Genomic DNA, 60,668 nt, shown 5'->3' on the forward strand with positions numbered 1-60,668 from the left:
TTAGCCCCCAAGTACTTTAATTGCAGTAGAAGACTCTCTGCACTCCTCCCGTTAGCAACGCCAGCCCATAATAGCCCTGCCCAGAGATTTACAACATACAGTGTTGTGAACAGACCCAAAGAAACGGCCTATTTTCACGGCCTAAAAGAGGTTTTACCTGAAAAAAAATACACAGTTCCATTGTTCACTATAATATAATTTTTTCCAGCCCTTCAAAGTGCAGGAAAAACACAGTTTTTATTTGGACCTAACCAACTGCTGATCGGCGGGCGCTAACCCTGGGCGGAGGGATACGTGAGTTGGTTAGGTCCAAATAAAAACTGTGTTTTTCCTGCACTTTGAAGGGCTGGAAAAAATTATATTATAGTGAACAATGGAACTGTGTATTTTTTTCCAGGTAAAACCTCTTTTAGGCCGTGAAAATAGGCCGTTTCTTTGGGTCTGTTCACAACACTGTATGTTGTAAATCTCTGGGCAGGGCTATTATGGGCTGGCGTTGCTAACGGGAGGAGTGCAGAGAGTCTTCTACTGCAATTAAAGTACTTAGGGGCTATTTGGAGATCATACAACCACACTTTAAAAAAAATGCTACTATCCCTTTAACTGAGACTGGTGATGATGGAGGTCATTGGAGGAACCCGATGGCTGAGAAAGAGCAAAATGCTCAGTAAGTCTGGAACATCAAGGATTTCACTGCGCATGAAGGGGGATGCACCAGAAGAGTCCCGTGGGTCCATACTGCCTCAAACCCCAGTAAGCATGCCACGTATGTATGTTTTGTTTTTTTAAAGGGACAACGAGGAGTGTTTTCATACTAGGCTACATTTACCATGAGCCTCCGTGTGCACTGTGAAATTCTTGGACCAGTGCAAGGCGGATGTCTTGCCAAAAATGTTTTCATTCATCAAGAATTAAAGTCAGAGGTTCAAAGACGATCACATACCGTCGTAGTTCCCACCATAAACGGAGATTCGGCGGCGTTATTCTCATGACTCGCCACGAAACCGAAAGTAAAGAAACGCTGGTCGGCTCGCCCAGCATTTCCACCATTAATTAAAATAACAAAATAACGATAGAGACAAAACGACATATTTATCGAAAATGGAGCCATTAACACGTGTGAGTAGCGGAGATTCATCCACATTAACGTGAGACTTTTTTTTTATAACCGAATAGAAACTCCTCGTTGTCCCTTTAAGCTTTGAATGAGTTCAAATAGTGTGTCAGATGTGCAGGCAAAAAAGGTCCAAAAAGGTTCACTGGTGTTTATTATTTTATTGTCAATCAAAAAGCAAACGTGATGTTGATACTTCACCCAAAATTGATAATTCACATTTCATATTTGAAATTAATTTTCCAATAAACTTGAATACTTTTCATGTCTACTTTCATTGTGTGAAGTTTCATTGTGGTAGGAGTAAAGGAAAAAATAAGCCTATTCGGGTGTATTTTGGGCATATTTTGATTAGTTTATGACTCATCTGCATATTCAAATTCATTTTCAAATAAACTTGTAATACAAAAAATGTTACTTTTAATGTCTATTTTCATTGTATAAAGTTTCATTGTGATAGCAGTCAAGGGAAAAAAATAGCCCCATTGGGGTGTATTGTATTTCTGGCCTTATTGGCACCATAGACTTTCTATACAGTAAATCAATCTTGGATTGATGAGAATTAAACATATTTCCCCAACTAGGATTTCTTAGGACTTTTAGTATGTTGTTCTGGACACCTCATAGAAATGATGTATGGTAAAAAAAAAAATTCTATTACAATTAGTCTGTCGTGTCGTAAAACGCTATTTTGCCTGGACTAGTAGATAAAAGTAACTCAAACAAAAATTCGCTAATTCTGTACCTAAATTTGCTCCTTTTTTACTTGAACTAAACTCCCTGTTTAAATCTCTCTATTTGATCAACAACAAAAAAAGCAATACATTACTGGACAATTATGAAAAGTATTTCCCCGAAACCTCTGACTAACCCTTTATTAATGTCTATTTTTTTTCTTTTTTTGAAATTACTGTATTATTATTATTATTATTATTTTATATCATCCTTGTTGTACCTATCGCTGACTTATTTTTATTTATTTATTCTTCTTACTATTAGTGTTATTATTTTGTTATTTTCAAGCTATATTTTATAGATTGCTGTATTGTTGTGCTGTCCCTTTGTAATTTTTGATGTGCTGTTGTAGTCAGGTGCAAATATGACTTGACCCCAAAAAAATTCTAACAAAAGGTTTCTCAGTTGTTTTTTATAGTATTAGATGTCCTTAATAACATACTAAAAGTTTACCAAAGTTTGGCCACTAGAAAGGTGTTATTTTCAAGATGGCGTCCAAGATGGATAGGAAGCCTGGGGAGACACCACAGGTGAATAGGGTAAAATTTTTAACTAACAGATATCACCATGAAACTTCCCAAGTTTATCACTTACATTAAGACAAATATTTTTTGTATTACAAGTTTTGTCAAATTGTATGTTTAAATATGTAAATGAGGCAATATCTCATTAAATATGCGCTAATTTGCATATCCGGAATCTGAACAATGGATAAAAGCCACTTTCAAAATTCTTGTTTTATTTTGTTGACATACTAGAGTCAGAAGTTTTTACAGAGGGGATATTGGATATCTCTCTTTATCACTCTGTAAATGAGAAAATACTGTCACCAGCCCTAAAAATTCAAGTTGGTCGTGTTTTTAGGAGTAAAATGTTGTATAAATCAGGCTATGAATGATATATCAACAATCCCCTCTGTAAAAACCTTCAGAATATAGAAAGGGATCAAAGTGGAAGGTTTGGTGTCTGGAAGTGCTGCTGAAGTGGAGATTTCGGGCTCTTATACAACATTTTACTCCTAAAAACACGACCAACTTGAATTTTTAGGGCTGCTAGTATTTTCTCATTTACAGAGTGATAAAGAGAGATATCCAAAATCCCCTCTGTAAAAACTTCTGACTCTAGTATGTCAACAAAATAAAACAAGAATTTTGAAAGTGGCTTTTATCCATTGTTCAGATTTCGGATATGCAAATTAGGGCATATTTAATGAGAGATTGCCTAATTTACATATTTAAACATACAATTTGACAAAACTTGTAATACAAAAAATATTTGTCTTAATGTAAGTGATAAACTTGGGAAGTTTCATGGTGAAATCTGTTAGTTAAAAATTTTACCCTATTCACCTGTGGTGTCTCCCCAGGCTTCCTATCCATCTTGGACGCCATCTTGAAAATAACACCTTTCTAGTGGTCAAACTTTGGTAAACTTTTAGTATGTTATTAAGGACATCTAATACTATAAAAAACAGCTGAGAAACCTTTTGTTAGAATTTTTTTGGGGTCAAGTCATATTTGCACCTGACTACAACAGCACATCAAAAATTACAAAGGGACAGCACAACAATACAGCAATCTATAAAATATAGCTTGAAAATAACAAAATAATAACACTAATAGTAAGAAGAATAAATAAATAAAAATAAGTCAGCGATAGGTACAACAAGGATGATATAAAATAATAATAATAATAATAATAATACAGTAATTTCAAAAAAAGAAAAAAAATAGACATTAATAGGCAAGGCAAGGCAAGGCAATTTTATTTGTATAGCCCGTTTTTACAAACAGTTTGTCTCAAAGGGCTTTACATGGCATCGTAACAACATCCTCTGTCCTTAGACCCTCACATCGACTGAGGAAAAACTCCATAGAAAACCCTTTTAACAGGGGAAACCAGGAGAAAGCTCAGGGTGAGCAACAGAGGAGGGATCCCTCACCCAGGACGGACAGACGTGCAATAGATGTTGTTACAGACAAGGGTTAGTCAGAGGTTAGTCAGAGGTTTCGGGGAAATACTTTTCATAATTGTCCAGTAATGTATTGCTTTTTTTTGTTGTTGATCAAGTAGAGAGATTTAAACAGGGAGTTTAGTTCAAGTGAAAAAGGAGTAAATTTAGGTACAGAATTAGCGAATTTTTGTTTGAGTTACTTTTATCTAGGCCTACTAGTCCAGGCAAAATAGCGTTTTACGACACGACAGACTAATTGTAATAGAATTTTTTTTTTTACCATACTCATTTCTATGAGGTGTCCAGAACAACATAGCCTACTAAAAGTCCTAAGAAATCCTAGTTGGGGAAATTATGTTTAATTCTGTTAGGTGCTTTTGCACAGGAACGTATACCTTGTTGGTTTTGTAAAATGTATTCAATAAAAAAAAATAAAAAAAATAAAAAATTAAAAAATAGATAAAAGTAACTGATGATGTTTTTTTTTGGGGGGGGGGGGGGGGGTTGGTGTTGAGGTGACGTCAGGGCGGTCTGTGGCTGCGCTGCTGTCGTGAAGAGGCGGCGCGCCGGAAAGCTACAGATAGCAAACACCTACCAGCTTTCTAAAGACAACCCGAGGGGCCTGCATACGCCTGCTGCATCCCTCGGATTTGAACCTGGGATGTTATTATAGGTGTCTGCTGCAGAGTGATTTCCGAGGACGGGGCAGTTGCAAAACGGTTGTTTATGCTAATGGCAAAGTAATAACGCGTCTTGGCCTCGTCAACTTGGCTAGCGTTAGTTAGCCAACATTAGGCCCTTAGCTAGCGTTAGCCGTGGAGCTTTCCTTTCGTTATCAAAGCAAAAACAAGGTAAGAGGAGGAAATCCGCTGCTCTAACACACCAACTGGCTCTAATACGCCACAAACCCCGAGTATAGATGCCACAATTTACTGCTACATAGTCATTGTTGATGGACTATTTGGTTAAAATACGATGTATACACTCGCTAGCTAGCTAGCCGTCTTGCTAATAACTGATTCGAGCTCAGTAACAGTTAGCCTTCACTGAGTTATTATTGGGCTCTGGGAGATCTCTGTTTTGAAGAAGCTCGTGTGTATTAATTTGTTTATCTTGCTGGATTTGTGATATAATGACGTGGCTAAATTGACTTAGGAAGTAGCGGGACTTTAGTTGAGAAACATTAGCTCAGTAACGTCCCTTGGCTGTAGAGCTGCGACTGCAGACTCAGCACGGGGAAGCTCAGAAAGTAAACATTAGCCTGTGTGGACAGGAAGGTCGGCGACTGGCGTCCCAAAGAACAAGCCGGTCTCTTGTTGGACAGTCCCGGTTTTTACACGGACTGGTCTTCGGCAAGTGGGTCCGTTTTCTTACGTGCACGTTTAACTGAGTTGTTAACAGACTGTCCGAAGAAGTCCCCCCCCCTCCCCAACATAACAGTTGAATCGTACTTTTGCCATTTTATTCATGTAAAAGCACAATCTGACGGTGTAAACCAGAGATGTCAAACTCAATTTAGTTCAGGGGCCACAAACAGCACAATTTAATCTCAAGTGGGCCGGACCAGTAAAATAATAGCATAATAACCTTTAAATATATCTAAACAACTGAAATTGTCCTCTGTTTTGGTACATTAAGATAAGATGTTTTACAGTTACTGAACTATCCTTTTACAAAACATATTATGAACCACCTGAAATTTCTTGATAAAAACATGTGCAATTTCAAATTTTCGCACTTGACAAATTCATCCTGAGGGCCAGATTGGACCCTCTGCAGGGCCGGTTCTGGCCCACGGGCCGCATGTTTGACACCCCTGGTGTAAACCGAACCTATCTGCTTATACATTAGCAATATACAGGGTTCCTACGCAAGTATGGAAAATGGAAACTATTGTATGGAAATATATTTATTTTATTTATCTTATCTTGGTTTGGTCTTATCTGAAGTTATTTGGGTTAATTATTTTGTATGCACTATTATTGTACGTAGCTACAATCCCCTGGCGGCAATGATTTGGTTGCATAATGGCATACCCATTCAGAATAATGAAAACAAATAATAAATTGCATGCTTTTTTTATACCTATTATGCACATCTATTTACTTAAATATCGCAAATTATTAGATTTTTTCTTTTTACCAAGAAGTATGGAAATTAGGGTCTGGAAAAAGTATGGAATTTGGAAATTTCAAATGTGTAGGAACCCTGAATATATGTCATACACTTCAGCAATGACATAGATTAGACATTGGGGGGGTTCAAATGACAAATAGGACGTGGGGGGGTTGAACACTACAACTTAACTTACACATTTGGCGTTTATTGGCTATGAGAGATGGTGAAACGCAACAATAATATAGTATTATAACATACTTTGTGTGTGTGTATATATACATATACATATATATGTGTGTATATATGTATATATACATATATATGTAATAAAATCTGATTGGAGGAGCCAGCTATCTGTTAAAATGTTGTCCAGGTTAATGTTTTTAGCCATTAAAGGCCCTTCAGTTCAAAATTTCAACTGTGATGGGGCATTTAACAGGTGGCTCACCTGTTCAGATAGGGCATGGAGGGTGTATCTGCTACTGGTCAAATAATGTGAAATAGCAGTTAATTTTACATGTCTGCAATGATTGCCATTTAAATGCAATTATAGATAATAATAATAAATACTGCTTTCTGAAGAAAGAAGTGTTGTGTAGTGTTGTGTATATAGTCAACAGGAAGGATTTTAGTAAGATATAAGCTAAGTCATGAGTGAAAGTATGCACCACACAACCAGAAAAAAAACCTAGGCAGGGCAAGTAAGAATTTAGACGGGGCAAGTAGATTTGAGAAGTACGAGTTAGGCTAATTAATGGGAAACACTGAGATCTATTCCTCAGTATTTTCTAAAGCATTTCCCACAATCTATGATGTTAATTTATGAAAATTAGCTATTTTAGAACATAGTTTTGAGGACTCTCTCTCTGCTCTAGTAGTTTAATTTACTGCTGACATGTAGGAGGACTAGGGTAAAAACAAACACACACAGGTTTCCCTAATAAATGAATTAAACTATAGGATTAAATGGAAAATAAATTGGAAATAACAAGAGACGGATGCGTTAACAGCTGTGGTTCTTATATTTTTATATATTATTGGGGGGGGGAAGGGTGATTGGTGTTCCCCTAATGTTTTTTGGGGATATTTTCTGTCACTATGAGCGATTAACCAAGTCATAGCCAGTTACTACCAGCAGTACTACGTATCACAGAGGGCAAATTAAATGTGTGAAGCGGCTTCATGGGATTTATTGTGTCAACATACAGAACTTTGTCAGGCACCGTTCAGGGTTTTGATACGTTTTTATAAGTCAAAGATGTTTTGTTGTGTCTTGTTTTAAGTTGGATGCTTGATGACGGGAAATCACCAATAAATAATTTCATCACATTTGGTTAGCTGAAGACTTAATGTTGAAGTTATCAGGAAAAGGTTTCTGACTGTATTTAAATTGAATTACATTATCACACTTAAACTGTAAATCCTCCAGCTTTGATGCATTAGTATTACACCTTCCCCATCCTGACTTCTTGTCTTTTCTTTTCTATAGGAATGAGTGATGACTTCTGTGGTGGTGTCAGACGGTGGAGGAAACATAGTGGAATATGTCACTGTGGTGGAGGAGCCCATACAGGTAAAGCCTGTTGCTACTGGCAGCTATATCAGCAACCCAGTCATTCAGAGATACTTAGACATAGGTAAAATGAAGTAAAGTATTTTATTTCATTTATTTGAATTCACAATCATTCATAGTTGGGTCAACACTAGCCTTTCCTATAGTCTAAAGTTATACAGAATAGAAAGTAAACTCTGGACTAGGGCTGGGTATCAATTCAAATTTGAAGAATCGATTATTTCGATTCGATCCGATATCAATTTGAGTTAGTGTCATTAAAACTGTTTTTTGAGCCGTTACCTGATTGTCTAGTTATTAAATTAATGAAGTAGCCTATTGGTAGTTAATATAATGGCTATAAGACTGGTGAAAATGGCAAGGACCAAGAATGTTGAGATTAAAAATATGACATGAAGAATTCACCCAAAAGTTGTTGCTGGTGAATACAAAAGTACTTTTATTTTAATTTTGTCATGATGACCATTTGGCCCACAAACAGCTGTGAACATGAACAACTAAAGATAGTGAAGTGTAAACTATAGCCTACTGCATGTTGTGCAAAAAAATCGATCTTTGGACTTATGAATCGATCTGTAGGAATTAAAATGAGAATCGATTTAAAATCGGCGGATCGATCTCTTCAACCCAGCACTACTCTGGACTTTTTGCCAGTTCTAAACACCTACGACACCAAGGCAATGGTCACGTAGGTTTAGACCAAGGTTCCCCAATTAGTTTCGGCCAGTTTTGTACAGAAAAATGTTGCTGTTGCTGCTATCATTATCATTGTTGATAAAACTGAATTTAGTGCATGGGGGGCATAAAAGGTCAAACAAGAAAAAGTTATTATATATTACATTTACAAAAACAACCAACATTAAAAAAAATAATAAAATAAAAGCATCCTGGCATGCTTGCTAACATATCTGTTACTCAAGTAAGAAGCATTTTAATTTAGAGCACCCATATAGAGGCCTAACATAAAGGAAGACAGTTAGTTGTGGAATATACTCTGATATTCACAATGGCAAAAATAATTTATCAGCTAATAACAAGAGAAACACAGCAGGAAAGGAGCAACATTTCTTCCTATTTAACACGTCAATACCAACAGACACAGGCAGGAACTTTTTCTAGGTATATTATGACCAACACAATATTTGGTGAATTGCTCTTTCCTGCCACTACACTGTTATTATTATGATATTAGCTCTGATATGAACTATATGTTGTTATTTAACTACTTAAATCACAGGAGCATATACTGATTTGTTGAGCTCAGCCTGATGCAAACTGAATAAAACTCAATATCCTGTGTGATGTTCAGGGACAGTCAGGACAGTCTGAAGAGCTTTGAGGTTGAAGTTTATATTAATGAAGAGGCACTGTGAGACTGAGACACTGTGTGTTGTGAGGCGTCTACATTGAAAGTAATGCGTGCAAAAGACGCTACATGTGAACCATCCTAAAGCCCGCCAGCGTACGGCGAAGGACACTGGTGATGTTTGTCTAAACACCTCGGTAGGGCTGAAACGATTCATCGAGTTACTCGATTAACTCGATTACAAAAAATAGCTCGAGGCAAAAACTCTGCCTCGTTATATTTCTTTGACGCGCAGCGGGATGTTGTTCCACACGGACCGTTGTTAAGGAAACACACCACTAGCGCGTGATACACTCAAAACAAAATAAATAAATAAATACAGAAGCCCGTGGTCCGACCTGACCCAATTTTTAATCAGAATTTTAATAATAGAAAACATCATTTATTTTTTTATGCCAAGTCTTGACTTATAATTGTATTATTTACATTTATATTTTTATAAATGTTATATTGTTAACCTGTTTCGCTTGATATTTTATATTCTTTGGTCTCAGGTAATTTTCAGAAGGAGCAAATGTGCAATCCTTATTTGTAATGTTGTTTGTTGAAGTTTACAGTAAGTTAACTGTGTTGTTACCTAGGCTACTTGTTGGCACTTGCAATAAATGGGCTTTTTGGAGCCAATAAAAAAGCCAAATGCTTGATCATTCGAAGCCACATCATTCTTGTTGTTTTGGTTGTTTAAAAACGCCAAAAAAAAAATCTGATTAATCGATCGATAAAGTGCTAGATTAATCGATTACAAAAATAATCGATAGCTGCAGCCCTACACCTCGGTGGACACCTGGACAGTCAACCTGACCGATGCTTGAAGATGGATTCATCAGGGGGCAGGTTGGAAGTGAAATGCTGCTCATGTTGTATCAGTCAGTAGTGACCGTTGAACTGTTTCATGCTGCAGTATCTGACCTTAACACAAGGAGAGTGGAGGAACGGGTCAGAAAGCTGGCACAGTGGTTGGTTGGAGTCAGGACTGTGAGACACATGATGCAGTATAAGATGCAGGGCTTCTTAGACAATCCCAACTAACACAGAGTTTATCCATCAGAATTAGGGATGTCACGATTATAGATTTTCTAGGTACGATTATTGTCAGAGAAATAATCACGGTATTAGATTATCACGCAATAATCAATTTTTTTTAAACACCATGAATGTGTAAAATAAAATATAGCCAAAATATACTTACATAACTGATTGTTTACACAAAATATTCTAAATATGTATTAATATAGGACCAATTATTAATCCCCCACGGGAAATGTTTCAAATCTACACCGAATGTTTAAATTTATTTAAATCTTTTTTTTTAAATTACAAATGGCAGGCTTACATTTACATTCCTACCAATTCAGTGTTACGTACATAGGTACATACGTACATTTAAATTTACCAGTATCAGCGCATTTACCTTTACTTTACCGACACGGTTCTGACATATTATCTTTTTTGGAAAGTGACGGTATTTAGGAATCTCTACGATTAATTAATTGTGGCATCTAGTACCACGATTAATTGTGAAAACAAGTAATCGTGACATCCCTAATTAGAATAACCTATCCCATGTTTTCCCTGCGCTAAGTAGATTTCTGCCATCTTGAACTGCTTTTGTGGCACTATGTGGATTATATTGTGATCAGTGTGAAAGTCAGGTGCAGCTGATCATGGATCAGTCTGAGAATGAGACAAGAGGACTGGACAAGGCAAGGGCCATCAGGATTGTTACACACAAAGCCAACATTAAAAGTCATTTTTGTAAATCTTCACTGTTTACAAAACCTATAATATAAAACCTATGATGATAATAATAATAATAATGCAATTAATTAAACACAGCACCTTGTTTTGAACTCTGAGATTTTGAGGAAAGGACATAAACAAAATCCAATCAAAACATTTCTTATTAAAGCAATAATAAAGAACTTTCATTTTTGGTTGAGTTTGGCGCCGCCAGTGGCCTAAAGCGGTAGTGTTTTGCCTGAAGGAAGACTCCATCTCCCATGAGCACCAGCGAGTAGCGCCGTAAACATCCTGATCTCCCGGTGGATGGAAATTAACAGAAGACGTCTAAATTTATTATTATTATTTTAAATTATTTCTCAGTAAACACACAGACACAATCCGACAGAAAGGTGCCGCATCGCTGCTCCCTCCTCGTCGTGACTCGTGAAAGTGAAACTTAAGTGAGAGCCGGTTTCCCACCGTGCTCCTCAAAGCTGCTTAGTGCCAGTGAAGGCCATACAGACCATAATGATACAGACCCCCTCAGACCACGACAGAGGTGTCATTCAACCTGTTGTAAGTCGATGTATCATCACAAAAAGAGGCTCTGCTCCTTCTTGTAGAGTGCATCTGTGTTAAGGGACCAGTCCAGCTTGTTATCCAGGTGTACACCTAGATGTTATAGGTTGTCACCACCTGTGACTGGCTGAAGAGGGGGCTTGGAGCTACGCTACATTAAACTGTCAATTGCCAAATACATTTTCAAATTACATGACAAAATTAACCATTGATTTGTAATTTTTTTTAAAGTATATATTTTTTTGCTTTTTGCCTTTATTCGATAGCACATAGTAGAGATAGACAGCAGTATTTCACATTAATGGGCTCTATGCACAGCTCCACTACTTCCTGAACTTAACGCTGCTCCTTTGTTTCCTGTCTTACATTATTGGACAAACTGATTAATCCAGGTGTGTCTAAATTGGCACAATGGTCAGACACCTGGATTAATCAGTTTGTCCAATAATGTAAGACAGGAAACAAAGGAGCAGCGTTAAGTTCAGGAAGTAGTGGAGCTGTGCATAGAGCCCATTAACGAGAGTGTGGCGGGCCGCCACAGTCTCTCACAGAAAAAAAAAATTGAAATATTTTTTTTCTCTCAGGTGTGTCTACGTGAGAGAGGCGGCAGTTTGAGAGGTTTGAGAGTTTGAGAGAGCGCTATATCGCGCTAATTGCTCAGCTGCAGCGCTATATCTCAGTTGTAACACTGTACTACTCACCCAGTTAAAGGGGAATTGCCGTTTTTTACAATCTGGACCTTATTTCTAGCATAAAATCCGATCATTTCCTCCCCCAGATAACTCTGGTGTCATTCCAAGTGGTTGTGATGAAATGAGCTCCAGCCGAGAGGCGCGTATATCCGTATAATGGAGTCTACAGGGTCTAAATAACACATTATCTGCAGAGAAACTCCTTCATTTCACCAATATTTAGTTGTGATAGGCTAGTGCTATTCCCCTCTGAGTCCGGGGTTAGCTGTTATCAACATCCGGGGTCTGTAGGTTGACCTGCTGACCTCTGACCTGGATGATGTCATGCCATCGTTGAGATAAAAATGGACCCGAATGCCGAAGCAGAATGATTATTATCAGAATGAGCCGGGCAGCGCTCAGAGATGAGCACCGTAAGTGGAGAGATCCGCCCGGTGAGCTTTCAGAGTCGACCACCGTACCCCCCCCCCATCCGCCGTAAGTTGCCAGAGCCCCGCGGAGCCCAGTCTCTCCCTCCTCTCCTACACTTCAGCACCTGTCCTGGGCTACCAGCTTGGCTCGCTCCACCCTCCTTTATTTTTGAGGTATAACTAATAATAATGCACCGTATTGCCTAACTAAACACGCATATGAGTGATCAGAACAGTAAATAGTTTACGCTACTTTTAAAAGGAGTAATAAGTCAAGTCGAGCCGAGCCGAGCCGACAGAGGAGTGGACAGACCGGGCAGGAGCAACCAGCCCAGAGGCGTCTCAGTCCTCGGCCGTCTTCAATGTCTCTAGACACCCTTTTCAATCCGTTTAAGGTTATTTGTTTGTGTTTAGGGAGGCTATATTTGCATATAATATGTTTTGGCAACCAGAAAAGCAATGTTTGACCCGGCGTTTATTTCGGATGGGTGCCTACTCGGTGGCCGCGCCACTCGCTCGCAAAAAAAAGAGAAGAAAAAAAGGAAAAAAATAACACACTCACACATTTTGTCTGAAGGAGGGAAGCGCGTCACAGCATCATTTTTATTAAATCATAGTTTTCTCTAAATTAAGACAGTGTGAGGGACTATTTTTCACCCAGCCCCCCCCAAAATGTACGCCATGTAAAAAAAAAAAAAAAAAAAAAACACTTTGCCGTATCTTTCCCCAACTGTGTCTTTCAGAGTGAGCAGCATCCCACCGAGGCGGCGGAGGAGGAGGAAGGAGAGGAGGAGGAGGAGGAGGAGGAGGAAGAGGTGGTGCAGCAGGAGGTGGAGGCAGTGATCATGGAGGAGGTGGAGGAGGAGGAGGAGGAGGTGGAGGAGGAGGAGGGGGGCGTGGTGCTGCAGGAGGAGAGCTGTCCAGCCGTCATCGTAGAGGAGGTGCCCAGCGCCCAGGTGGAGGAGTGCTACTCGGCCCAGGTCCTGGTCTACGACGACGGGACGTATCTGATGCAGGACGTAGCGGAGGAGCAGGAGGTGGTGACCGAGGTGGCCGAGACCGGTGAGGAAGTAGACTCTGAAGAACCTGATACAGTTAAAGGACAATTCCAGGCGAATTCAACTCGGGCTGTATTTTCATATCATTTTAGGTCTAAAAGAAGGAATCTGAGGATTTTCAGTTTAAGCAAGCCGACATGTTTGTAAAACTAGATCTAATTCAAAGTCTCCCAGAGTCTAAACACAGGAATATCAACTCTTTACTTGCTTCAAGTCTACATTTTTTTCCACAGACAGCGTCAGGTGGCGACTCAAACATGCGCCGAGAAGTTTTTTTTACTTGAAGCAAGTAAAGAGTTGATATTCCTGTGTTTATGACACAAACGGGAGCTTTTCCCACTGCACCTGAACACACCGAGCATCAACTTGGGTCTCGCGAGACTCTGGGAGACTTTGAATTAGATCTAGTTTTACAAACATGTCGGCTTGTTGAAGTAAATAAACTTCTGGCTGCATGTTTGAGTCTCCATCTGACGCTGTCTGTGGCTTTGAGGGATGGAAACAGCCTAAGCAGCAGAACTTACATCCACTCCCATTCATTGCTGCCGTGGCAACGTGGGGACAGACACAACTACCGCAAAACAGGAGACATTAAACTGAAAATCTTCAGATTCCTTCTTTTAGACCTAAAATGATATGAAAATACAGCCCCGAGTTGAATTCGCCTGGAATTGTCCTTTAAGCAATATATCACTCCAGTCCGTGGTCTCTGCTCATTCTACCACGGCTAAGCGTTGTTGTTCCCCCTTAGAGTGGTAGAATGAGCATAGACCACGGACTGGAGTGATATATTGCTTTTATAAAACGGTTACCAATAATGACAATATGAAAGAGGGATACGCAATCAATTTCATGTAGTTTTATTCAACCAGAAATACATATTATCCAATAAAATAGCCTCACTGTGAAAAAACTAGTCCCACCTCTCCAGACGTTAGCTCCTAGTAGCTCTGCATCTGGTCTTTTCCTCCGCTTTTTTTCAGGTGAAAGTCACTGCTCAATCCACTCTACCATTGTTAACCCTCCCCGGAAGTCAAAGTTCACCTTAAACATGTGAATTCAACTACTTTAGTCCGTTTTTTAACATCGTAAAAACATCAGCTGTCTTTTGCTACAGACTGCAAGAGAAGTTTCAGAGTCCTCCGTGGCTTCTCTGAGTTACAGGGGGTCTCGGCGTAGCAGTGCATGTCCATATGACGGCTGCAAATGGATACCAACTGTCTTCGTAACAAAAAGACACACCAAAAAACATCCAAATACCTTCCGCTACAAAACAAGCTTGAAATATAGACTTATTTAATTTTTTTCGGGACAATTTCGCATTTTGTGGCTTCAATAAAAGACGGACATTACATACGAGCAGCATGGAGGTATTTATCAGGTCACAAATAGATGAATTATTTTTAAACATGATACATGTATTCGAATCATGTAGCTTGTAGACTTCTTGGAGAGAAGTGCTGCTACTTTTAGGTACAACATCAGTAAAGTGCCTCCTGCTGGCAGGAAATGTAGTTGTCAGAGCAGAGCACATGACATGTGAAGAGGGACGACCAGACCAGCCACTACAAAACATAAATAAGGAAGTACACATTTCAAAATGGCTGAGTTTGCATTTTTGTCCTGTTGTGAAAGTCCAGAATTGTTATTTTTCAGGAAATGAAAAAAAAATCCTTGTGGTTTTGTAATAACTGGACATAACATCATCAAACTTGGTATTGTGTCTTTACAAATAGTCAGATATTTGAATGTGTCATTACTTTATTAATATTTTACCCAAATCAGGCTCACACATTGCATTGCGTTACGTTATCATCAACTTACAGGTTACCTAGGTTATTGTATTCTATTTTTCTCTAAATGCTATGTTTTTCCTGTTGTTTAATACATGTGGCCAAAATCTATAAAAGATAAGTGCACTATTAACAGGTAAATGACGGATTAACTGCACTTCAACCGACCGTTTTCCACCAGCACCTCCACTTCCGCATCTCAGGCCTCAAAATAAATCATTTTCCTTTACAGCGTATATATGTGTAAATTAAACATTGTAGCTATGTATTGAAAAGTTATTTAGTCTTAACAGTGCAAACACCGGCTGAGTGTCTCCAATCCATGGATGTTATTATAGATCCATGCTCCAATCAACAGCTTGCGTTATTCTTCTACAGTTGAGTGAAGCAATTACCAACATTTCTGGCTCGGTAGGTACTGCTGCCTACTGGCGGGTAATAAATACTGCCAGAAATACAAATAATGCATAGACCAAAAGGAAAACCTGTTACTCAGAAAATAGTGATCCTGCACCACCAGTCCTGGCGGAGGGGTGGGGGTGGAGTTAGGAGGTTTAGTCACAGGCCGTTTAAAAAACTTTTCATTGGTTAATTAAGCAATATATCACTCCAGGCCGTGGTCTATGCTCATTATACCACTCTAAGGGGCGTTGTTAGAGTGGTATAATGAGCATATACCACGACCTGGAGTGATATATTGCTTTTATAAAACGGTTACCAATAATGACAATATGAAAGAGGGATACACAATAAATTTCATGTAGTTTTATTCAACCAGAAATACATATTATCCAATAAAATAGCCTCACTGTGAAAAACTAGTCCCACCTCTCCAGACGTTAGCTCCAAGTAGCTCTGTCACTGCTCAGTCCCCTCTACCATTGTTAACCCTCTGGAGGTCAAAGTTCACCTTCAACATGTCAATTACACTACTTTACTACATTTTTTTAACATCGTAAAAAGATCAACTGTCTGTTGCTACGGACTGCGACAGTCCGTTGTCATGGATACATGACAACAACTTCCATTCATACCAGTCATACGTGCCTGAGGCGGAGTGATAGCCTACGCTGTGATAAGGCTTTAGAATAGTAGCCGTGGTATATGCTCAATATACCACGGTTAACAACCAATAAGATTGCGGGATTTCACCTTTCCGTTTTATAATAATCAACATCTATCAAACTGGACACTGACATCCTATAATAAACAGTTGAAGTGATCATGATGGTTCCGCTGCTCATTAACAAGCAGCCTCGCTACTGGCTCCTCTCAGGATGGACACTTTTTCTCTTTCATTTCTCTACAAGTGAGAGAACCACAAAGTGCATCATCACTGCGTGACGATTTTGTCTCCCTCTCCGAAATTTAGAACACAAAATAAAAACGCATGCGAATAAAACGCAACGGACTCGGTGTGCAAGGAGGCTGTGCGTAACGTTTTTTGTCGGATGACGGATACGAAAAACGCATGCGAAAAAAAACGGACTCAGTGTGCAAAGACCTTTAGTCACAGGCAGTTTTAAAAACTTTTCATTGGTTAAATATTTGTAAAACCATAGTCAGACGTAAAGGGTGACCAATAATACTACTGATTTATGGAGAAAAAAATAAAAATCCAGATTTTTGGACATAGGAGGTTTGCGCCCGACAGCGACGCTATGCTTCTCTTTGTGTTGTTATTTGATGTCACTAGTAGGGATGTCACGATTATAGATTTTCTTGGTACGATTATTGTCAGAGAAATAATCACGGTGTTACGATTATCATGATTATTATGCATCAATTAATTTCAAACACTATTAATGTGTGAAATCAAATATAGTCAAAATATAATTACATTACTCATTGTTTACACAAAATATTTCAAGTATCTATTAATATATGACCAATTCTTAATCCCCAAGGGAAGTGAAATATTCAGGTCATCAATTGTCATCTATACCAAATGTTTACGTTTATTTTAATAATTTTTTGTTTTGTTTTGCTTTTTTTTTTTAATTAAAAATGACACACTAACATTTAAATTCCTACCAAATCAATGTTACGTTAGTTAAATGGACCAATATCTGAGCATTTACCTTTATTTTGGTGCCACATCTGCCAATATGGTTCATACATCATCTTTTTTTGGAAAATGACGGTATATAATAATCTTTACGATCAATTAATTGTGGCGTTTAATACCACGATTAATTGTGAAAACAAGTAATTGTGACATCCTTAGTCACAAGTCTTGATTATTGATTGAGTCTTGATCATTAACAGTGAGCATGTGTGCTTTGTTTGTCTTGTTTTGTTGTTTCTCAGTGGAGATGACGGGTCATGACATCATGTGTTTCGACAAAACGTTTGAGGCAGCTGAAGCTCTTCTCCACATGGAGTCTCCTGGAGGACTGCACAGTGACCGCAACACGGGTAAACACACACTTCCTCCTGTGGTGCTGCTGCTGTCTGTCTGTCTGTCGTCTGTCTCTGTGTTGGTGCTGAGGTACAAACGTTTCAACAGCAGTAGAAAGTCTTCCTCAATATCACAAAGAACCAGGAAATGCATCACGTTTAAATACTGTAAGTTAGGCCTGGGACGATAATACATTTTGCTGGACGATATATTGTCCCACAAATTATTGACAGGTTTCTTTTAGAACAAATTAACCCAGGGTTCCTACGCAAGTATGGAAAGTATGGAATAATATGGAATTTGATTTCATACATTTCCAGGTCTTGAAAAGTATGGAAAACGGAAACTAATGTATGGAAATATATTTATCTTAATACTTATCTGGGTTTGGTCTTATTCACATTATTACTTTGTAGCCTATGCGCTATTGTACCTAGCTACAATATCCTGGAAATGATTTGGTTTCATAATGGCATACAAATTCAGAATAATGAAAACAAATGATTAATTGCATGCTTTATTAACGTGAAACACATCTATTTACTCAAATGTCACAAATTATTTTTAAAAAATTTTACTGAGACACTGCAAAAACTCAAAATCTTTCCAAGAATATTTGATTTGTCTTATTTCTTGTCAAAATGTCTCATTTCTAGTCAAAACTGATCTCTTTCCACTTAAAATAAGACTCGTCACCTAAAAATTAACTCGTTTTTAGATCATTTTCACTTGTTACAAACAAATTTTCACTTGAAATAAGTAGAAAAATCTGCCAGTGAAAGCAAGTTTTTTGTGCTTGTAATAGAAAGAAAAAACTTGTTCCACTATCAGATTTTTCTACTTATTTCAAGTGAAAATCTGCTTGAAAGAAGTAAAAAGTGTCTAAAAACAAGCTGCTTTTTATGTAATGAGTCTTATTTTAAGTAGAATGAGATTTGTTTTGACTAGAAATGACATTTTGACTAGAAATAAGACAAATATTCTTGGTAAGACTTTGAGTTTTTTGTAGTGGAAATCCGGAAATTAGGGTCTGGAAAAAGTATGGAATTTGGAAATTTAAAATGTGTAGGAACCCTGTTAACCACTAATAGAATAATAATATTTCATAATAATGCAAGTAGACCCTTTAAATGCAATAAACTTTTATTTCTCATGAGTATTTTTTTTTAACCATTGTAATTGGAATGACAAGAAGTTATATAGCTACTATCCTAAATAAATAAAATAAACAAAAAATAATAAACAGTGCAGTGCAGCTCTTCTGTCCAATAACGTTACACACCTGAAGCTCCACTTTTCATTCAAACAAACTACAGGCCAGAGACCAGGAAAACAAATACGTGCATGCACATGGTGATTTATCGAGGCCGGAAAAACTATCGAGTTCATTTTCATTTATCGTGCGATTAATTGATTTATTGATTATCGTCCCAGGCCTATGTTAGCGTGTCATTTTTAATTTAAAAAAAAAGCAAACCAAACAAAAAATGATTAAAATAAACGTAAAGATTTGGTATAGATGACAATTTATGACCTGAATATTTCAAACACTTCCACTGGGGATTAATAATTGGTCATATATTAATAGATACTTGAAATATTTTGTGTAAACAATGAGTAATGTAGTTATATTTTGACTATATTTGATTTTACACATTCATATGTTGTGAAATTAATTAATGTATAATAATCGTGATAATCGTAACACCGTGATTATTTCTCTGACAATAATCGTACCAAGAAAATGTATAATCGTGACATCCCTACTCTTCAGATAATCCTCCTGCTGTGAGAAGCTGCTTGGACCATACGTAGCTATGTCATTCTTCACTAATCTGGCACCAACAACAGTGTGAATGTTGTTTCATTTGCCTCCAGCAGAAGATGTGATGATGGAGACGGTGGTGGAGGTCTCTACAGAGTGTGGGCCCATCGAGGAGGAGTCCTTCCCTATCCCTCCTGAGTGTGAACCTGCTGCAAAGAAGAAACGAGGAGGTCAGTGTCTCTGAGCTGATTGTAAAACACAACACAGGCTCTCTGATGTCTGACGTGTCCCGCTTCAGTCCAGTAACTACTAGTCCAGTCATTTTATGAAAAAAGGTTGAACAGAAGCAAACTCAACTGATTTTGTATCCTCAACATGTCCTGAGTGAGGGGGAAAAAGCCCAGAAGAATCCCATTAGGGGAAAGTTTAGAAAAAGACCCAAATATATCCCATTTATACGCCTATTAATTATTTTTCTCATGTGTATAGGGTAAAATTTTTAACCTTTAGATATCTCCATGAAAATTACTGAGGTGATTACTTACATTAAGACAAACAAAAAATGTATTACAAGTTTTTTGAAATTCTCTGTTAACATGAGCAAATTTGCATAAATTCCACCGTTTTGACGGCACATGTATAAAGGTGCTGTGGTGGTACCAGCATGAAAACTGGAATGAGTTGACTCCATCGGTCAACCAACAAGAAAACACTTTAAATTTCAAGATGACTGCAATTTTTCAAAATAGCCACATCCTTGGCATTACGTATGGCTAATTTGCATACAACACCTGATCTAAACGTTGGGTAGAGCAGGTGAAAATGTCTTGTTCAGTCTTGTTAACATATTACAGTTAAAAAACTTAATATTAAGGTCTGAATGGAACCCATTTAGGCTATCAGGTGTTGTATAAATACAAATTAGCCATACGTAATTGGATTATGCACTGTTGGCTCATGTCATACCTGCTCTACTAAGGATGTGGCTGTCTTGAAAAATTGCAGTCATCTTGAAATTTAAAGTGGTTTCTTGTTGAGTGACCGATGGAGTCAACTCATTCCAGTTTTCATGCTGGTACCACCACAGCAACTTCATATATACATGTGCTGTCAAAACGGTGCAATTCATGCAAATTTGCTCATGTTAACAAAGAATTTCAAAAAAACTTGTAATACATTTTTTGTTTGTCTTAATGTAAGTAATCAACTCAGTAATTTTCATGGAGATATCTAAAGGTTAAACATTTTTACCCTATTCACGTGAGAAAAATAATAATAGGCGTATAAATGGGATATATTTGGGTCTTTTTCTAAACTTTCCCCTAATGGGATTCTTTTGGGCTTTTTTCCCTCACTCAGGACATGTTGAGGATACAAAACCAGTTGAGTTTGCTTCTGTTGCAATTTGTTTAACGTTGACCCATTTTTTGGCCTAAAATGACTGGACTATAGTGGCACTGTCCCATCCCTCAGTTATAGCACTACTCGCCTCTATTCCACTCAACTCTACTCAGTTGTGGACATTTTCCATTAATTGAGTAATACAAACAATTAACAGACAGTGTGGTTTTGCGCACAGCAGCCATTTAAAGAAATAGTTCACCAAAAAAAATGAAATTCAGTCATTAGTGACTCACCCTCATGCTGATGAATACTGCAGAGTAGTTTTTTATTCCTCAAAGTGCATCTGGAGACCCGGCGGGAGGGGGGTTCATAGTCCAACGAAATCTTTATATGAGAGTAATGGCGCCCGACACAAAAAGGTCCATAAAACTACACAAAAACCATTTAATATTCCTCCACACTGCTCGTCCACTGCAATCCAAGTGTCCTGAAGGGAGATAGTCCAGAGTTTACTGGAAACGACCTCATTTAGGACATTTTTACAGCCTAAACAGTCCTGGACACAAACAGGTCCATAAAACTACACAAAAACCTTGTAATAGTCCTCTGTACTTCTCGTCCGCTGCATTCCAAGTGTCCTGAATGGATATAGTCCAGAGTTTACTCGAAACAAGCTCAATACAGGACTGTTTAGGCTGTAAAAAAATGTCCTAAATGACATCGTTTCGGACTATATCTCTTCAGGACACTTGGATTGCAGCAGACAAGCAGTAAGATGGAATATTACATGTTTTTTTTTGTAGTTTTATGGACTTTTTTGTGTCGGGCGCTATTGACTCTCATAAAAAGTCTCACCCTAACCTCAGGAGGGAATCTGTGAATGGTGCTTCCAGATTATCCTGACCGTTTTGTGTGTTCATGTTTGTATGTATGTGTTTTTGTGTTGTGACGGCAGGTGGTCGGAAGCCTAAATCACACCAGCCTGCTTCCAACGGCTCCTTTGACCTGGGGATCAAGAAGAGGCAGAGGGAGGGCAAAGGTTTGTATCAGCTCTCACAACATGAAGCACATTCTGTCTGAAGAAGTCTGTCCTATAAGGTTAAAGGACAATTCTGGGCAAATTCAACTCGGGGGTAGCCTGACAAGCCAGACTATATCACTAAAATGTATAGCTATGGCAACGGCCGGTAGACCTCGGCTCAGTCCAGGGGGATGAAGGCTGTCTTTCAAACTGCCTCTGCACCAATAGGGTAGCGCTACGACCAATCAGAGCAAAGAGCAGGATGACGTTAGCCTGACAAGCCAATTAAAATGTATGTCGTCATGGCGTTAAGCCGCCCAACGACTCTCTAAACAGATAGAGCGCTGTGATTGGTCAACACAAACGGTGTTGGAGACTCAACAAGTTCCTATGGCTGGTTTCTAGACCCACCTACGGAGCAAAGACATTTGCTGTCGCTAGGGTGCAGCTAGATTTCTAGGCTACCTCGGGGGTGTATGTTCCTATCATTTTAGGTCTAAAAGAAGGAATCTGAAGATTTTCAGTTTAATGTCTCCTGTTTTGCGCTAGTTGTGTCTGTCCCCGCGTCGCCACGGCAGCAATGAATGGGAGCGGATGCAAGTTCTGCTGTTTAGGCTGTTTCCATCCCTCAAAGCCACAGACAGCGTCAGATGGAGACTCAAACATGCACCCAGAAGTTTATTTACTTCAACAAGCCGACATGTTTGTAAAACTAGATCTAATTCAAAGTCTCCCAGAGTCTAAACACAGGAATATCAACTCTTGACTCCAAATAAAAACTGTGTTTTTCCTGCACTTTGAAGGGCTGGAAAAAATTATATTATAGCGAACAATGGAACTGTGTATTTTTTTTTCAGGTAAAACCTCTTTTAGGCCGTGAAAATAGGCCGTTTCTTTGGGTCTGTTCACAACACTGTATGTTGTAAATCTCTGGGCAGGGCTATTATGGGCTGGCGTTGCTAACGGGAGGAGTGCAGAGAGTCTTCTACTGCAATTAAAGTACTTAGGGGCTATTTGGAGATCATACAACCCCACTTTTAAAAAAAAATGCTACTATCCCTTTAAGGCACCTGCAGCTGTTAGTGTATATAACATAAAAAGTAATGGGGAGAGGACACATCCTTGTGGTGAACCAGTAATAGAAATCTAGAGTTTTAGACCGGACCCCATTAACTAAAACCTGCTGTGTCCTGTTTGTTAAAAGCTTTTCCATATAAGACTGTAAAGGTATAAACTGTATAATCCTTCGTGCTCTGCTGCTGTGTTGTTTCCTCCAGGCAACACCACCTATCTGTGGGAGTTCCTGCTGGAGCTACTGCAGGACAAGAACACCTGTCCCCGGTACATCAAGTGGATGCAGAGAGAGAAGGGCATCTTCAAGCTGGTGGACTCCAAGGCCGTGTCCAAACTCTGGGGGAAACACAAGAACAAGCCCGACATGAACTACGAGACCATGGGCCGAGCACTGAGGTCACCCTCTTCTCTCCACATGCTGCTACTCTGTGTGCTAGTCCTGAGCAGGTTGCTGAGGTCATTGTTTATGGAAACAGAGAGAAGAGGGTTGTTGTCAGTAAACACCTCGAGTCACTGTCTCTAGAAACTAAAGACCAAGTCCGAACCCTTGGTGTGCTGATAGACTCAGACCTGACCTTCAACAGCCAGATCAAATCAGTCACCAAATCAGCCTTTTATCAACTTAAGAATTATCCAGAATGAAGGGTTTTATGTCCCAAACTGATCAGGAGAAGCTGATTCATGCTTTTATCTCCAGTAGACTAGACTACTGTAACGGTCTTCTAACAGCTGCAGCTCATTCAGAACGCTGCAGCTCCAGTTTTAACCAGAACAAAGAGATCAGATCACATCACCCCGGTTCTTCAGACCTTACACTGGCTCCCAGTCAGCTACAGAATAGATTTTAAAGTTCTGCTACTGGTTTACAAATCACTAAATGGTTTAGGTCCAGAATAGCCTACATGAATGACATGTTAGTAGAGTATAAACTACATGAATGACGTGTTAGTAGAGTTTACTTTATCTATTTACTTTTATTTGCTCTTGCTTTTAACTTTTTTAGTGTTTTGTTTGTTTTTATTCTGTCTTATGCTTCTTTTTTTTAATGTTTTGTCTTTATGTAAAGCACATTGAGTTGCCTTGGTATGAAATGCGCTGCTATATACAGTCCAGGCCAAACGTTTGGACACACCTTCTCATTCAATGTGTTTCCTTTATTCTCACTGAAGGCACCAAAACTATGAATGAATGAACACATGTGGAATTAACAAAAAAGTGTGAAATAACTGAAAACACGTCTTTTCTTCTCTGTCTTCTCTTTCTTCTTTTCTTCTTCCTCTCCTTCTTCCTCCTCCTCCTCTATCTCTGCCCCCACCAGTTCTAGTTTCTTCAGAGTAGCCCCCCCCCCTTTGCTCTGATTACTGCTTTGCTTTGTGGCATTCTCTTGATGAGCTTCAAGAGGTGAACCTGACCTGAACATGGTTTTCACTTCACAGGTGTCAGTGTGCCTTGTCAGGGTTCATTAGTGGAATTTCAGTGAGAATCTACAATAGTTGCGTTTCCATCCACCTTTTTTTATTCGCATTTTCAAAAATTGCGAATAAATACTTGAATGGAAACGCCAGAAATTCGAAAAAAGGCAGTAAATGCTCATAAAAGTTTATACGCTTGGAGGGGGTGGATTTGTCAGCGTATCGATTAAAGGAAATGTGAGTTTTTGTGATGGAAACAGATGATGTGAATTGAGGCAGAGTTTGTGGGTGAAGCAGCTGGACTTCACCCAGCGACGCCCCGGTCTCCCAGCTCTCGTCTCTGCACCGCAACACAAACGCTCCGTAACCCGTAATCTTCTGTTTATGACGGTTAAGACGACACAATCACACGCCGTAACATTGTTTTGTAACGTTTTCCACCGCTACATTTATTGATGTTTCACCGGCTTCGTATGTAAACAGATGCACATGGAGGAGAGGAGCGTCACCAAAACAGACTGTCACAGTTCTCTACTGTCTTTCTGTGTAAATATCTCATGTTACAACATGAAAACCTGCAGCTTATATTCAAGTGCGGCCTATATATGTATTTTCTTTTAAAATGTAGCTGGTGCGGCTTATACAGGTGCGTCTATAGTCCAGAAAGTACATAAATTGTCCATGACAGGGTATCCGCGGGGTCTTGAAAAGTATTAAAAGGTGATAAATCAATTTTGGGAAAATTAAGACCCTTAAAAAGTATTAAAAAGTCTTTTCACGACTTTATAAAGTCTTAAAATTTTGAAGGTATTTTTATCTGAATTAGCTGTCCAAGAGTTTGAGTCCTAAAAAACATTGTAAAAGTGTGTGAATTTATTCATTTTATTAAAAAACAAAGATGAACCGATAAAATAGAAAAGAAGATTGTTGTTTTTGTTTTTTGAGAGTGGAGCAATGTTTTTTTTTTTTTTATTATAAACTTTGCCTTTGATTTATTATCCCAGCCTATTTTGAATTCTGTTGTATCATAGTGGTCTAGAGTCTTTATCACAAACTAAAACTGTTAAATTAAAAGTGTCACTGATGTAAATGGTTACAGCTTGAAGTGGCGGTGAGGTATAAAAAAATATTGAGAAGGTCTTGAAAAAGTCTTAAAAAGGTTTTAGAATTAACTTCAAGATTCCTGTATAAACCCTGCATGATGTTGAGTGTCAGCTGAGTGTCAACTGTTGTCATGGATACATTCACGCTCTCTTATGACGTAATCTCACGGCGCACCATTCCTCCTCCTCTCCCAATAATCGCAAAACAATAACGAATGGAAACGGTCATAAATTCGCATTTGCTTTTTGCGCATTTTCAGAAAATCCGCTTTTAAATTCGATACGACTTGGATGGAAACCCAACTAGTGTAAATAGTCATGAAAATAAAGGAAATGCATTGAGTGTGTCCAAACTTTTGACCTGTACTGTAAATAAAGATGGCTTGCCTTAGTCTGTGTGGTAGAGAAGAAGCCGGTCCTGACTCCTCTCTGTGTGTGTGTAGGTACTACTACCAGCGTGGCATCCTGGCCAAGGTGGAGGGCCAGCGGCTGGCCTACCAGTTTAAAGACATGCCGAAAAACATCCGCGTGATCGACGAGGAGGAGGAGGGAGTGGAGGTAGAAGACGCCGAGTGTGTGGTGTCGGTGTCCGGCCACCAGCAGCACCCGGCTCTCCACCAGGGCCCTGCCAGCCTGGTCACCTCCCATCACTCGGCCACCCAGCCCCAGCAGACCTACGTCACCGTCATCCCCAGCAACGCAGCCACCAGGTCCGAGTCTTCTTCATCATTTAATATGTTAGAAAAAGCTGTGGTCATATGTGGCCTCAGCAATCTGGTCTCATCCGGTCTTCAGACCGTATTCACTAGGGCTGGGACGATATGCTTTTCTCCCGATTTGATTCTTCTACGATTTTTTTAGATGGCAATTCGATTTAAAATTGCGATTCTACGATATTGCCGATTCTCTCTATGATTTTTAGTCTTAAGCATTTTTAACATTTATCTGCACACAAACACTGTAGGAGCATATAAATTAACACACTCCATTATAAAGTGAACTTAAACCCTTTTCAAAACCTGGACTCCCTGGATGTAAAAAAAGGCGAACAAAGGCACATTGCACAATATTTTAAAAAATTAACAAAAAAATAATAATAATAATTTAAAAATCGCCAAAAAAGATATTGCGATATTTATGTGAATCGATTTTTTCTCCCACCCCTAGTATTCAGACATGGGACTAGACAAGTGGACGGTAAATGTCGATGTGTCTCTAGGTGTGTTTCCATCAGCTGTTTAGATGCATCGAGATGTATCGCATCTGAAAATGATGATGGAAACGCCCTGATTCAAATTAAAATCCCCTGATTCGCACAAACTGAAATACGCTGCTATGGCCCGGCCATAGCAGCGTATTTCAGTTTTTTGGTTTATGATTCGAAGTAAGTGTGACGTAGCGCACTTTCCCCCATCTGCTCCCGTGTTTGCAGTTCACTCACAAGACAACATCAGGGTTTCACTACATGTAATTAATTAATAAAAATTAAAGCCCCACCACATTGTGAAAACAAGTAATCGTGACTAAGGATGTCACAATTACTTGTTTTCACAATTAATTGTGGTATTAAACGGCACAATTAATTGATCGTAAAGATTCTTAGATACCGTCACTTCCCAAAAAAGATGATGTTGGAACCATATTGGCAGATGTGCAGCCAAAATAAAGGTAAATGCTCAGATACTGGTCCATTTATCTAACGTAACATTGATTTGGAAGGAATTTAAATGTTAGTGTGTCATTTGTAATGAAAAAAAAAAGCAAAACAAAACAAAAAATGATTAAAATAAACGTAAACATTTGGTATAGATGACAATTTATGACCTGAATATTTCAAACACTTCCCCTGGGGGTTAAGAATTGGTCCTATATTAATAGATACTTGAAATATTTTGTGTAAACAATGAGTAATGTAATTATATTTTGACTATATTTGATTTTACACATTCATATGTTGTGAAATTAATTAGCCTAATGCATAATAATTGTGATCATCGTAACACTGTGATTATTTCTCTGACAATAATGGTACCAAGAACATTTATAATCGTGACATCCCTAGTTGATGGTGTCGTAATAATCCAAAATGTCCGTCTGTTCTTCTCTTTTCCTGCTCAGGCCCATCAGAGCCATGCCCGTGGTCATGACCAACTCTCTGGGTCAGGTGACGTTAAACTCCTCCTCCATCCTGACCACCGCCGCGGGCGTCCCGGTAACCGTGGGCAACGCCTCCACCAGCTCCACCCCGAAGCTGGTGATCCAGGCGCTGCCCACCACCATGCTCTCCGCCGCCGGCTCCAAGGCCGGAGAGAAGATCACCATCATCACCATCCCGGCCAACCAGCTGGCCACGCTCATGCAGGCCAGCCCCGCCACCGGCCAACACATCACCCAGCTCATCCAGGCCAAACCCGTCGCCCCCGGCAACACAGCCACCGCCGCTGTCCAGCTGACGACCGCCGGCCGGGCCGTGCCGCAGCTCATCCTGGCCAAACCAGCAGCAGCAGCAGCAGCCGCGGTGGCCCAGCCGCTGCCCCAGTTCCAACTGAGCCAACAACCTCACCCCCACCACCCCGCCGCCCTGCCCAAAACCCCCCAAACCCCCACCACCCCGCCCTGCCCCACCCCCAAAACCCCCCAAACCCCCAGCCCCTGCCCCACCCAGCCCCAAAAACCCTCCCACTGCCCCGCGCCCGAGGCCACAACACAATCACAGGTAGCAGAAGCAGAAGCTCTTCTGCTCTGCTCCTCTTCCTCCAGCCCGGTCGTCGCAGCTTCAGCAGATTCCACATCGTCCTGAAAGAGCCGTTTGGGGGTGGGGGGGGGGGCAGGGAGGGAGGGAGGGAGGGAGGGAGGGAGGGAGGGGGGCACTGCTGAAGGAGGAGTGCAGGACACGTACCACACCTCCTTCTTCGCCTCAGACCTTCTCTTCTCTTTCATCGGCTCAGACTGTCAGCCGCCTACTGTTCGTCTCCAGGGACACTGCAGCCCGACCATGGATTAAAGGGACTCTTACACACGCATACGTACGTGTACATGCACGCTCACACACACACACACACACACACACACACACCCTTCAGAGCTCAGAGAACATGGGCAGCCTTAGATTGTACATGAAAATCCTTTTGTAAGCAAACCTAATATAAAGCCTGATAAGACTTTGTTGTAAACAGAAGTGTACAAACATTTTTTGATACTTGGCAGGTTATGTGTTAATAATACAAATGTAGTCAGGTTTCATCTTCTTCTTTGTTTCTCCTCGATTTCAGTTTCTTCAGAAAAAAGGGAGTTAAGGATGTCTGTTGATATGAAACAAACTGAATGGTATCTTCCACATTTGAAATATGATATACTATTTTTTTCTTGTATTATCAGTGTAATGAAGTAGATTTTACTGAATATGTATTATAAAAAAGACAAATGTGAATTAAAACTGTCTAAAGTTGTTGTTTTTTTTCACCCATCTGAAAACAATAAATGCTGTCTCTTCAGTCCCTTTTTAAGACCAGTTCAGAACTGGTATTAAAGGGCCCATATTATGCAAAATCCACTTTCTACAGGTTTTGTAGCGGTCCTATGTGTTCCCGTGGCCTTTCTATGACGCCTGGAGGTGATCCTATTGAATCATTGACTGAAAAACAGCCGCCTGTCATTAAAAATGCAGACATCTGAACGAGGAAGTCTCCTGTCCCGGCGCAAAACCACGTCAATATTCCCCGGTAGCTTCTCATCAGTTCATACAACAGTGCACAGTTTGTGCTGCTCTCCTCAGTTTCACTTGTTTTTTATTTGACAGTTTCACACAGAACTTTCTGATGGCTGTAGAGTCCATGTTTCTCCTTCTGCAACATTTTTTCAGACAAGATGCCAGTCTCAGAAACTTTTTTTTTTTTTTCGGAAATCAATGCCCGACCCCTGTCACAATGTCAACACTGGCACATGTACCTGTAGTGAAAACCACACCCTCTCCCCGTGACAGGTGTGGAGTGGACGTGGTTTACACATCTTATTTGCATTTCAAGGTGCAGACACAGAAATGACTCGTTCTCAGCAGAGCTCTGGAGAGACACTTTTAGATTACTGAGATGTGGAGCTGCAGATTGATTTGGGGACAATACACTAGGAATACTATATGGTTGGACAACTTAGAACCATGTGAAATGGTTGAAAAACAGCATAATATGGGACCTTTAATATCTGTTCAGGGTGATTCCATCACAAATCGACAGCTCTTTGATACAATTGTGAAGCACACAAACAGACTCAGACTGCATTTGAGATCTGATCACTCTTGTTACATTCATTCCCCTTTTCCTGTACTCACACACCAGCACGTTGACTGTATCTGTAGATTGGCTACAAGCAACCACAACTGCCCATTCATTTGCATATAAAGAAAGGAAGTGAGTTCCTACTGTATCACAAGTGGTGTATTGAAACGCATGCGGAAACAAATGTTGAAGCTGGTGAGACCTAATGAACTCACATCTGACCACACGTAACTGTCACCATGTGTCAAAGTGCAGGATTTATTTGGACCTAACCAACTCACGTATCCCTCCGCCCAGGGTTAGCGCCCGCCGATCAGCAGTTGGTTAGGTCCAAATAAAAACTGTGTTTTTCCTGCACTTTGAAGGGCTGGAAAAAATTATATTATAGTGAACAATGGAACTGTGTATTTTTTTTCAGGTAAAACCTCTTTTAGGCCACGAAAATAGGCCGTTTCTTTGGGTCTGTTCACAACACTGTATGTTGTAAATCTCTGGGCAGGGCTATTATGGGCTGGCGTTGCTAACGGGAGGAGTGCAGAGAGTCTTCTACTGCAATTAAAGTACTTAGGGGCTATTTGGAGATCATACAACCCCACTTTAAAAAAATGCTACTATCCCTTTAACACTGTCAAGTATTTTTTAAGCTTGTTGAAGGCCAGGAAAGCTCCAAAAGTCAATTTACCAACACTCATAGTTAGTTGACTTTGTAAGTTTGCTCATACTGTATCTGGACAGTGATAGATAGTAAACAGCCACCAGGCAACAAACTCTACACACACAGCGACTCTGCAACCCCAACTCATCCATTTTGTGTTATTCTGTTTCTCCGTTCTGGTTTTAAAACAGAATAACAGAAAAACAACGTTGTTTTTTTTTATTTGGTTTTGAAACAGAAAAACGAAAGGTGCACGGATTCACACGGATTCCTACTAGTGCAATATTGTGCACTTTATCTCCCCGTCCCATCCTGCAGTCAGGAGAGAGGAGCTGCTAAACCTGAAAAATAAAAATAAAAAAACAAGCAAACATAGCAGGTAAAATGAGATAAAGAAGATCCTTTAAACCTTCAGCCATCAGGCTTTTTAATTCATCTGCAAATGGAAGAAGAGCTGACAGACAAATGAATTTCCCTTTGGTGATTAGATTAATAAAGTAATTCGTATCATACCTCATTTTTTTGTTTTATGTTGTGCAGTGTATGGTTAAACACCACAGTTGCCCCAGAATCAACTGAATTTCACAGTGAAGCCTTTACGGGGTAGTCTGTGGACTAAGAGTCAAGAAATCAAAAAAGCAACAGTATGAATAAAATTATTTCTTTATTATGTACAATAATAGTTATTCTAATGTTCAGAACAGTGATATGATTTAAAACCAACTCCTCACAACACGTCAAAGTTAAAATAGCTATTACAGGGTTTCTTTAGTTGCTTAACTTCAGTTGTTTCTGATGAGTGATTGAATATATTTATACATCAACCCTTTCGTGGCCTGTTTTAATGATTGACTATTAATATCTGTCATTAAAACAATCACACTGGGACCTGTTCTCCAGCAACATGTTCCAGTGCTGTTTACAGTGCATTTTAAGGTTTAGTTTAATTTAATTTAATAAGTTTATTTGCATCAGGGACAATGTACAAAATAACATTTAGTCTCAAAATCAGAGGAGATGCTTTGTACAGGATTCAGCCTACTAACTACTTTCCTCTTATGCCTTTAATGATACAGGTATGGCAAGCGGATTTAACATTTAAAAGCTAAGTTTGACTCTCCAGAATTAACATTGTAGATATCAACAACGTCTTTCTGACTGACTCGTAATTACATTTTTAATAGTTGGATTTTTTATCCAAGATATCTGTAATTCAGTTTTGCCTCTTGTCAAAAAGAATATTTCAGATATCTGCAACTACATTCTTCCTAGGACAAATGACGTCACTTTAACCATTCATGTGTATGGGGTTTGTCATTACAGATATCTACAGTTCAGTTGCAGATATCCACTATGTGAATTACAGATATCTGTAACTGAATTACCACTAGTACTAATTCCAGTTACAGATATCTACAACTTCATTTCTCCTAGTCAAAACTTAATTACAGATATCTGAACAGGGACATGTAGATATCTTTAATTGAGGTGAATTAAAGATATCTAGAACTGGAATTATGACTAGTCAGAATCAAGTTGTAGATATCTCAAACTGGAATTAGTACTAGTTGTAACACAGTTGCAGATATCTGTAATTCACATAGTGGATATCTGCAACTGAACTGTAGATATCTGTAATGACAAACCCCATACACATGAATGGTTAAAGTGACGTCATTTGTCCTAGAAAGAACGTAGTTGCAGATATCTGAAATGTTCTTTTTGACTATAGACAAAACTGAATTACAGATATCTACAACACACATCCAGTCTGGCTGTTAAATGTTAAAATGGCTTGACATATTAGGGCTGTCAAAGAAAAAACCCTGAGATTCGAATGTGAAAATTAATATTCGAATATTAAATAAACAGTGGGGAAAAAAACGAAAAAAATAAATAAATAAAACAGCGGGCGCACTGTATGACGCTCATTATTTATAATAGCCGACTGCACAACTGACAATATTGTAGCGACCCCGCAGTTGTTGTTGTTATGATGTTTTGGTCCAGAGTCCCTGTGCTAGGAGCTTACATCAGCCTATGAGGCTCCTCCTCCCTGAAGCTGAAGTCACACAGCAGTGACAGGTGGTCCGAGGGGTAGTGGTAGGAGGGGAGGCGGTCTGGTCCGATCTGCTCCTCGCTGGGAATGTCCAGCAGACGGTCCACGCTCAGGGCGCCGTGGGAATACCAGATGTAGTCCAGCGTGCCGCGGCTCTCTCCGGAGGGACGGACCTTCCAGCTGGTGTAGGCCGGCTCCGTCCGTCCGTCGGCGCTCAGCGAGGTGTAGGCGGAGCTCAGGCCGAGCTGGGAGGAGCTGAAGAGCCTGTAGACCTCCTCTGAGGGTTCAGCGTTAAAGTCCCCGCACACGACTAAAGGTGTTGATGATGCTGCTGCTGCTGCTGCTGCTGCCTGGCTCGGGCCGCCGCTCTGCCAGGTGATGCTGTGTAACCTCTGCAGCAGGTCGGCCCCCTGGGAGCTCCGCAGCCTCTCCCACCCGCTACACGCCTTTAGATGCGTCACGGCCACACACAGCTGTCGGCCCGTGGACCGGCACTGCAGCGTCTGGACGATGGCCACCTGATTGGTCGGCAGCGGCGGCGGCGGCGTCGTCCGGTCCGACAGCCGCATGTGAACCGTGGCCCGGTGGGAGAAGCGGGAGTGGAGGTAGAACAGAGCGCAGCCGTCCGGACCGTTGTTCCGCTCCACGTCCAGACAGGGAGACCAGGGCTTGGCCAGGAAGCTGCCGCGGTAACCCAGACCGGCCAGGACCGGCTGGAAGGTGTCGTAGTAGTGGTCCACTTCCTGCAGACACAGGATGTCGGGGCGGTGGGTCAGGATCTCCTCCAGGATCAGGAACTTCCTCTCCTGCCAGTTCAGAGCGTCCGGCGGACAGCGGACAAAGTCGTCCTTCCCTTCTCCAAGAGCTGGAACCAAACAGGGACATTCGTTGTCGGTCAGTGTATCATTCGTTCTTTCCATTTTCAATTGGAAATCAAAAATCAAAAAATGAAAAAGTGACAGATTATTTTGTTTTTTGTTTTTTTAATCGAACACAAAAAACGAAAAAATGTCTGGTTTTTCATATTTCAATTTTAGGCTCAAATCAAAAATACGAAATGGAAAAACGGGAGTCCTGCTGCCTGTTTTTCCATTTCGTATTTGTGATCTGAGACTAAAATTGAAATATGAAAAACCAGACAATATTTAGTATTTACAGGTTGGTGAAGCAGAACGTAGACACGCAGCGTAGACCCGTTGAGCTGAAGACTAGAACAGATCTCTACCTTGTGCGAGTATGTTCCACTGCATGACCCGTATAGAGGGGTTGTCATGGTGACGGGGCGCTGCGCCGCCGCTGGGATAGACCAGCTCCCGGTGCGGCCGGGCCGGTCGTCTCTGCAGAGCGTCCTCACACTGTCTGAGCAGCTGGTCGGGGTCTGCTGCTGCTGCTGCTGCTGCCAGGTCCTGGTCTGGTCCCTGGTCTGGGTGCAGGTCTGGGTGCAGGTCTGGGTGCAGGTCTGGGTGCAGGTCTGGGTGCAGGTCTGAGTGCAGGTCTGGGTGCAGGTCTGGGTGCAGGTCTGGCTGGGCCAAGGAGGAGCTGCTCAGCAACGGGGCCATCGTACCAAACAGCCGGTTGCTGCTGCTGCCACCTAGTGGACAAACTGAAGGAGAGGAGACAAGGGAGAGACATGTCTGGTCAGTAAAGGGGAATAAACCACCACCAGCTGCTCCACCTGCCACTGAATCATGTTGATGCAATCACTGTGTATTATTCAGACTTCACTACAACAATGTTAATGTTTGGACAGGGTTCAACATGTTCATCTTCTTAGTAGAGCCGGTGCATATTCTCATTTGCCCAGGTCATAGTATTTCAAAGGAGGTTAAATGGAAAGCAACTGGACTTAGTTACCTTCATCAGTTCATGTAGCATCTGACCAGGCTGGGACTGGTCCAACTATCTGGTGTGCAGACTCACTATTTAACCTCTTGTGTGGGCGTTCACAAGGGTGATGATGTCACTGGTTCCCTTTTGTGCTCCAAGTGCCAACGACAGTCGTTTGAACTGATGAAGCCTCTTGGATGAGAGGTGAAACGTCTTCCTAGACAAATAACTAAGTCCAGTTGCTTTCGATTTAACCTCCTTTCCCATCAAAGACAGTCATTTAAACGACTGTCGTTGGCACTTGGAGCACAAAAGGGAACCAGTGACATCATCACCCCTGTGAACGCCCACACAAGAGGTTAAATAGTGAGTCTGCACACCAGATAGTTGGACCAGTCCCAGCCTGGTCAGATGCTACATGAACTGATGAAGGTGAAACGTCTTCCTAGACAAATAACTAAGTCCAGTTGCTTTACATTTAACCTCCTTAGTAGGGATGTGCACGGTTACCCGAGTACCCGGGTACCCGAGTAGGCAGTCTGCTATCCGGTTATGAATTTATTACCCGGTTAACCTCGGATTAAAAAAACGTCACGTTAGAGCAACAGTCTAGTGTCGGATCAAACTACATCATCAGGCCGTGGTTCGGCTTTTTGTCGTGTTAAACAGTTTCGGATCAAGCAGCAACGTGATTTTCTGCTGTAAAAGCGTTTTTGGATCGAGCCTCGGACTTTCAAACCTTTTACAATAATCTGTGGTGGTTCCCTCGGCGATGACAGGTGTCATCAAGTCTGTTAGAGAATAGGCTTTCAGTTTATAAACACTCTGAAACCTTCCCAGTTATTTCCTGAGACGATGCGAGGCAGAGAGGAGCGAAGGCACCAACATGTAGTGTGGACTAATAAATAAGCACCGCTAATGATTTAAAAAAAGAAAAAAGAAAAAACAGTTTTCTCCTCCGAGGCAGCCGCGGCATAAAGATGCTCATCTGCCCCGTATGTGCATCTTAAACTCCATCTCTACTCTGATTATCCACCTGATATTTAGTCTGGACAGAGCGCATTTATGCACCGGCTGCGCTCTGTCCATCAGACATGATGTCATTTTATTTTTTATTACAGTAATCGGTTACCCGGGTAACACCAGGTTAGGTTACTCAATTAGGAAATTATTCGAAATGCCCATCCCTACTTCTTAGTATGACAACATGCTAACATTTGGTCGGCTAATTGGCACTAAACACAAACTTTGTCTCAGAATGACGGGACACGTACTCGCCTTTTTTTTTTTTATGTAAACCAAATCATAAATGAAATACAATCCAGTATCCATAATTAGGGTTGCAAAGGGGCGGAACATTTTCAGAAACTTTCCATGGGAAGTTTAAGCTGGGGAATTTTGTAAATATTCCAAATTGGAAACTTTCCATGGGAATTTATGGAAATTAACTGAAAATTGGGGCTAATTTAAACAAACTGTATCATGTGAATATTTAGTTTAGTCATAAGCAGGGCTTAATTTGTGCCGGATCCTGCCGGAACAAGATCCGGCACCTCGCCGAGTGGATCCGGGACCTCCTCTGTCAAATACGTGCAGTGGCGGCCTTAGACATCTGGGGGCCCGTTTCAATATTTCATATGAGGCCCTACCCTGTTAAACATAAAATTATTTGCCAGCTATGTGCCCATGTGTCGCTGATGCTTTAAACCCTGAAAGGACGCAGTAAACGCACTATCCATGCATCCCAGGTACGCACAACACATTAAGTGTTAAAATCACTATCAGGGCAAGAAACCAGGACTTCGCAGAAAAAACGAGGACTGAAGTTGGTTTTCATCAAAAAGCAAAATCATTATGTAGCCTACATTTTCAGACAAACTACAGGATTTAACAATATTCTGAATTTAAATTGGCAACAAAAGTAATGAGAGCAAAGTGCTCCGCGTTATTTCAGCACCACGGACAAGGAAAGGACGAGACATGCGGACAGACAGACGTCTACAGGCGCTGATCCTGTCGGTGCTGCGGTGCTGGAGCAGCAGACAGACAGCTGTCTCCTCCATTATTACAATCTGTAAATAAGCTGCCAATAATATCACATTTTAGTTGTGCTCTCGCTGTGTTTTATTTCTCTGTTAAAGGGATAGTTCAACATTTTGGCAAATTGGCCCATTGCCATAATCGCTATAGTCATAGCAGTAGGTTCGTTACCATTAATTGTCGGTGTAAGCTATTTTTAGAACGGAGGAGCGGGGCGGCAGGCTGCTCAGGGCTGTGCTATGGAGGCTAAAGGAATTTCTTGGTTTCCCTCATCAAACTCATCAAATACAAAATCCCAAAACTCCAAAACGCTTTCGTGGACAAGTTGTGACCTGCACAATCACCACGCTATGAGATAATAATGGAACGTTACGAAACTGAGCCGTTTTCGAGGTAAATACAGAGTCTGCTTGCTGAAAAACTGTCCCTGAACGCAACGCGCATCAGCGGTTTTGCATGAATTTACCTCTAAAACAGCTCCGTCTCGTAACGTTCCGTTATTATCTCATAGCGTGGTGATTGTGCAGCTCACAACTTGTCCACGACAGCCTGTTGGAGTTGTTGGGTTGTGTATTTGATGAGTTTGATGAGGAAAACCAAGAAATTCCCTTAGCCTCCATAGCGTAGCCCTGAGCAGCCTGCTGCTCTGCTCCACCGTTCTAGAAATAGCTTACACCGACAATTAAAGGTAACAAACCTACTGCTATGACTATAGCGATTATGGCAATGGGCCAATTTGCCAAAATGTTGAACTATCCCTTTAAGTTAGGACGTACTCATAGATCGCCTTGGAGGCATTTTAACCCCGAGGAAAAAAAGAAAAGAGGAGGAAAGTGATTGACAGACGTCAATCATCAGGTTACGCAACTGGGCGCACGTCAGGAGGAAAGCAGGAAAAACAAACACTAAGAGAAAAGGAATAATACTGGGAGAAGGAAAACGAGGGTCTATTGATAGTTTGCGGGCCGTTTTCAAAGGTAAGCTACGTTGTTATTGATATTTCCTGCCGTATTATTAATTAGGAGCGATTAGTGTGCAAAGCGAGAGGCCACTTTGGCATTTCTTATTACAAGTGTAACAAGGACCTGTAAGTACACCAAAATACACTATGTATTTACAATGTAAGTACATGTTATTACATACGGTTACATAGGTAATAATTAATTAGGTAGATACACAGGAACAAGGACCCCTTAAAATAAAGTGTTACCTTGCATTTTTATAATCTTTGTTCACGTCTTTATTCTATATAAGCAACAGTTTATTGCATTTTTATAATCTTTGTTCAATGTAGGTCAGAAGGAGGGTCTATTGCCTTTTGTCTTTATATAAGCACAGTATTGCCTTTTTAGTCTATTGTCTTTTTGTTTTATTCAATAGTTCACACTGAAGATTAAATGCATTTTAACAAAAACATGGTTGCTCATTTCAACTTCTTCAAAAAATAAGTTATTTTTCCTTAAATAGCCTAATAGCCGGTATTCAGTTATCTATACGAACAATTAAAAGACGGCCGGGTCAAAACAAACAAACAAACAAACAAAACTCTTCCAACTTTGTGGACTGTCTGTGAAGACTGACGGGAGTGAAGCCGACCTCATCCTCTGCCTGCCGGTGGGACAAATTGCACTGTCGGATCTGGGTCTCCGTGTCCGGAACCCGTTCGGGATGACTTGAATGGTGCTGAAGCGCTATGGCGCAACGGACACAGAGACCCAGGTTGGACAGCGCAGCCAGGGGAACAGCATGAGGAAGATGATGAACTCAGATAAAAGCCATAGCGACGTGAGCTCTTATACCTCTGAATTTCACCGCATCGGGGTCATTTTTCAGGTGTGTTAAAAGTCATTTAAGCGCCGTTACGCACGCCGCACGTCTCGCCTCCTGTGCGCTCCTCCCCTCTGCCCCCCCCCCCGGAACAGCACCCTCTCAGTGTTCCGGGACCTACACATGGACAAATTAAGCACTGGTCATAAGCACACATCCATGCAAAATAATACAATTAAAAACATGAAATTTCAACAGATTTTGCTGCATGTGATTGAGGAATAACATAGATATTCAAGTACTTGCATTAAATCTGGTTGTTTTAGCCAAGATTATGCTACGATATATTTTCACCAACTATATTTAAGTTCCCTGTCAAGGGCCAACCTTGAATTTTGTAAATTTCGAATTTATTTTCGAATTTATTCCCATTTATTCCCATATATTATATTAAACACTAAACAATAATATGTAGCACTTAATGGCAGAACTGTAAGTTCTTTACTAATTCGACCGGTTTTTACCTACTTTTTCTTTCTTTTTCTTTTTTCTTTGTATAGTTTTACTGTTTTATTACTTTTATTATTTCACTCTTGATCATATAATTCTTTTTTACATGCAATGTAGCACTCTAGTTTATTTATGTATTGTTGGTTTTATTCTATTGGTTTAGTTTTTCTCTGTTCAACCACAGCGCACACACACAGCACTTTAACTTAAAGAGCTGCTGATCTGATCAGTTCTACAGACTGTTTTTACTGACCCATTTGTAATAGAGTGGAAGCACCCTTTACTTCACTGTTTTGAATGCGTGTTAAAGGTGTGAAAGTATTTTGTATGGATGTCTCGTATGTATTGTCTTGTGTATGCAGTGGCTCCGAGCCCAAAACACATTTCTCTTTCCAATCCACTGTGATCATCCACATCAACAGAAGTAGCAAGAAGACGTCAGACAGTCTGAGGTTACATCATCACACACACACAGAGACAGTAAGTCAACAAACACAGGGACATGTCCATGTTCTTTCCAGTCCAGAACTAAATGTTCATGTCAAACTGTTTTCATCGTCTATTTAATAATAAGCCAGGCTGGTGACTGGTGCTGCCGACTACACACACACACACACAGATCAAATTCCAGTCACTCGCTCCGCTGTGGGAAACCTCATGTAGGCAACTGAATTATAGAGTGACATAGTAAACGAAAAAAGAAGTGAGTGAAATATTGTTTTGTATTTTAATACATTTACAGCGATGGACCACTTACAGTCTCTACGCACCTTATTTTTCTACACACAGTTACACACATTGCACATTTTCTTCTTGCACTAAAATCAACGCTGCCAATTTGTTTTTGTATATAATTTTGTACGTCACATTTTATTTTATTTGCTATTGCTATTTTATTATGTATAGTTTGTTCTTTATATTTTACTATTTTATTATGTATAGTTTATATTCTTATTCTTTATATTCTTATATGTTGTTATCGTCACTGTGTGTCTGTGTAATGCTGCTGCTGCACTGTCATTTCCCTGATTGGGATCAATAAAGTCTATCTATCTATCTATCTATCTGTCTATCTATCTATCTATCTATCTATCTATCTATCTATCTATCTATCTATCTATCTATCTATCTATCTATCTATCTATCTATCTGTCTATCTATCTATCTATCTATCTATCTATCTATCTATCTATCTATCTATCTGTCTGTCTATCTATCTATCTATCTATCTATCGTTCTATCTATGAAGGTGGTTAAGTATGACAAACATCTAAAATGAATAATCATCTACAAAGAGCATCAGCTTTTCTAGAGCCTGCATAAACAGGTGTGTTAATAATAAGTTCTTGCTTTGATGATGTAAGGGATGTGGACTCTCTTGACCGTTGTCTTTAGTGGATGGTTATCTAACTCAGCCTGAGTAATCCGATTACCTGTGGGGTTAAATTAAGACTTTATTCGCCTTTAGAATTAGAGGCCTACTTACAGAAACCAGGGCTGTCAGCTTATTTTATCTTCCACCTAGTGCTACTATTATTGTCTTACAGTCTCATCTTTCCCACCATATTCCCATCATCAAGAAGAGCAGCATTAAAGGGATAGTAGCATTTTTTTTAAAGTGTGGTTGTATGATCTACAAATAGCCCCTAAGTACTTTAATTGCAGTAGAAGACTCTCTGCACTCCTCCCGTTAGCAACGCCAGCCCATAATAGCCCTGCCCAGAGATTTACAACATACAGTGTTGTGAACAGACCCAAAGAAACGGCCTATTTTCACGGCCTAAAAGAGGTTTTACCTGAAAAAAACAACAACACAGTTCCATTGTTCACTATAATATAATTTTTTCCAGCCTATGGGCTGTTCTTTGGGTCTGTTCACAACACTGTATGTTGTAAATCTCTGGGCAGGGCTATTATGGGCTGGCGTTGCTAACGGGAGGAGTGCAGAGAGTCTTCTACTGCAATTAAAGTACTTAGGGGCTATTTGGAGATCATACAACCCCACTTTTAAAAAATGATACTATCCCTTTAATGCTACAAGACTAGAAGAGTGCAGTGGCATGGTTAGATAGATAGATAGATAGATAGATAGATAGATAGATAGATAGATAGATAGATAGATAGATAGATAGATAGATAGATAGATAGAGGTTCTTAATGACATCAACCTTAGAGAGAGAATAGACTAGCCTATGTGCTAGTGATCATGAATAGCGCCACCTATAGCTCCAAGAAATAGGCTACAATAATATTTATATAATATACAATAATAATTTGGATGAAAGGTCAAAGGATGGGCAGATAAAGGGTCTGTTCGCAGAAAAAAACAACAACACTATATTGTAAAATACACACAGTTTAACTGATGGGTTTGTCCGTAGGGTGGGACCTGTGTATCTGCTCTACAAGCTCAAACAACAACTCGAGCCGTTAGAATTAAGACGGGACACTACAGGCAAAAACACTGTTGTTTCATGCACTGATCAATTTTGAGATTTTGGGCTATTTTTCTTCCTTAACATGTATTCTTTCAGAAAAGTTTAAAAAAAAAAAGGGTATAAAAATTTGATTTTTTTTTTAGGGCTGGTGACAGTATTTTTTCATTTACAGAGTGATAAAAACAGATATCCAAAATCCTCCTCTGTAAAAACTTCAGACTCTAAGATGTCAACAAAATAAAACTAGAATTTTGAAAGAGGCTGTTGTTTTATGAGTAGTAGGCAGTGGTACTACTACTACTACTAGTAGGCAGTGGTGGACAGTAAAGGAGTAAATTTACTCGAGCCAGGGCCGTTGTATAGGGGAGAAAGGTGGTGATAATTCTAGGGGCCCAGCGCCCAGTGGGGCCCATAAAAAACCCCAGTAGTCTAATCTTTGTATGACTGATTTATTCTGCGTAAGACCCTGACTAATACTCATAGTAATGCTGCATTAGCATCAAAACAAAGAAGGCTAAATGAGAAATGATAATACATACGTAGTCTATGAAAAAAGTGGAAAAGTTAGGGGGAGGGGCCCACTTTAGTATTCTTTAAGGGGGCCCAGAATTCCTAGCAACGGCCCTGACTTGAGTACTGTACTTAAGTAGGCCTACATATCCAGAGAATTTGTACTTACTTAATTAATTAGATTTCTTTGGTACTTATTACTCTTACTTGAATACATTTCCAAGACAAATATTTATACTTTAATTAGTAGGAAGGCTGAAAAGTACTGGTTACTTTCAGGTCTTTTTCTAAACTCCTATTGGACACAAGCTGTGTTTGTCTGTGAAGGAAACCCTAACCCCTAAAAGCAGCACATCAGTGCAGCTGAGCAGCAAAGAGTTCATTCTCACTAACAAGAGTTAAAAGCTCCTTACATTCATTTACAAACTATTAGAGTCATTCATTGATGTGAACAATAAGACATTTACTCTTACTCACTTTTGCTTAAAGGGGACATATTACGCAAAACTCACTTTTTCATAGCTTTAGTGTGTATTTGCCTCCTCACCCCTTAAACATCAGTTTTGACGACTATGTCAACATTTTGTAAACTGCCATAGTAAGAAAATGTGTCTCTTAACAAGCCGTTTTAATTTCACCGGCTTATTACATCACAAGCCGGGTGATGTGAATATTCAAGCCCTTTCTCCCGTGGTTACCATGGTTACCTCAGCTACCAGAGCGAAGGCTCTAAACCGACCGTTTAGAGCAGGGCTGTGAAACTGGTGTGTAGAGAACCAGCTGTGCTCAATCTTCTGGTTTTTCTGACCAAAGCATGTTACTAACATTACTTTTAGACATCAAGGTGCCATGTCAAGAAGCAGAAATGAGCAGAATATGTCGCCTTTAAAGTACATTTAAAAGCATGTAGTTTTGGATACAAGCACTTTTATACTCTTACTGGAGTAACATGTCGACTGAGCTACTTTTACTTGTAACGGAGTACATTTTGACCAGTAGTGGGGTCGAGTCCATCTCTGGTAGTAGTTTATTATAGCCCAGTATCCTTTATCTTTATCTTACCTGATGTTCCTCCATTGATGGAAGCTCCGCTCAGCTTCAGTCTGGACGTCCCAGCGACGGTCCTCTTCCCCTTCCTCTCTCCTACTCCAGAGGAAAACTGTCCTGTCGGGTTAGAGACTGAGACAGGTCCAGCTCCCGTGGAGAAGGAGAAGGGACTGGTGGCAGCAGCAGGTCCAGGTCCAGGTCCAGGTCCAGGTCCAGGTCCAGGGTGGTTAGGTCCACTCCGAGAGGACACACACAGCTGGTTCAACAGAGACGAGCAGCGCCGCCGAGCTGGATTCATCATTTAGCCGACTCTTCTCTTCTCTTCTCTTCTCTTCTCTTCTCTTCTCTTCTCTTCTCTTCTCTTCTCTTCTCTTCTCTTCTCTTCTCTTCTCTTCTCTTCTCTCCTCTCCTCTTCTCTTCTCTTTTCTTCTCTTCTCTTCTCTTCTCTCCTCTCCTCTTCTCTTCTCTTTTCTTTTCTTCTCTTCTCTTCTCTTCTCTTCTCTTCTCTTCTCTTCTCTTCTCTTCTCTCCTCTCCTCTTCTCTTCTCTTTTCTTCTCTTCTCTTCTCTTCTCTCCTCTCCTCTTCTCTTCTCTTTTCTTTTCTTCTCTTCTCTTCTCTTTTCTTCTCTTCTCTTCTCTTCTCCTCTCTTCTCCTCTCTTCTCTTCCCTTCTCTTCTCTTCTCTCCTCTTCTCTTCTCTTCTGTTCAGGAGTCTAGAGAGAAGAGATGGACGGTGAGAGAGGGAGTCAGGTCAGGTCTTCACCATTCATTAGACAGAATAGAAACTAACACGCGGAAAAAAGCCTCGCTCACTCCGTGTACTTCTGGGAGTGACGTCAGCAGCGTTGCATCATCATTGTTCCGGTGGTGAGTCACGGTGCCCCGCCCATTAGGCCCCGCCTCTATGGGAATGGCTAGTGTGACGTCACGAGTCACTTCTCTGAGCTACTGAGGGATTGACCCAAACATTTGTCAATATTGATGCCAATTGTGTATTTTGTAATGCCGAAGTGGAAACGATTAGGCACCTTTTCTTTGATTGTAATTTTTCCCAGATTTTTTGGAAAAAAAATTGAAGCTTACATCACATCACATTCCAACATACCAATTAATTTGAATGCCAAAGATATACTGTTATACTATAATAATAATAAAGATAGGAAAATGCAACATTTAATTAATCTGATTATTCTAAATGCAAAATTCCACATACATAAAACCAAATTTTCCAAAGGTCGACCTTTCTTTCCTGTTTTTGAAATTGATTTCAAGAACTACCTTGAATGTATTAAAAAAATTGATAATAAAAAATGTATACACACTGTTAACATAATTGAAGAAATATTTGGAGAAATATAATATGTCCTGCCATTTTCTTTCTTCCTTTTATTTAATTTCATTTATTTTATTATATTTATGTTACCTATGTAATGACTTATGCACTTCATCCACTTTATGTCTCATACTGTATTTGTTTATTTAAATCCTTGATGCCTGACTGTTTTGTATTGTCCACGTCAATGTTCTGACTGTGATTGGAACTTTTAAATAAAGTTTTGAAGAAAAAAAAAAAAGAGGGATTGACCCAAAATGAAACAGCAATGGGGAAAGCTTGTTTCACGGGTAATAATAAAGATAAAAACAAGTTTATCCGTCAACTATTTCAACAAGACATTGTAAGTTCACCCTCTGCTTTATCCTACTGCTCTACATTTGTTGGAAATATTAATTGGGAAAAAGTCTGGCTACTACCCATAGACTGTATAAGCTACTACCTAATACGTTTTTTTTAACCAACAAGGTCAAAGAGATCTCATTTAAAATGCTTCATAGATTTTACCAAACTAATCATCATATACAAAGGCTTAACATTGAAGTGAACTGTACCCACTGTGTCTCTGTCAACCAAACCTTGGTTCATTTATTTTGGTCTGGCCCACACACCAGACAACTTTGGAGCTTTATCACTGATCATATTCACCCCCAGTTTAATTTATGCTGGAAAAATGTTTTGTTAGGCTACACGGAATATGATAAAACTAAATTCTGTTATTATATGATTCATTTGTTAATTATTTTATCCAAATTTTACATACATGAGTCAAAATTTTCTGGTAAGAAGCCAAACTTCTTGGATCTGTCTGCATATGTTGGTCAATATATCTGCTCCCTCTGTGATTGTGAGAATAAAAAAGCTGTTGTATGATGTACGTATGATCTTTGTAAGCTTTACAAAATATTTATTTAAGTTTATGTTTTTTCTGTCTTGCTGTCATCCCCTGGCATATTTATGATGGTTTGGTTGTGTATTAATGTTGTATACACTTATTTCATCTAACTGTATTCAGTCCTGTGTATACTCTTGTTGTCAATAAAGTTGTATAAAAAAAGGGGGGGTTTGACCCAAAATGGACTAGTCCATGAAATATTCAAGATGGGATCACATCACGCTTTGTAAGTTGACTCACAATTGACAGGCTATAGGAATGTAATATTATATATATATATATAAAGCTCATTTATGTTGTGGTCAGTGTTGTTAGCCCATCTGACTGTTTTATTACAACGCAGACCAAAGTGCAAATCTAGAGAAGCTACAGACAGACAGACAACCCTGCGGTGTCTGCAGTGGTTCAGGCCATGCGGCAGAACTTCACAAAGCCAATGAGCGTTAAGTGCGTTTTTTTTTTGTTTTTTTTTTCTGTTTTCTGACGTACAGTAGCTAAACATCACACCCCTCCAGTCAGGTTTCACCAGGCTGTGCCCAAGGTTTTCTCAGTTATATAAATAACCCTTTATTGAGCGGCTTCGTAGATCAGGCCTACTCCTGATTTTTGATACATTGTCAAGAAAAGAAAAAATATATATATTTTTTAATAGTTTATAAATCAGTTTTTGTGGGATAATGTCAATGTTTAATCCCAGCAGTGGTTTTTATATAAAACCAGATGTGGTTCAGGTGATGACCTCATCAGTGTCTCATTCAGTAGAATGAGTTGTGTTTGTGTTGGTATTTAAAACAAAAAACAAAACAAAAAAAACTTTTTTATACAGTATATATTATTATTATTATTATTGAGCCTTTGATCTATTATATGCTCCACTTAGAAAAATATATAGGCTACATACAATGCATGTACACTAGATATTAGATGTTAAAAGGCCTAACAGCGTTTAAGGACGTTTTAAATAAAGGTGACCTTCCAAAACTGATCAAAGGAAAGCCCACAACTTTTATTTTATTTTCACTGTGTGTTCCCTGTAAATCCAGATTGATATTAAAAGGAGACTTATTAGCTACAGAATAAAAACCCTATAAAATCTTGTGGCAGCAAATGGAACTATAACAGAACCGGCATCTCATTATATTGATTATTTTTTTAAACCGTATGTTCAGAACTTATCTTCATGTCAAAGATACCACAGATGTTTTAAATAAATAAAATGTTGAGGCACTTGCACTAATATTTGATCATTGAGATCCTCAGAGTCAATCACTAGGCTACCGCTCAGATAGAGAGGATGAGGCGCCCCCTACTGGTCTCTTATTAGAACTAACTGAATGGCTGTTGAATAATACAGTTTTTCTCAGTTGCTAAAACACTAAACCCTGTTGTCTGAACCAAATGCTCAGTTGCCTGAACCCACTGATTGAATCAGTCTCTTTTGGCAAAACCATCAGCACTTTTCACCTGTTTAGACACATCTTACCAACACATTTTCATTGTGATGCACCTGTGTTGCATAATGCTGAGCACAGGTGGCAAAAGTCAAACACAAGTAAAGCACAAGTTTCACCGGTTGAACACAACAACTCAAAATTGATCACACTTGTGTCTAATGATGTGAGGGCACATATATAAACCAGTTCAGGATGAAGTCCTGTGGCCTGATCCAGTAGAGAAATGATGCTGTGGCTGAGTTATGCACTTCTCATTTCTATATTTTTGTACTTTATTTTTACATAGGCTTACTGCATACAAGTGCTAAATGCACAAGATTTCTGTTTGTCTTTGTACTGTACAAGTGCTACGTGTAAATGCACAAGATTTCAGGTTTTTGTACTTCTTTTTTTTTTTTTTTACAGTACTATGTACGAGTGCTAAATGCACAGGTTTTTTGTTTTGCAAGAGGAGAAGATGAGAGACGACAGGGTGAAGAAAGAAAGGATGAGGGAGGGAGGGAGGGATGAACTGGGAAGAAAAAAGAAGAAGGAAGGAAAAGGGGATGAAATGGATGTGGGGAGGGAGGGAGGAGGGTGAAAGAAAGGGAAGGAGAGAAGTGCTACAGTGTAAATGCACAGGTTTTTTGTTTTGCAACATGCATTTAGCTACAGTGAACGATAAACATTTATTTCTACAGCTTCATGTGCTGAGCATTGTGTTTTCTATTTTTCTAGGTAGTGTTTAGTGGCTGCTCAGTAGTGTTTTTAATTTTGATTGACTCGGGGCACGATTTGACAACAAAGTTCAGTTTTGGGCACCAGATTGAACTGTTTTGAGGTGAAAGTTTGGTTTTGCAAGAAGAGTCTGAGGTTTTGTGAATGTAGCTTGAAAATTGGGGTTTGTGTTCACAGTTTAGAGAAAATGAGAGAAGCTTTCGAGAAATGTGTCTTAGCAATCGAGAAAAACTGTAATGTGTTCTTGTTTCAAGACAGATTGTTTAAACAATGCAAGGGCCCAGAATATGCCTGTCTTTATTTGGGACTCTGGGAGTCAGAGTTCATTTTCAACCTAGAAAAGAATCTTTTTAGAGATCACATCAAACTGTATGTACGATTTATTGATGACATTTTCCTCCTGTTTAAAGGGTGTCATACTGGTCTGATTGACTTTCACAAATACCTGAACGACACCAACGAGAACATCAATTTGTTTATAGAGTACTCCAAAGACAAGATCAGTTTCCTAGATTTATCTATTTATAAAGGGGCTGACAACAAATCACATGCTACTTTAAACAGAAAAAAATGAAGAAAAGCTCGCACACTGCAAGGGCTCCTATAAGTATAATTTAATAGTGACAACGTTTCGAGCTATTGCTCTTCCTCAGGTCATACACAATAATGGGAGACGCCATCTTTAAAGGGTGAGTGGTCACATGATCACACAGCTGATGCCACTTCCACATTGATAGGAGACAATAGAAACATAGAGAAAATGTTTACAATGCAGTGGAACAATAACACATCCAAACACCATACTAAAAAATTTAACACACTTGAAGCAGTCTGGATACACCTAACATCAGGAAAACCCGTCATACTGTCTCAGACCTGCTACAAAGAGGCTTGTATGTAAACACACATGACAGAGTACCTACTACCTAAGTACAGTAAATGGAACACTGTCTAATTGAAAAATAGTACATAAGACCAATATCTTCATTTTTTTCAGTCTTATTTTTTAGCTCTGCACCTGCACACAGTGTTGTTTATGGATGTGCGTGCATGTCCGCTACCTTATACAGAAAACCCACAGATTGTAACTCCCTGCTGCATTATGACTCCTTCCACCCTCAGCACCTTGAAGGTGTTCAGGAAAGAAAATTGAATTTGAGCCCACTGTGAGTCTTGAAGGGATAGTTCACCCAGAATTGAAATTTCACTTCTCATTATCTCCTCCCCCTCATGTGGACTAAGGGCTGGGAGAAGTTTCAGAGTCCTCCGTGGCTTCTCTGAGTTACAGGGGGTCTCGGCGTAGCAGTGCATGTCCATGTCCACGCGCTCAAATGAACATCCACCGGCGTCTCCGCTCCGTTCTGACTCCGTTAGGAACAATCAGAGAGTTTCCACCGTGTCACTGCCGTGTGTTTTTATACATCAAACGCACCGGAGTCGGATCAGAGCGGACACAGATCCACTGGAGAGAGGAGGGGGTGACTCACCATCAATGTGAGACGTGTGCCTGGTACGGTGTCCGGTGGACACGGCCCCCACTGCAGTGTTCAATTCTTGTGTGAAACCTGCAGTTTGGTTTGTTTAATCTAAGATTAGTATTATTGTCTTTTCCTAAACCTGACCAAACCATGACTACAGTGATGATCAGTTCACTGCTGTAGCTACAGTGGGGCCGTGACAACCCAACCTGGATTAATAAACTCAAAATTTACAAAGTGAAGATCCAAAACATTTTGATTTAAATATTTGTCATCTTTGCCTCCTGCAGGTGACCGTCAACAGAGTGTCTGTCCTCAGGAGAGTCAGTGAGACCTACAGAGGACACAGAGACACTGAGGAATCAGGATAGATCCAGAACCCAGGACGCAGATGTTCAGTGAATGTGGTGTTGAAGGTGTGGAGGTGGATCAGTGTATCGGAGGAGACACTGTAGAAGGACAGAGAGCCAGCAGGACAGTCCACATACACTGCTACTCTGTCAGAGACAGAGGAGGAGGAGATGGATGTTTGTCTGTTGTTGTGCCAGACAGAGTAACAACCATCATGATGAGAGCAGCTCAGACTCCAGGACTGGTCATTTCTTCCAAACCAACAGTCTGCACCGTTTCCTTTCCTTTTGATTTGTCTGTAACTCACTGATATATGAACCAGTCCTTTCCATTCAACCTCCCAGTAACAGCGACCAGTCAGACCAGTCCTACACAACAGCTGAGGAAAGACATCAAATCTGTCTGGTTGATCAGGATATGACTGATTCTCTGTCACACATGTCACCTTCCTGTTGTTGTCAGACAGTTTGAGGCGTTTGTTCACTGTGTTCATGTCCAGTTCCAGTTCACAGGCGTCTGATGGAGAGAACAAGACACAACACAGCTGCAGTTTATCATCTGCTCATTTATCAACAACTTCACCGACAATTCATCCAAGTGAAACATTCAAACTTACATTTTACATTATTTTATACTGTGTATGGTGTTTCCAACAAATCCAACAATACATTTCTAACATCAACAGTTACTGAACATGAGAGTCAGGATCTCAACAATGTTCTGCTTTTCCTCTGGTGTGGACCTGAGGATGAGGCTGGTCCACACCAATAAACTCATTGGGCCCTAGTTTCGTGGCATGGCGCAAGGTGTTGCAGGGTGGCGCAGCCAACGCAGTGCAAGTTTCGACCAGTGCATGGTCAGTTTTGTAGAATGCGGTGCGCCAAGATGGGTGTGGCGGCACAGCACGGGGAGGTGTCACAGATTCAGCTTGGCACAGTGGAAGTTTCGTGCCAAGAGCGCCGAGAGTGCGCCAAACCACCAGCTCCAACCTGGTCTACTCTCGGCGCAAGGACAAGTGCAGCTGACGCAGTGGTAGTTTGGCTGCACGAAACTTGCAAAGTGCGCCTGGACACGCCCCGTTGGCGTGGCACACCTGCGCTGAGCCTAGAGTACACCTGGTCTACAAAACTAGAGCCCATTGAGTGAATAAAGTGTCACTGGATAATCATTTGCCACTGCTGCACAAAGAAGCTCTGAACCATCTGCGCTCTAAAATTGTCATCATCTCCACATCATTTCATCAAATATCAAAGTGTCGTCTGCCACAAACAAGTTTCACATGGTTCTGTTTTATGAATCATGGTGAAGGTGTGTTCTCATGAATCAAACTCACACTTCCTCAAACCAGGTATCAGTCTCTGAGGTCCACAATGGTCCACCCTGGAGGAGGAAACAAGTCAGGATCAACTTCATCCACCTTCACTCATCCACCATAAAATCACCAGTTCCTCAGTTGGAGATACAGAAACACAGTGTGAGAACTTCTGTTGTCTGTCCATACCTGAGAATGTCCAGTCTCCAGTGTGGACCCTCCAGTCCAGCCGACAGCAGCTTCACTCCTGAATCTCCTGGATGGTTGTAGCTCAGGTACAGCTCTTTCAGATGGGAGGGGTTGGAGCTCAGAGCAGAGACCAAAGAAGAACAGCCTTCTTCTGTGATCAGACAACCTGACAGACTGAACGAACACACACCCACAGTGAGAGAGAGAGACAGGGACAGAGAGTACAAATGATGCCATATAATTGACACTACAATTAAAGAAAGAAAAAGAAAAAGACCTCTCTATTCTGCCGCTGAACCGTGTCATAGCTAATTACCCTGAAGTTTTTTTTAAAGGGACATTGTGTAACTTCTCTTGTTATCTATTCACGATAATCGATTATTTCGTTCAAAAGTATGTTTTTCATTAACCAGTAATCCCCCCCATCGACAAACTGAAGTGTTCCTTTCAGCTCTGAATGAGCCGTTCATATCATTCATATCTCCATGGAGCGGGTAAGCTCGGTGCTGCTGCCATGTGGTGTTGCCATGTTTTTACGTTCAGTGGCAGCGTGACGGTAGGAAACCACGGAAACTCAGCGGAGACACCGGAGCTGTCGGCTCAGGTGGAGGTGGCGTCTGTGAAAAGTCACCGTGGTAACGCAGTGAGGAGGAATGGAGCATTACACTGATGCTGCATTCAGGTGCAGTCGGACAGACGGCCGTCGGTAACAAACCAGATGTCATTTTAGTCACAGAAGTCGAGAAAAAGACGGTAAAATGTGGGTCAGGTAAACAATACGACATCGCCATGACAACATATTGTCACGTGTATTGTACTTTGTACAAACCTTTCAATTTCAACATACTGTAACTACCTTAATAGAAACTGTACATGAAATCATGGTAAATTGAAGAAAACTCACTTGAGGGTCTTCGTACTGCAGTGTAGACAGTGAAGTCCATTAGACAGCAGCTTCACTCCTGAATCCTGCAGGTCATTGTTACTCAGATCTAGCTCTCTCAGACTAGAGGACTGGGAGGTAAGGACTGAGGACAGAGCTTCACAGCTGTTCTCTGAGAGGTTACAGCCACTCAATCTCAAGAGAAATTGAAGAAAAAACATCCAAACATTTAATACTTCATAAAACATGAGGACACTGCAAAATATGCTCAAAATTTCAATCCTAACCTAAAACATTCCAGGTTACAATGTGGACTCTCCAGTCCAACAGACAACAGCTTCACTCCTGAATCCTGCAGGTTGTTGTTACTCAGATCCAGTTCTCTCAGAGTACTTTTAGAGTTTTTGGAGCTGAAGACTGAGGAGAGAGCTTCACAACTTCTCTGTGACAGGTTACAGCCACTCAGTCTAAGAAGGGTTCCAGAAGAAGATTCAAATATGAGATACATTACAAAAACAAGACAGTGAAATGTATACAAATCAGCAAAACACTAACCCGAGACCTCCCAGTTTACAGTGTGACCTCTTAAGTCCAGAACACAGCAGCTTCACTCCTGCATCCTGCAGGTTGTTGTTACTCAGATCGAGTTCTCTCAGACTAGAGGACTGGGAGCTGAGGACTGAGGACAGAGCTTCACAACTTCTTTTTGACAGGTTACAGCCACTCAATCTTAAAAGGAATTACAGGCAAAAAAAAAAAAATCTCAGATTCAATACTACTGTATAATGAGTGGTCAGTATCATAAATACACAACAGCTGCATACTCACATGAGACCTTCCAGTTTGCAGTGTGTACTCTCAAGTCCAACAAACAGCTTCACTATTGAATCCTGCAGGTCGTTGTTACTCAAATCCAGTTCTCTCAGACTAGAGGAGTCGGAGCTGAGGACTGAGGACAGAACTTCACAACTTCTCTTTGAGAGGTTACAGCTGCTCAGTCTTAAGAGGAATTGCAGGCAAAAAAAAATCTTACATTCAATACTATAATAAGAAGTCATTATCATAAATACACAATAGCTGCATACTTACCTGAGACTTTCCAGTTTACAGTGTGGACTCTTCAGTCCAACAGACAACAGCTTCACTCCTGAATCCTGCAGGTTGTTGTTACTCAGGTCCAGGTGTCTCACACTAGAGGACTGGGAGGTGAGGACTGAGGACAGGGCTTCACAACTTCTCTCTGTGAGGTTACAGCCACTCAATCTGAAAAGTAAACAACAAAACAGTTACAGTGACAAAAGACACAACACAGTTAATCCAGATGGATATGCGTGCACCTACAGAGCTTTGTTGGAGGCTTTGATCACTGGCAGCAGCCTCAGAAGAGCCTCCTCTGAAACTGAATATTTCTTCAGGTCAAACACATCCAGATCTTCCTCTGATGACAGTAAGATGAAGACCAGAGCCGACCACTGAGCAGGAGACAGTTTATCCCTGGAGAGACGTCCTGATCTCAGGGACTGTTGGATCTGCTCCACTAGAGAACGATCATTCAGTTCATTCAAACAGTGGAACAGATTGATGCTTCTCGCTGGAGAGAGATTCTCACTGATCTTCTTCTTGATGTACTGGACTGTTTTCTGATTTGTCTGTGAGCTACTTCCTGTCTTTGTCAGCAGACCTTGTAGGAGAGATTTATTGGTCTGCCGTGAAAGACCCAGGAGAAAGCGGAGGAACAAGTCCAGGTGTCCATTTGGACTCTGTAAGGACTTGTTCACAGCACTCTGGTAGAAATTCGTTGGTTCAAGTTTGTCTTTGAACAGTCTTAGTCTGCAGTTAGAATTTGATTGTTCTTCTGACAGCAGATTGACTCCAGATTTGATGAAGCTCTGATGAACATGAAGAGCCGCCAGAAACTCCTGAACGGTCAGATGGACGAAGCAGAACACCTTGTCCTGGTACAGGCCTCTCTCCTCTTTAAAGATCTGTGTGAACACTCCTGAGTACACTGAGGCTGCTCTGATATCGATGCCACACTCTGTCAGGTCTGATTCATAGAAGATCAGGTTTCCTTTCTGCAGCTGCTCAAAAGCCAGTTTTCCCAGAGACTCAATCATCTTCCTGCTCTCTGGACTCCAGTGTGGATCTGTCTCAGCTCCTCCATCATACTTGACCTTCTTCAGTTTTAGATGAACCACCAGGAAGTGGCTGTACATCTCAGTCAGGGTCTTGGGCAGCACTCCTCTCCTTCTGGTCTTCAACAGCTTCTCCAGAACTGTAGCAGTGATCCAGCAGAAGACTGGGATGTGGCACATGATGTGGAGGCTTCGTGATGTCTTGATGTGGGAGATGATCTCTCTGGCCTGCTCCCTATCTCTGAACCTCTTCCTGAAGTACTCCTCCTTCTGTGGGTCAGTGAACCCTCTGACCTCTGTCACCATGCCAACACACTCAGGAGGGATCTGATTGGCTGCTGCAGGTCTTGTGGTTATCCAGAGGCGAGCAGAGGGAAGCAGGTTCCCCCTGATGAGGTTGGTCAGCAGCACGTTGACTGAGGTGGACTCTGTCACATCAGTCAGGACCTCAGTGTTGTGGAAGTCCAGAGGAGGTCGACACTCGTCCAGACCGTCAAAGATGAAGACGACCTGGAACTGATCAAACCTGCAGATTCCTGCTTTTTTGGTTTCAGTGAAAAAATGATGTACAAGTTCCACCAAGCTGAACTTTATTTCTTTCAGCACATTCAGCTGTCTGAACGTGAAGGGAAATGTGAAGTGTATGTCCTGGTTGGTTTTGTCTTCAGCCCAGTCCAGAGTGAACTTCTGTGTTAAGACTGTTTTCCCAATGCCAGCCACTCCCTTTGTCATCACTGTTCTGATTGGTCGGCCTCTTCCAGGTGGGGCTTTAAAGATGTCTTCTTGTCTGATGGTTGTTTCTGGTCTGTCTGGTTTCCTGGATGCTGATTCAATCTGTCTGACCTCATGTTCATCATTGACCTCTCCAGCCCCTCCCTCTGTGATGTAGAGCTCTGTGTAGATCTGGTTCAGAAGGGTCGGGTTTCCTGCTTTAGAGATCCCCTCAAACACACACTGGAACTTCTTCTTCAGGGCAGATTTGAGTTTACGTTGACAAACTGCAGCATGTTCTTCTAAACGAGCAAAGAACAGCTGAGTTAAATCTATCAATAATAATAACGTTAATGTTGATGTCTAAACATTTTTCCTAAAAAAAATGTGTATATGAATTTACTACGTATGTCTGTTGAGATATTAGTATATGTCTCAGTTCTTCATCATGTTAGAGAAATCCTCTTACTGATCAGCAGACAGTCAGCCAGCTCCTCCTGCTTCATCCTCCTCAGAATGTTCACTGTGATCTTCACTAATGCCTCTCTGCTGCTCCTCATTTGATCCTGATCCTCACCACCCACCACTTCAGCATTTTCCCCCTGATTCTCTAAGAATTCTGGGTAATTTGGACTCAGAAGTCTTTGGACCCTCTTCAGCTCTATCTTCACAAAATGGACAATGTTCTCCTCCAGCAGCTGTGAAAACCAAAACAAACAAATAAGAATATAAACTTGATCCTTTGATGTACTGTCTGCCACCACATCGCTTTCTCTTTCTCTTGCTTGGTTTTGAAAAACAATTTTCAACTATCCATATTGTGGTGTATTTCCCTAATAACTCACAGGACGCAGTCACTCTTACTGCACATGGCACCTTTACATAGCTTATGACAACACAAAAACACAAACCACATATCCCAGCATTCCCTGGTACACAGATAACTACGGCACAACCAAAGTCACAAAATACAAAACTCAAAGTCTGATATATCACATCACCATCCTCTTTAAATTAAAGTGCTTTTTTGTTACTCAATATCACTTAAATAATCAGTGCCTTGTATTATCATACAAACTTGTGTAACTAAAATGTGTGACAAATGTCTTTAAGTTAATTCGACAAACTCCTTTGTTTTGTTTTCAATTCTGTACCTTTTTTAAAGGGACAACAAGGAGTTTTGGAAAAGCGAAGTGTTTTCTCACTACATTTATGAGCCTCCGCACCGTGAAATTCTTTGACCGGCGCAAGACAGACTCATGTTTTCATTCATCAAGAATTAAAGTCAGAGGTTCGAAGACGATCACATACCGTCGTAGTTCCGACGATAAACGGCGATTCAGCTGTGTTATTCTCATAACTCGCTGCAAAACCAAAAGTAAGGAAACGCTGGTCGGCTCGCCCAGCATTTCCACCACCACTAATAATAACAAAATAACGATAGAGACAAAACGATATATTTATCAAAAATGGGCCCATTAACAAGTGTGGGTAGCTGAGATTCATCCACATTAACATGAGACTTTTTTATAACCAAATAGAAACTCCTCCTTGTCCCTTTAAGACAAGCATAATGTGACAGAACCACACTGAACTGAACACAGTAGTTATGTTATTATTATACTGACCAACTGTCAACCTGCTTTGTAAAGAACCATTAATCTGCATTTTAAGCATCCAGGTCTTTCATTAGATTTTCCACGATATGGTCGGAAAATGGAAGGTGCTGAACTAACACCAAAAATACTATAACGGCCTTCTCCAGTCGATCTACGTAATTCAGCATCCACTCCTGACCTCATGGCAGATGACAATGAAGGGCTCTTACAAAATTTAGGGTCAATATCAGGATTTACAAGAATTTTGCCGTGATGCCCTTTAGTGTGCCCAATTCATCTTTAAACACTTTGATTGAAATTCCAGCACATCTTCGATCTTGGTTGCTGCATCTCACTGACATGTTTTATTTCTTTCCAGTCTAGGATTACATTTTGCAACCAGTACTGCCACACAATGCTGGGCCTTTGAAAAGGGTTTTTCTGGGAGTTTTTCCTCAGCCAATATGAGGGTCTAAGGGCAGAGGATGTTGTTCTGATGCTACAGAATGTAAAGCCCTTTGAGACAAGCTATTTGTAAAAATGGTCTGTACACCTTGCCTTCCCTTGATGTCTAGAAACAGCCTAGAAATAACGATCAATTTCATAGTATGTCAAGAAATATAGCCAAGAAATAACAATTGATTGCGTAGAAATAGCGTAGAAAATAGCTCAGAAATAACTTTCAATTACAAGGAAAATTCTGGCCTGTCCCAAAAATTCAAAGCATGAAAAGCATGTGTAATCTTTTGCCTCTATGAAAAACATGGCATTTCTATGAAATTGACCATTATTTCTAGGCTATCTCTGGACATTGCTATGCAATTAATTGTTATTTATTGGCTATTTCTTGACATTATCACATAATTAGCCTGTAAAATAAAGGGTTACCAATAAGGGTAGAATATGAATTGTTGCCATTATTTATATTATGGGCAATTATTAGTATCGCTATGTAGTACTTTTTAGTTTCATTACTGACAACACAGAAATCCTGGTCATCATATCATCCCCAAACTACATACAATACACAGTCCTCTCAAAACATTAATTTACCAAATGAAAAATTCAATTGTGACACATGTTTTCTTTGGGATTCACTGTACATGGACAGGAGAGAGACAGCCAGGAAATGTTTTGAAAAACAAAAAAAGCGCCCCTGGTCTAATGACAGCAGCAGAACACTGTTGGAAGTTGAACATTTCTTGGTAGCTGCTGTAGTCATGAACATTTACACACCATAAATATGGAGTCCAGGTCTGTTTGATGCTGCTTGGTGGACTGATCACTGAGAACCTCTGAGGTCTCCTGGAGAACTCTGTGGAGAACAGACACACACACAGCACACCGGTTGTTGAAGTCTCATACCAACATTTGATATCTTGTTTTTAATAGACAGCTGGGTTCAGGAGGGTCTTGTCTCTGCCACTGGTTGCTGGTAGGAACAAAGAGTTTGACAAAGGAAAATAATGAATAGGCAGAAAATAATGTAAATGTACATAAGTTTCCACTTCTGTTGCTCAAAGCAAAGTCAAACTAAACAGGAGCATAAAAAGCCTCCTAGGGTAAAACTGAGGATGGCAGGTGACTGGTAGATGATTTAGTCATGAGCAGTGTTAGGCAGTGTTCGATCTTTTTAACTGACATTTTATTGCTGCAGGTGATATCTTTCATACCACCAGTCCGGTCAGTAATTCTAATGCTAATTTTGCAAATACTAGCCCCCATAGCTTTTATTTTAGGCCCTTCACTAGATCTGAAGTTCTCAGTGCTCTGTGTAGTCTTGATCTTAGGAAGCCTACTGGGGCTGACCTTTTAAATACTCGACTTCTGATACTAAATGCACCCTTTATTGTTGACATCCTTTTGCACATTTTTAATCTGACCCTTTTAACTGGTTGTATTCCTAATGTATATGGAAAACAGCATTGTAACTCCTCTGCACAAAAGTGGCCCTACAAATGAATTGAATAATTACCGTCCAATGTCAAAATTATCCTGCTTGGCGAAATTTTAATCTGAATTTTCAGTTTTAAATGTTTATCAGTCTGGTTTTAGGCCTGGCACTGTTACAGCTACTGCTAAGGTTGTGAACAATATCGCTCAAGCATTAGACAGCAATCTTGATTGTGTTGCCCTTTTCATAGACCTCTTTTGATACGGTTGACCATACCATCCTTCTTGAGCATTTGCATAGCATTGGTTTTGATTACAACTCTTGTAAATAGGTTGAGAATGTGTGAAGTTGAAGCTGTGACTGATGGTTTTATATCAGAATTCTTAAACATATTCAAAGGGGTACCGCAGGGTTCGGTTGTAGGACCTCTGCTTTTTTCTATTTATATCAATGATTTTAATTGTTAATTAATTGTTAATTGTTAATTGTTTAATTGTTGTGTTCACCCTCCACACAGAAGATGGGACTACATTGGAAAGGGTTTCTTGTTATAAGTACTTCGGTATTTGGTTGGATGATGAATTGTCTTTTTAATTTACATGTTGCAGAACTTTTAAAGAAGCTGAAGCCTCTTTTGGCATTCTTTTATAGAAATAAATCCTGTCTTCCTCAGCATCGTAGAAGGCGGATAGTGCATGCTACATTTCTATCCATTTTAGATTATGGTGACATTATTTACATGCATGCTTCTCCCTCTGTTCTTAAACCACTCTATACAATTTATCATTCGGCTATTAGATTTATTCCGGGCGATGGGTTCATGACCCATCACTGTCATCTCTATCAGAATGTAATTTGGACTGAGCTTCAGACTTTTAACTATCCCACTCGTGCAAAAAACCCACTGGCTCTTAATATCCCAGCTCTTAAATTGGAGGTAGGGAAATTAGCTTTTGTTTATTTCGCTCCTTTTAAATGGAATAATTTACTGTCTCAGCTTCAGTTGGATACACTGATTCCTTTTAATCATTTTAAATACATTCTTGTTGATCTCATGATTTCTGAATGTACATGTGCTTCTTGAATTCACTATGTGCTTCTGTTGAGTGTATATTATTATGGATATGTGTTTGAATTGTGTTTGTGCTGTAATCAGGGTGCCATTGGAAATGAAAGCTTGTCCTCAATTGGCCCTCCCTGAATAAATAAAGGTGAAATGAAAATGAAATGAAATTTGAGATCGAGCTTCTGTTCAGTGAACCATTCAGAAATTCAGTGCTCACTGGTGTGGATAAGTCAGATTTACCTCAAGTCCTCTACCAACACATTTTACAAGATGTCACTTACAACTATGTCAACAACAGACCATGAAGCACTGGGCCAAGACATGTTTCCTCTTCTCAAAGTCTAACATTAACAAAGCTAACTTCTCTTACTTTCCAGCAGTTTGTTCACCTTTAAAGAAAACAGGACTAGTCATTCTCTGTGGACACACAGCTTGGTTCAGATGAGTCTATCCTCTCTGCACCCTAAATCACACAGATACAGACGGTGGGGTATATTCTATATGTAGATTCCACACAGGAGAGATGATGATGATGATGATGTGACTAAATTAATTTCAGTTGTATCCACATCAAATAAAAAAGTGGGGAAAAGACAGTTGTATGCTGAGAGATTTTAGAGATACCATGTTTCTCACTTCTCAAGATCAGGAGAGTCATTGGTTTCCTTCAAGACAAGAAGTTTCTCATACCTTTGTTAACAGTTTTGGCATGTTCTTCCACCTTCTACAGAACTGTCACCGTGATGTCAGGCGGTGACGTGCCTTATCAGCTGGTGTTACGGAGGCGTGACCTTCCTGTCAGGTTTGACAGGTCGGTCACGCCTCCTGCTGTGGGGTTGCTCCTGCAGGACGGTGCCCCAGGTGTGTGACAGCGTGTAGGCTCCTTCATCCCGGTTCATGGTCCTGTAGGCACGTTTTCTGATCTCCACCGCGGGATTATCCCTATGTTCCCCGGGTCCTATGTTCCCCGGGTCCTATGTTCCCCGCTGCGTATGTGACCGCGGAACATAGAACCCTTTTTTAGAAAAAGGGTCCTATGTTCCCTGCTTTTCCCCAAAAGGACCCGGGGAACATGCAATTTTTGGTCCCATACCTGTTAGTGGAGTTGTGACTGCAGATTGTTGCCTATTTCTGAATGAGAGTTGAGTTGTGACTTTGAGTGAGAAGTGTAATTGTCCCATTGGTTGGGTTTAGGCAATGAAGAAAGGTGTTGGTTAAGTTTAGTAAAAAGACCAGGTAGAGGCTAGACAGGCAGGATAGATAGATAGAGTCCAGATAAGTAGAGAGTCCATCGACCAGCAACAGCGGGGAACATAGGACTCTTTTTTTCAAAAAAGGTCCCATGTTCCCCGGCAACAGTGGGGAACATAGGACCCTTTTTTAGAAAAAGGGTCCTATGTTCCCCAGTATGTATTGCGACCAGGGAACATAGGGTCCTTTTTGGGAAAAACGGGGAACATAGGACCCATTTTCAAAAAGAGGGTCCTCCGCTCCCACCACTGCCTCCATAATCCGTCGTTGGTATCTATTTTCTTCCGTGCGTATGACTCTGGCCTTCTCCCAGTTCATTATGTGGTTTTGTCTTTTACAGTGATCCGTTAATGGCTGATTTTAAATTTTCGTGGTATACTTTCTCTTTTTCGGATCTGATGTGCCGTTGGAGACAAACTGTTTGTAAAAACGGGCTATACAAATAAAATTACCTTTTTCCGTATACACAACATCACGGAGGAGGAGGACAAACAGGAGGAAGAAAAACACGTTCAACAGACATTAAAAAACTGCTAATACCCATCGTGGGCGATCCAGAAAGGAAAACAACAAATGCAAAGAAAAGAAAAGACAGGAAAGGAAAATCAAAAACAATACATACGTCACACTACCATACATAAAAGGAACCACTGAACGCATTCAATGAGCCATGAAAAAATACAGTATCAACACGCCAGTAAAACCATACACAAAACTCCAGCAGCTATTAGTACACCCCAAGGACAAGATTCAACCTGACAATAAATGTAACGTCATATATGAAGTCCCTTGCCATTCATGCAGTAAGGTCTACATAGGTGAAACGGGCAGATGTTTCCACACCTGCAAAAAAGAACACCAGAAAGAATGTGAAAAAGAAACGGAAAAACGGCACACCAGATCCGAAAAAGAGAAAGTATACCAGGAAAATTTAAAATCAGCCATAATGGATCACTGTAAAAGACAAAACCACATAATGAACTGGGAGAAGGCCAGAGTCATACGCACGGGAGAAAATAGATACCAACGATGGATTATGGAG

At 40.4% G+C, this 60,668-nt stretch overlaps 3 protein-coding genes across 9 annotated transcripts; 1 reads left to right on the forward strand and 2 right to left on the reverse strand.

Moving 5' to 3' along the window:
* Nucleotides 1-4,367: 4,367 nt before the first annotated feature.
* Nucleotides 4,368-28,034, forward strand: elf2a (E74-like factor 2a (ets domain transcription factor)). The gene is made up of 9 exons (XM_085788663.1): nucleotides 4,368-4,654; nucleotides 7,411-7,494; nucleotides 13,007-13,325; nucleotides 17,425-17,532; nucleotides 19,394-19,510; nucleotides 21,580-21,663; nucleotides 22,923-23,115; nucleotides 25,678-25,944; nucleotides 27,353-28,034. The coding sequence occupies exons 2-9, from the start codon at nucleotides 7,420-7,422 to the stop codon at nucleotides 28,032-28,034; spliced, it is 1,845 nt and encodes a 614-aa protein (XP_085644789.1). The 5' UTR covers nucleotides 4,368-4,654; nucleotides 7,411-7,419.
* A 4,157-nt stretch (nucleotides 28,035-32,191) lies between these two features.
* On the reverse strand, nucleotides 32,192-42,791 carry nocta (nocturnin a). Its single transcript, XM_085788664.1, has 4 exons — nucleotides 42,599-42,791; nucleotides 42,377-42,478; nucleotides 33,448-33,903; nucleotides 32,192-33,087 (listed from the first exon to the last, which is right to left on the reverse strand). Exons 1-4 carry the CDS (start codon nucleotides 42,660-42,662, stop codon nucleotides 32,192-32,194), a joined length of 1,518 nt encoding a protein of 505 aa, XP_085644790.1. The 5' UTR covers nucleotides 42,663-42,791.
* A 5,752-nt stretch (nucleotides 42,792-48,543) lies between these two features.
* Nucleotides 48,544-54,407, reverse strand: LOC146980405 (protein NLRC3-like). 7 transcript variants are annotated; one of them, XM_085788622.1, is made up of 9 exons: nucleotides 54,287-54,388; nucleotides 52,313-54,119; nucleotides 52,061-52,234; nucleotides 51,527-51,700; nucleotides 51,259-51,438; nucleotides 50,993-51,166; nucleotides 50,089-50,262; nucleotides 49,921-49,967; nucleotides 48,544-49,103 (listed from the first exon to the last, which is right to left on the reverse strand). In XM_085788622.1, the coding sequence occupies exons 1-9, from the start codon at nucleotides 54,375-54,377 to the stop codon at nucleotides 48,571-48,573; spliced, it is 3,354 nt and encodes a 1,117-aa protein (XP_085644748.1). In that variant the 5' UTR covers nucleotides 54,378-54,388; the 3' UTR covers nucleotides 48,544-48,570. The 7 variants fall into 7 exon arrangements, with proteins under 7 accessions (XP_085644748.1, XP_085644743.1, XP_085644749.1 ...); XM_085788617.1 differs by lacking the exon at nucleotides 51,527-51,700 and having other exon boundaries at nucleotides 54,287-54,407; XM_085788623.1 differs by lacking the exon at nucleotides 50,993-51,166 and having other exon boundaries at nucleotides 51,259-51,285; nucleotides 51,554-51,700; nucleotides 52,313-54,116; nucleotides 54,287-54,398.
* Between the last annotated feature and the right edge of the window lie 6,261 nt (nucleotides 54,408-60,668).

Source organism: Trachurus japonicus, chromosome 10, assembly GCF_045865225.1.
Source record: "Trachurus japonicus isolate A0001 chromosome 10, Traja_1.0".
NCBI classification, from domain to species: Eukaryota; Metazoa; Chordata; class Actinopteri; order Carangiformes; family Carangidae; genus Trachurus; species Trachurus japonicus.

What these genes read in the sequence shown, in the direction of transcription:
- elf2a (XM_085788663.1), top strand. Translation starts at nt 7,420, where the DNA reads ATGACTTCTGTGGTGGTGTCAGACGGTGGAGGAAACATAGTGGAATAT. An exon ending in GCACAGTGACCGCAACACGG is followed by an intron (nt 17,533 to 19,393) that starts GTAAACACACAC and finishes ATTTGCCTCCAG; the next exon opens with CAGAAGATGTGATGATGGAG. An exon ending in CCCAGCAACGCAGCCACCAG is followed by an intron (nt 25,945 to 27,352) that starts GTCCGAGTCTTC and finishes TTTCCTGCTCAG; the next exon opens with GCCCATCAGAGCCATGCCCG.
- nocta (XM_085788664.1), bottom strand. Translation starts at nt 42,662, where the DNA reads ATGATGAATCCAGCTCGGCGGCGCTGCTCGTCTCTGTTGAACCAGCTG. An exon ending in GCTGTGTGTGTCCTCTCGGA is followed by an intron (nt 42,479 to 42,598) that starts GTGGACCTAACC and finishes CTAACCCGACAG; the next exon opens with GACAGTTTTCCTCTGGAGTA. An exon ending in CATCAATGGAGGAACATCAG is followed by an intron (nt 33,904 to 42,376) that starts GTAAGATAAAGA and finishes AACATGATTCAG; the next exon opens with TGGCAGGTGGAGCAGCTGGT.
- LOC146980405 (XM_085788622.1), bottom strand. Translation starts at nt 54,377, where the DNA reads ATGAGGAGCAGCAGAGAGGCATTAGTGAAGATCACAGTGAACATTCTG. An exon ending in AAAGCCTCCAACAAAGCTCT is followed by an intron (nt 52,235 to 52,312) that starts GTAGGTGCACGC and finishes TTTACTTTTCAG; the next exon opens with ATTGAGTGGCTGTAACCTCA. An exon ending in TGTAAACTGGAAAGTCTCAG is followed by an intron (nt 51,701 to 52,060) that starts GTAAGTATGCAG and finishes ATTCCTTTTAAG; the next exon opens with ATTGAGTGGCTGTAACCTGT.